This window comes from Leptosomus discolor, unplaced genomic scaffold (assembly GCF_034619465.1).
Source record: "Leptosomus discolor isolate bLepDis1 unplaced genomic scaffold, bLepDis1.hap2 HAP2_SCAFFOLD_28, whole genome shotgun sequence".
NCBI classification, from domain to species: Eukaryota; Metazoa; Chordata; class Aves; order Leptosomiformes; family Leptosomidae; genus Leptosomus; species Leptosomus discolor.
This window is the reverse complement of record NW_028237857.1, coordinates 3,371,029-3,443,117: the sequence shown is the minus strand read 5'-3', so window position 1 is coordinate 3,443,117 and position 72,089 is coordinate 3,371,029.

Sequence of the window (72,089 nt, the reverse complement as noted above, 5' to 3'; positions counted from 1 at the left end):
TAGAGCCCAAAATCTAGAGGTAAAGCCCAACGTCTAGAGGTAAAGCCAGATATCTGATGGTAAAGCCCAACATCTAGAGGAAAAGCCAAATATATAGATTTAAAACCCAAAATCTAGAGATAAAGCCCAAACCTATATGTAAAGCAAAACATCTAGATGTAAAACCCTACATCTAGAGGTAAAGTCCAATATCTAGACTTAAAGACCAACATCTGGAGTTAAAGCCCAATGTCTAGAGGTAATGACCAACTTCCAGAGTTAAAACCCCAAATCTAGATTTAAACCCCAACATCTAGAGATAAAGCCCAACCTCTAGAGGTAAAGCCTAACATCTAGTGGTGAATTCCAAAATCTAGTGTTAAGGCCCAACATCTACAGTTAAAGCCAAACATATAGATGTAAAACCCAACTTCTAGAGGTAAGGCCCAGAATCTAGAGGTAAAGCCCAACTTCTAGAGTTAAAGCCCAACGTCTTGAGGTAAAGACAAATATATAGATTTAAAACCCAGAATCTAGAGGTAAAGCCCAATATCTAGACGTAAAGCCCAAAATCTAGAGTTAAAGCCCAACATCTAGAGGGAAAGCCCAGAATCTAGATGTAAAGCCTAACATCTAGAGGTGAATTCCAAAATCAAGTGTTAAGGTCCGACATCTAAAGTTAAAGCCAACCATATAGATGTAAGCCCAACTTCTAGAGGTAGTGCCGAAAATCTAGAGGTAAGGCCCAACAGCTAGAGTTAAAGCCGAACGTCTTGAGGTAAAGCCCAAAGTCTAGAGGTAAAGCCCAACTTCTAGAGGTAAAGTCCAAAATCTAGAGGTAAAACCCAAGACCTAGTGGTAGAGCCCAAAATCTAGAGGTAAAGCCCAACATCTAGAGGTAAAGCCAGATATCTGATGGTAAAGCCCAACATCTAGAGGAAAAGCCAAATATATAGATTTAAATCCCAAAATCTAGAGATAAAGCCCAACATCAAAATGTAAAGCAAAACATCTAGATGTAAAACCCTACATCTAGAGGTAAAGCCCAATATCTAGACTTAAAGACAACATCTGGAGGTAAAGCCCAACATCTAGAGGTGAAGCCCAACGTCTGGAGGTACAGCCCTGACTCTAGAGAGAAGTCAAAAATCCAGATGGAAAATCCAAAATCTAGAGGTAAAGCCCAACATCTAGAGGTAAAGCCCAGAATCTAGAGGTAAAGCCTAACATCTAGAGGTGAATTCCAAAAGCTAGTCTTAAGGCCCGACATCTACAATTAAAACCAAACATATAGATGTAACCCCCAACTTCTAGAGGTAAGGCCCAAAATCTAGAGGTAAAGCCCAACTTCTAGAGGTAAAGTCCAAAATCTAGAGGTAAAGCCCAAGACCTAGTGGTAGAGCCCAAAATCTAGAGGTAAAGCCCAACATCTAGACGTAAAGCCAGATATCTGATGGTAAAGCCCAACATCTAGAGGAAAAGCCAAATATATAGATTTAAAACCCAAAATCTAGAGATAAAGCCCAACACCTAAATGTAAAGCAAAACATCTAGATGTAAAACCCTACATCTAGAGGTAAAGTCCAATACCTAGACTTAAAGACCAACATCTAGAGGTAAAACACAACATCTTGAGATAAAGCCCAACGTCTGGAGGTACAGCCCTGATTCTAGAGAGAAGCCAAAAATCCAGATGGAAAATCCAAAATCTAGAGGTAAAAACCAACATCTAGAGGTAAAGCCCGGAATCTAGAGGTAAAGCCTAACATCTAGAGGTGAATTCCTAAAGCTAGTCTTAAGGCTCGATATCTACAATTAAAGCCAAACATATAGATGTAACCCCCAACTTCTAGAGGTAAGGCCCAAAATCTAGAGGTAAAGCCCAACTTCTAGAGGTAAAGCCGAATATATAAAGCGCATCATTTAGAGTAAAGCCCAAAATCTAGAGTTAAAGCCCAACATCTAGAGGTAAAGCCCAGAATCTAGATGTAAAGCCTAACATCTAGAGGTAAAGCCCAACATCTAGAGGAAAAGACAAATATATAGATTTAAAACCCAACATCTAGATGTAAAGCCCAATATCTAGACGTAAAGCCCAACTTCTAGAGGAAAAGTCCAAATTCTGGAGGCAAAGCCCAACACCTAGAGGTAGAGCCCAAAATCTAGAGGTAAAGACAAACATCTGGAGGTAAAGCCCAATGTCTAGAGGTAATGACCAACTTCTAGAGCTAAAACCCCAAATCTAGAATTAAACCCCAACATGTAGAGATAAAGCCCAACTTCTAGATCTTAGCCAAACATCTAGAGGTAAAGCCCAACATCTAGAGGTAAAGCCTAACATCTAGTGGTGAATTCCAAAATCTAGTGTTAAGGCCCGACATCTACAGTTAAAGGCAAACATATAGATGTAAACCCCAACTTCTAGAGGTAAGGCCCAAAATCTAGAGGTAAAGCCCAACATCTAGAGTTAAAGCCCAACGTCTTGATGTAAAGACAAATATATAGATTTAAAACCCAACATCTAGAGGTAAAGCCCAATATCTAGACGTAAAGCCCAACATCTAGAGGAAAAGTCCAAATTCTGGAGGCAAAGCCCAACACCTAGAGGTAGAGCCCAAAATCTAGAGGTAAAGCAACATCTAGAGTTAAAGCCAGATATCTAGAGGTAAAGCCGAACATCTAGAGGAAAAGCCAAATATATAGATTTATAACCCAAAATATATAGGTAAAGCGCAATATCTAGACGTAAAGACCAAATTCTAGATGTAAAGCCCAACTTCTAGATCTAAAGCCTAAAATCTAGATGTAAAGCCCAACTTCTAGAGGTAAAGCCGAATGTATAAAGCGCATCATTTAGAGTAAAACCCAAAATCTAGAGTTGAAGCCCCACATCTAGAGGGAAAGCCCAGAAGCTACATGTAAAGCCTAACATCTAGAGGTGAATTCCAAAATCAAGTGTTAAGGCCCGACATCTACAGTTAAAGCCAAACATATAGATGCAAACCCCAACTTCTAGAGGTAAGGCCCAAAATCTAGAGGTAAAGCCCAAGACCTAGTGGTAGAGCCCAAAATCTAGAGGTAAAGCCCAACATCTAGACGTAAAGCCAGATATCTAGGGGTAAAGCCCAACATCTAGAGGAAAAGCCAAATATATAGATTTAAAACCCAAAATCTAGAGGTAAAGACCAATATCTAGACTTAAAGCCCAAAATCTAGATGTAAAGCCCTACTTCTAGATCTAAAGCCTATCTTCTAGTGGTGAAGTCCAAAATCTAGAGGTAAAGCCCAAGACCTAGTGGTAGAGCCCAAAATCTAGAGGTAAAGCCCAACATCTAGAGGTAAAACCAGATATCTAGAGGTAAAGGCAACATCTAGAGGAAAAGCCAAATATATAGATTTAAAACCCAAAATCTAGAGGTAAAGACCAATATCTAGACTTAAAGCCCAAAATCTAGATGTAAAGCCCAACTTCTAGATCTAAAGCCTATCTTCTAGTGGTGAAGTCCAAAATCTAGAGGTAAAGCCCAAGGCCTAGTGGTAGAGGCCAAAATCTAGAGGTAAAGCCCAACATCTAGAGGTAAAACCAGATATCTAGAGGTAAAGCCCAACATCTAGAGGAAAAGCCAAATATATAGATTTAAAACCCAAAATATAGAGGTAAAGCCCGATATCTAGACGTGAAGACCAAAATCTAGATGTAAAGCCCAACTTCTAGAGGTAAAGCCGAATATATAAAGCGCATCATTTAGAGAAAAGCCCAAAATCTAGAGTTGAAGCCCCACATCTAGAGGGAAAACCCAGAATCTAGATGTAAAGCCTAACATCTAGAGGTGAATTCCAAAATCAAGTGTTAAGGCCCGACATCTACAGTTAAAGCCAAACATATAGATGTAACCCCCAACTTCTAGAGGTAAGGCCCAAAATCTAGAGGTAAAGCCCAACTTCTAGAGGTAAAGTCCAAAATCTAGAGGTAAAGCCCAAGACCTAGTGGTAGAGCCCAAAATCTAGAGGTAAAGCCATACATCTAGACGTAAAGCCAGATATCTGATGGTAAAGCCCAACATCTAGAGGAAAAGCCAAATATATAGATTTAAAACCCAAAATCTAGAGATAAAGCCCAACATCTAAATGTAAAGCAAAACATCTAGATGTAAAACCCGACATCTAGAGGTAAATTCCAATATCTAGACTTAAAGACCAACATCTAGAGGTAAAACCCAACATCTTGAGGTAAAGCCCAACGTCTGGAGGTACAGCCCAGATTCTAGAGAGAAGCCAAAAATCCAGATGGAAAACCCAAAATCTAGAGGTAAAGCCCAACATCTAGAGGTAAAGCCAGATATCTAGGGGTAAAGCCCAACGTCTAGAGGAAAAGCCAAATATATAGATTTAAAACCCAAAATCTAGAGGTAAAGCCCAATATCTAGACGTAAAGCCCAAAATCTAGATGTAAAGCCCAATTTCTAGATCTAAAGCCCAACATCTACAGGTAAAGCCTAACATCTAGTGGTGAATTCCAAAATCTAGTCTTAAGGCCCGACATCTACAGTTAAAGGCAAACATATAGATGTAAACCCCAACTTCTAGAGGTAAGGCCCAAAATCTAGTGGTAAAGCCAAAGTCTAGAATTAAAGCCCAACTTCTAGAGGTAAAGACAAATATATAGATTTAAAACCCAACATCTAGAGGTAAAGCCCAATATCTAGACGTAAAGCCCAACTTCTAGAGGAAAAGTCCAAATTCTAGAGGTAAAGCCCAAGACCTAGTGGTAGAGCCTAAAATCTAGAGGTAAAGCCATACATCTAGACCTAAAGCCAGATATCTGACGGTAAAGCCCAACATCTAGAGGAAAAGCCAAATATATAGATTTAAAACCCAAACATCTAGAGATAAAGCCCAACATCTAAATGTAAAGCAAAACATCTAGATGTAAAACCCGACATCTAGAGGTAAAGTCCAATATCTAGACTTAAAGACCAACATCTAGAGGTAAAACCCAAGATCTAGAGGTAAAGCCCAACATCTGGAGGTAAAGCCCAGATTCTAGAGAGAAGCCAAAAATCCAGATGGAAAACCCAAAATCTAGAGGTAAAGCCCAACATCTAGAGAAAAAGCCAAATATATAGATTTAAAACCCAAAATCTAGAGGTAAAGACCAATATCTAGACATGAAGCCCAAAATCTAGATGTAAAGCCCAACTTCTAGATCTAAAGCCCAACATCTACAGGTAAAGCCTAACATCTAGTGGTGAATTCCAAAATCTAGTCTTAAGGCCCGAGATCTACAGTTAAAGGCAAACATATAGATGTAAACCCCAACTTCTAGAGGTAAGGCCCAAAATCTAGAGGTAAATCCAAAGTCTAGAATTAAAGCCCAACTTCTAGAGGTAAAGACAAATATATAGATTTAAAACCCAACATCTAGAGGTAAAGCCCAATATCTAGACGTAAAGCCCAACTTCTAGAGGAAAAGTCCAAATTCTAGAGGCAAAGCCCAACACCTAGAGGTAGAGCCCAAAATCTAGAGGTAAAGGAACATCTAGAGGTAAAGCCAGATATCTAGAGGTAAAGCTGAACATCTAGAGGAAAAGCCAAATATATAGATTTAAAACCCAAAATATAGAGGTAAAGCCCGATATCTAGACGTAAAGACCAAAATCTAGATGTAAAGCCCAACTTCTAGATCTAAAGCCTATCTTCTAGTGGTGAAGTCCAAAATCTAGAGGTAAAGCCCAAGACCTAGTGGTAGAGCCCAAAATCTAGAGGTAAAGCCCAACATCTAGAGGTAAAACCAGATATCTAGAGGTAAAGGCAACATCTAGAGGAAAAGCCAAATATATAGATTTAAAACCCAAAATCTAGAGGTAAAGACCAATATCTAGACATAAAGACCAATATCTAGATGTAAAGCCCAACTTCTGGATCTAAAGCCCAAAATCTAGATGTAAAGCCCAACTTCTAGAGGTAAAGGCGAATATCTAGAGTTAAAGCGCATCATTTAGAGTAAAGCCCAAAATTTAGAGTTAAAAAACAACATCTAGAGGGAAAGCCCAGAATCCAGAGGTAAAGCCGAACATCTAGAGGTGAATTCCAAAATCAAGTGTTAAGGCCCGACATCTACAGTTAAATCCAAACATATAGATGTAACCCCCAACTTCCAGACCTAAGGCCCAAAAACTAGAGTTAAAGCGCAATATCTAGAGGTAAAGCCGAACATCTTGAGGTAAAGCCCAAAGTCTAGATATAAAGCCCAACTTCTAGAGGTAAAGTCCAAAATCTAGAGGTAAAGATCAAGACCTATTGGTAGAGCCCAAAATGTAGAGGTAAAGCCCAACATCTATAGGAAAAGCCAAATATATAGATTTAAAACCCAAAATCTAGAGATAAAGCCCAACATCTAAATGTAAAGCAAAACATCTAGATGTAAAACCCGACATCTAGAGGTAAAGTCCAATATCTAGACTTAAAGACCAACATCAAGAGGTAAAACCCAAGATCTAGAGGTAAAGCCCAACATCTGGAGTTAAAGCCCAGATTCTAGAGAGAAGCCAAAAATCCAGATGGAAAACCCAAAATCTAGAGGTAAAGCCCAACATCTAGAGGTAAAGCCAGATATCTAGGGGTAAAGCCCAACATCTAGAGGTAAAGACAAATATATAGATTTAAAACCCAACATCTAGAGGTAAAGCCCAATATCTAGACGTAAAGCCCAACTTCTAGAGGAAAAGTCCAAATTCTAGAGGCAAAGCCCAACACCTAGAGGTAGAGCCCAAAATCTAGAGGTAAAGGAACATCTAGAGGTAAAGCCAGATATCTAGAGGTAAAGCTGAACATCTAGAGGAAAAGCCAAATATATAGATTTAAAACCCAAAATATAGAGGTAAAGCCCGATATCTAGACGTAAAGACCAAAATCTAGATGTAAAGCCCAACTTCTAGATCTAAAGCCTATCTTCTAGTGGTGAAGTCCAAAATCTAGAGGTAAAGCCCAAGACCTAGTGGTAGAGCCCAAAATCTAGAGGTAAAGCCCAACATCTAGAGGTAAAACCAGATATCTAGAGGTAAAGGCAACATCTAGAGGAAAAGCCAAATATATAGATTTAAAACCCAAAATCTAGAGGTAAAGACCAATATCTAGACATAAAGACCAATATCTAGATGTAAAGCCCAACTTCTGGATCTAAAGCCCAAAATCTAGATGTAAAGCCCAACTTCTAGAGGTAAAGGCGAATATCTAGAGTTAAAGCGCATCATTTAGAGTAAAGCCCAAAATTTAGAGTTAAAAAACAACATCTAGAGGGAAAGCCCAGAATCCAGAGGTAAAGCCGAACATCTAGAGGTGAATTCCAAAATCAAGTGTTAAGGCCCGACATCTACAGTTAAATCCAAACATATAGATGTAACCCCCAACTTCCAGACCTAAGGCCCAAAAACTAGAGTTAAAGCGCAATATCTAGAGGTAAAGCCGAACATCTTGAGGTAAAGCCCAAAGTCTAGATATAAAGCCCAACTTCTAGAGGTAAAGTCCAAAATCTAGAGGTAAAGATCAAGACCTATTGGTAGAGCCCAAAATGTAGAGGTAAAGCCCAACATCTATAGGAAAAGCCAAATATATAGATTTAAAACCCAAAATCTAGAGATAAAGCCCAACATCTAAATGTAAAGCAAAACATCTAGATGTAAAACCCGACATCTAGAGGTAAAGTCCAATATCTAGACTTAAAGACCAACATCAAGAGGTAAAACCCAAGATCTAGAGGTAAAGCCCAACATCTGGAGTTAAAGCCCAGATTCTAGAGAGAAGCCAAAAATCCAGATGGAAAACCCAAAATCTAGAGGTAAAGCCCAACATCTAGAGGTAAAGCCAGATATCTAGGGGTAAAGCCCAACATCTAGAGGTAAAGACAAATATATAGATTTAAAACCCAACATCTAGAGGTAAAGCCCAATATCTAGACGTAAAGCCCAACTTCTAGAAGAAAAGTCCAAATTCTAGAGGCAAAGCCCAACACCTAGAGGTAGAGCCCAAAATCTAGAGGTAAAGGAACATCTAGAGGTAAAGCCAGATATCTAGAGGTAAAGCCCAACATCTAGAGGAAAAGCCAAATATATAGATTTAAAACCCAAAATATAGAGGTAAAGCCCGATATCTAGACGTAAAGACCAAAATCTAGATGTAAAGCCCAACTTCTAGAGGTAAAGCCGAATATATAAAGCGCATCATTTAGAGAAAAGCCCAAAATCTAGAGTTGAAGCCCCACATCAAGAGGGAAAACCCAGAATCTAGATGTAAAGCCTAACATCTAGAGGTGAATTCCAAAATCAAGTGTTAAGGCCCGACATCTACAGTTAAAGCCAAACATATAGATGTAACCCCCAACTTCTAGAGGTAAGGCCCAAAATCTAGAGGTAAAGCCCAACTTCTAGAGGTAAAGTCCAAAATCTAGAGGTAAAGCCCAAGACCTAGTGGTAGAGCCCAAAATCTAGAGGTAAAGCCATACATCTAGACGTAAAGCCAGATATCTGATGGTAAAGCCCAACATCTAGAGGAAAAGCCAAATATATAGATTTAAAACCCAAAATCTAGAGATAAAGCCCAACATCTAAATGTAAAGCAAAACATCTAGATGTAAAACCCGACATCTAGAGGTAAATTCCAATATCTAGACTTAAAGACCAACATCTAGAGGTAAAACCCAACATCTTGAGGTAAAGCCCAACGTCTGGAGGTACAGCCCAGATTCTAGAGAGAAGCCAAAAATACAGATGGAAAACCCAAAATCTAGAGGTAAAGCCCAACATCTAGAGGTAAAGCCAGATATCTAGGGGTAAAGCCCAACGTCTAGAGGAAAAGCCAAATATATAGATTTAAAACCCAAAATCTAGAGGTAAAGCCCAATATCTAGACGTAAAGCCCAAAATCTAGATGTAAAGCCCAACTTCTAGATCTAAAGCCCAACATCTAGAGGTAAAGCCTAACATCTAGTGGTGAATTCCAAAATCTAGTCTTAAGGCCCGACATCTACAGTTAAAGGCAAACATACAGATGTAAACCCCAACTTCTAGAGGTAAGGCCCAAAATCTAGTGGTAAAGCCAAAGTCTAGAATTAAAGCCCAACTTCTAGAGGTAAAGACAAATATATAGATTTAAAACCCAACATCTAGAGGTAAAGCCCAATATCTAGACGTAAAGCCCAACTTCTAGAGGAAAAGTCCAAATTCTAGAGGTAAATCCCAAGACCTAGTGGTAGAGCCTAAAATCTAGAGGTAAAGCCATACATCTAGAGGTAAAGCCAGATATCTGACGGTAAAGCCCAACATCTAGAGGAAAAGCCAAATATATAGATTTAAAACCCAAAATATAGAGGTAAAGCCCGATATCTAGACGTAAAGACCAAAATCTAGATGTAAAGCCCAACTTCTAGAGGTAAAGCCGAATATATAAAGCGCATCATTTAGAGTAAAGCCCAAAATCTAGAGTTGAAGCCCCACATCTAGAGGGAAAGCCCAGAATCTAGATGTAAAGCCTAACATCTAGAGGTGAATTCCAAAATCAAGTGTTAAGGCCCGACATCTACAGTTAAAGCCAAACATATAGATGCAACCCCCAACTTCTAGAGGTAAGGCCCAAAATCTAGAGGTAAAGCCCAACTTCTAGAGGTAAAGTCCAAAACCTAGAGGTAAAGCCCAAGACCTAGTGGTAGAGCCCAAAATCTAGAGGTAAAGCCCAACATCTAGAGGTAAAACCAGATATCTAGAGGTAAAGGCAACATCTAGAGGAAAAGCCAAATATATAGATTTAAAACCCAAAATCTAGAGGTAAAGACCAATATCTAGACATAAAGACCAATATCTAGATGTAAAGCCCAACTTCTAGATCTAAAGCCCAAAATCTAGATGTAAAGCCCAACTTCTAGAGGTAAAGGCGAATATCTAGAGTTAAAGCCCAAGACCTAGTGGTAGAGCCCAAAATCTAGAGGTAAAGCCATATATCTAGACGTAAAGCCAGATATCTGATGGTAAAGCCCAACATCTAGAGGAAAAGCCATATATATAGATTTAAAACCCAAAATCTAGAGATAAAGCCCAACATCTAAATGTAAAGCAAAACATCTAGATGTAAAACCCGACATCTAGAGGTAAATTCCAATATCTAGACTTAAAGACCAACATCTAGAGGTAAAACCCAACATCTTGAGGTAAAGCCCAACGTCTGGAGATACAGCCCAGATTCAAGAGAGAAGCCAAAAATCCAGATGGAAAACCCAAAATCTAGTGTTAAAGCCCAACATCTAGAGGTAAAGCCCAGAATCTAGAGGTAAAGCCTAACATCTAGAGGTGAATTCCAAAATCAAGTGTTACGGCCCGACATCTACAGTTAAAGCCAAAGATATAGATGTAACCCCCAACTTCTAGAGGTAAGGCCCAAAATCTAGATGTAAAGCCCAACTTCTAGATGTAAAGCCGAATATATAAAGCACATCATTTAGAGTAAATCCCAAAATCTAGAGTTAAAGCCCAACATCTAGAGGAAAAGACAAATATATAGATTTAAAACCCAATATCTAGAGGTAAAGCCCAATATCTAGACGTAAAGCCGAACTTCTAGAGGAAAAGTCCAAATTCTGGAGGCAAAGCCCAACACCTAGAGGTAGAGCCCAAAATCTAGACTTAAAGACAAACATCTGGAGGTAAAGCCCAATGTCTAGAGGTAATGACCAACTTCTAGAGCTAAAACCCCAAATCTAGATTTAAACCCCAACATGTAGAGATAAAGCCCAACTTCTAGATCTAAGCCAAACATCTAGAGGTAAAGCCCAACATCTAGAGGTAAAGCCTAACATCTAGTGGTGAATTCCAAAATCTAGTGTTAAGGCCCGACATCTACAGTTAAAGGCAAACATATAGATGTAAACCCCAACTTCTAGAGGTAAGGCCCAAAATCTAGAGGTAAAGCCCAACATCTAGAGTTAAAGCCCAACGTCTTGAGGTAAAGACAAATATATAGATTTAAAACCCAACATCTAGAGGTAAAGCCCAATATCTAGACGTAAAGCCCAACTTCTAGAGGAAAAGTCCAAATTCTGGAGGCAAAGCCCAACACCTAGAGGTAGAGCCCAAAATCTAGAGGTAAAGCAACATCTAGAGTTAAAGCCAGATATCTAGAGGTAAAGCTGAACATCTAGAGGAAAAGCCAAATATATAGATTTATAACCCAAAATATAGAGGTAAAGCGCGATATCTAGACGTAAAGACCAAATTCTAGATGTAAAGCCCAACTTCTAGATCTAAAGCCTAAAATCTAGATGTAAAGCCCAACTTCTAGAGGTAAAGCTGAATATATAAAGCGCATCATTTAGAGTAAAGCCCAAAATCTAGAGTAGAAGCCCCAAATCTAGAGGCAAAGCCCAGAATCTAGATGTAAAGCCTAACATCTAGAGGTGAATTCCAAAATCAAGTGTTAAGGACCGACATCTACAGTTAAAGCCAAACATAGAGATGCAACCCCCAACTTCTAGAGGTAAGGCCCAAAATCTAGAGGTAAAGCCCAAGACCTAGTGGTAGAGCCCAAAATCTAGAAGTAAAGCCCAACATTTAGACGTAAAGCCAGATATCTAGAGGTAAAGCCCAACATCTAGAGGAAAAGCCAAATATATAGATTTAAAACCCAAAATCTAGAGGTAAAGCCCAATATCTAGACGTAAAGACCAATATCTAGATGTAAAGCACAACTTCTAGATCTAAAGCCCAAATATATAGATGTAGAGCACAATTTCTTATTCTAAAGCCCAACATCTAGAGGTAAAGCCCAATATTTAGAGTTTAAGCCCATCATTTAGAGGTAAAGCCCAAAAATTAGATGTAAAGCCCAACTTCTAGAGGTAAAGCCCACCATCTAGTCCTACAGCCCAATGTCTGCAGGTAAAGCATAACTTACAGAGGTAAAGGCAAACATCTAGATGTAAAACCCAAACTCTAGAGGTAAAGCCCAACATATAGGGGTATAGACCAAATTCTAGAGATAAAGTCCAACGTCTAGATGTAATCCCAACATCTAGAGGTAAAGCCTAACATCTAGAGGTGAAGCACAGCATATAGAGGTATAACCCAACATCTAGAGATAAAGACCAACATCTAAATGTAAAGCAAAACATCTAGATGTAAAACCCTACATCTAGAGGTAAAGTCCAATATCTAGACTTAAAGACCAACATCTGGAGGTAAAGTCCAATGTCTAAAGGCAATGACCAACTTCTAGAGCTAAAACCCCAAATCTAGATCTAAACCCCAACATCTAGAGATAAAGCCCAACTTCTAGATCTAAGCCAAACATCTAGAGGTAAAGCCCAACATATAGAGGTAAAGCCTAACATCTAGTGGTGAATTCCAAAGTCTAGTGTTAAGGCCCGACATCTACAGTTAAAGGCAAACATATAGATGTAAAACCCAACATCTAGAGGTAAGGCCCAATATCTAGACGTAAAGCCCAAAATCTAGAGGTGAAGCCCAACATCTAGAGTTAAAGTTGAACGTCTTGAGGTAAAGCCAAAGTCTAGAGGTAAAGCCCAACTTCTAGAGGTAAAGTCCAAAATCTAGAGGTAAAGCCCAAGACCTAGTGGTAGAGCACAAAATCTAGAGGTAAAGACAAACATCTAGACGTAAAGCCAGATATCTAGAGGTAAAGCCCAACATCTAGAGGAAAAGCCAAATATATAGATTTAAAACCCAAAATCTAGAGATAAAGCCCAACATCTAAATGTAAAGCAAAACATCTAGATGTAAAACCCGACATCTAGAGGTAAATTCCAATATCTAGACTTAAAGACCAACATCTATAGGTAAAACCCAACATCCTGAGGTAAAGCCCAACGTCTGGAGGTACAGCCCAGATTCTAGAGAGAAGCCAAAAATCCAGATGGAAAACCCAAAATCTAGTGTTAAAGCCCAATATCTAGAGGTAAAGCCCAACATCTAGATGTAAAGCCTAACATTTAGTGGTGAATTCCAAAATCTAGTGTTAAGGCCCGACATCTACAGTTAAAGGCAAACATATAGATGTAACCCCCAACTTCTAGAGGTAAGGCCCAAAATCTAGAGGTAAAGCCCAACTTCTAGAGTTAAAGCCCAACGTCTTGAGGTAAAGACAAATATATAGATTTAAAACCCAACATCTAGAGGTAAAGCCCAATATCTAGACGTAAAGCCCAACATCTAGAGGAAAAGTCCAAATTCTGGAGGCAAAGCCCAACACCTAGAGGTAGAGCCCAAAATCTAGAGGTAAAGGAACATCTAGAGGTAAAGCCAGATATCTAGAGGTAAAGCCCAACATCTAGAGGAAAAGCCAAATATATAGATTTAAAACCCAAAATATAGAGGTAAAGCCCGATATCTAGACGTAAAGACCAAAATCTAGATGTAAAGCCCAACTTCTAGAGGTAAAGCCGAATATATAAAGCGCATCACTTAGAGAAAAGCCCAAAATCTAGAGTTGAAGCCCCACATCTAGAGGGAAAACCCAGAATCTAGATGTAAAGCCTAACATCTAGAGGTGAATTCCAAAATCAAGTGTTAAGGCCCGACATCTACAGTTAAAGCCAAACATATAGATGTAACCCCCAACTTCTAGAGGTAAGGCCCAAAATCTAGAGGTAAAGCCCAACTTCTAGAGGTAAAGTCCAAAATCTAGAGGTAAAGCCCAAGACCTAGTGGTAGAGCCCAAAATCTAGAGGTAAAGCCATACATCTAGACGTAAAGCCAGATATCTGACGGTAAAGCACAACATCTAGAGGAAAAGCCAAATATATAGATTTAAAACCCAAAATCTAGAGATAAAGCCCAACATCTAAATGTAAAGCAAAACATCTAGATGTAAAACCCGACATCTAGAGGTAAAGTCCGATATCTAGACTTAAAGACCAACATCTAGAGGTAAAACCCAACATCTTGAGGTAAAACCCAACATCTTGATGTAAAGCCCAACGTCTGGAGGTACAGCCCAGATTCTAGAGAGAAGCCAAAAATCCAGATGGAAAACCCAAAATCTAGTGTTAAAGCCCAACATCTAGAGGTAAAGCCCAGAATCTAGAGGTAAAGCCTAATATCTAGAGGTGAATTCTTAAATCTAGTCTTAAGGCCCGACATCTACAGTTAAAGCCAAAGATATAGATGTAACCCCCAACTTCTAGAGGTAAGGCCCAAAATCTAGATGTAAAGCACAACTTCTAGATGTAAAGCCGAATATATAAAGCGCATCATTTAGAGTAAAGCCCAAAATCTAGAGTTAAAGCCCAACATCTAGAGGTAAAGCCCAGAATCTAGATGTAAAGCCTAACATCTAGAGGTAAAGCCGAACGTCTTGAGGTAATGACAAATATATAGATTTAAAACCCAACATCTAGAGGTAAAGCCCAATATCTAGACGTAAAGCCCAACTTCTAGAGGAAAAGTCCAAATTCTGGAGGCAAAGCCCAACACCTAGAGGTAGAGCCCAAAATCTAGACTTAAAGACAAACATCTGGAGGTAAAGCCCAATGTCTAGAGGTAATGACCAACTTCTAGAGCTAAAACCCCAAATCTAGATTTAAACCCCAACATCTAGAGATAAAGCCCAACTTCTAGATCTAAGCCAAACACCTAGAGGTAAAGCCTAACATCTAGAGGTAAAGCCTAACAACTAGTGGTGAATTCCATAATCTAGTGTTAAGGCCCGACATCTACAGTTAAAGGCAAACATATAGATGTAAACCCCAACTTCTAGAGGTAAGGCCCAAAATCTAGAGGTAAAGCCCAACATCTAGAGTTAAAGCCCAACGTCTTGAGGTAAAGACAAATATATAGATTTAAAAACAAAAATCTAGAGGTAAAGCCCAATATCTAGACTTAAAGCCCAACATCTAGAGGAAAAGTCCAAATTCTGGAGGCAAAGCCCAACACCTAGAGGTTGAGCCCAAAATCTAGAGGTAAAGCAACATCTAGAGTTAAAACCAGATATCTAGAGGTAAAGCCCAACATCTAGAGGAAAAGCCAAATATATAGATTTATATCCCAAAATATAGAGGTAAAGCCCGATATCTAGACGTAAAGACCAAAATCTAGATGTAAAGCCCAACTTCTAGATCTAAAGCCTAAAATCTAGATGTAAAGCCCAACTTCTAGAGGAAAAGCTGAATATATAAAGCGCATCATTTAGAGTAAAGCCCAAAATCTAGAGTAGAAGCCCCACATCTAGAGGCTAAGCCCAGAATCTAGATGTAAAGCCTAACATCTAGAGGTGAATTCCAAAATCAAGTGTTAAGGACCGACATCTACAGTTAAAGCCAAACATATAGATGCAACCCCCATCTGCTAGAGGTAAGGCCCAAAATCTAGAGGTAAAGCCCAACTTCTAGAGGTAAAGTCCAAAATCTAGAGGTAAAAATCAAGACCTAGTGTAGAGCCCAAAATGTAGAGGTAAAGCCCAACATCTATAGGAAATGCCAAATATATAGATTTAAAACCCAAAATCTAGAGATAAAGCCCAACATCTAAATGTAAATCAAAACATCTAGATGTAAAACCCGACATCTAGAGGTAAATTCCAATATCTAGACTTAAAGACCAACATCTAGAGGTAAAACCCAAGATCTAGAGGTAAAGCCCAACATCTGGAGGTAAAGCCCAGATTCTAGAGAGAAACCAAAAATCCAGATGGAAAACCCAAAATCTAGAGGTAAAGCCCAACATCTAGAGGTAAAGCCAGATATCTAGGGGTAAAGCCCAACATCTAGAGGAAAAGTCAAATATATAGATTTAAATCCCAAAATCTAGAGGTAAAGTCCAATATCGAGACGTAAAGCCCAACTTCTAGATGTAAAGCCCAACTTCTAGAGGTAAAGCCCAAGACCTAGTGGTAGAGCCCAAAATCTAGAGGTAAAGCCATACATCTAGACGTAAAGCCAGATATCTGATGGTAAAGCCCAACATCTAGAGGATAAGCCAAATATATAGATTTAAAATCCAAAATCTAGAGATAAAGCCCAACATCTAAATGTAAAGCAAAATATCTAGATGTAAAACCCTACATCTAGAGGTAAAGTCCAATTTCTAGACTTAAAGACCAACATCTAGAGGTAAAACCCAACATCTTGAGGTAAAGCCCAACGTCTGGAGATACAGCCCAGATTCTAGAGAGAAGCCAAAAATCCAGATGGAAAACCCAAAATCTAGTGTTAAAGCCCAACATCTAGAGGTAAAGCCCAGAATCTAGAGGTAAAGCCTAACATCTAGAGGTGAATTCCAAAATCAAGTGTTACGGCCTGACATCTACAGTTAAAGCTAAACATATAAATGTAAAGCCCAACTTCTAGAGGTAAGGCCCGAAATCTAGATGTAAAGCCCAACTTCTAGATGTAAAGCCGAATATATAAAGCGCATCGTTTAGAGTAAAGCCCCAAATCCAGAGTTAAAGCCCAACATCTAGAGGTAAAGCCCAGAATCTAGAGGTAAAGCCTAACATCTAGAGGTGAATTCCAAAATCAAGTGTTAAGGCCCGACATCTACAGTTAAAGCCAAACATATAGATGTAACCCCCGACTTCTAGAGGTAAGGCCCAAAATCTAGATGTAAAGCCCAAGTTCTAGATGTAAAGCCAAATATATAAATCGCATCATTTAGAGTAAAGCCCAAAATCTAGAGTTAAAGCCCAACATCTAGAGGTAAAGCCCAGAATCTAGATGTAAAGCCTAACATCTAGAGGTAAAGCCGAACGTCTTGAGGTAAAGACAAATATATAGATTTAAAACCGAACATCTAGAGGTAAAGCCCAATATCTAGACGTAAAGCCAAACTTCTAGAGGAAAAGTCCAAATTCTGGAGGCAAAGCCCAACACCTAGAGGTAGAGCCCAAAAACTAGACTTAAAGACAAACATCTGGAGGCAAAGCCCAATGTCTAGAGGTAATGACCAACTTCTAGAGCTAAAACCCCAAATCTAGATTTAAACCCCAACATGTAGAGATAAAGCCCAACTTCTAGATCTAAGCCAAACATCTAGAGGTAAAGCCCAACATCTAGAGGTAAAGCCTAACATCTAGTGGTGAATTCCAAAATCTAGTGTTAAGGCCCGACATCTACAGTTAAAGCCAAACATATTGATGCAACCCCCAAATTCTAGAGGTAAGGCCCAAAATCTAGAGGTAAAGCCAAACATCTAGAGGTAACGCCAGATATCTAGAGGTAAAGCCCAACATCTAGAGGAAAAGCCAAATATATAGATTTAAAACCCAACATCTAGAGGTAAAGACCAATATCGAGAGGTAAAGCCCAAAATCTAAATGTAAAGCCCAACTTCTAGATCTAAAGCCTAACTTCTAGAGGTAAAGTCCAAAATCTAGAGGTAAAGCCCAAGACCTAGTGGTAGAGCCCAAAATCTAGAAGTAAAGGCCAACATTTAGACGTAAAGCCAGATATCTAGAGGTAAAGCCCAACATCTAGAGGAAAAGCCAAATATATGGATTTAAAACCCAAAATCTAGAGGTAAAGCCCAATATCTAGACGTAAAGCCCAATATCTAGATGTAAAGTCCAACTTCTAGATCTAAAGCCCAAAATCTAGATGTAAAGCCCAACTTCTAGTGGTAAAGGCGAATATCTAGAGTTAAAGCGCATCATTTAGAGTAAAGCCCATATCTAGAGTTAAAGAACAACATCTAGAGGGAAAGCCCAGAATCTAGAGGTAAAGCCTAACATCTAGAGGTGAATTCCAAAATCAAGTGTTAAGGCCCGACATCTACAGTTAAAGCCAAACATATAGATGTAACCCCCAACTTCTAGACGTAAGGCCCAAAAAATAGAGGTAAAGCCCAACATCTAGAGGTAAAGCCCAAAGTCTAGATGTAAAGCCCAACTTCTAGAGGTAAAGTCCAAAATCTAGAGGTAAAGATCAAGACCTAGTGGTAGAGCCCAAAATGTAGAGGTAAAGCCCAACATCTATAGGAAAAGCCAAATATATAGATTTAAAACCCAAAATCTAGAGATAAAGCCCAACATCTAAATGTAAAGCAAAACATCTAGATGTAAAACCCGACATCTAGAGGTAAAGTCCAATATCTAGACTTAAAGACCAACATCTAGAGGTAAAACCCAATATCTAGAGGTAAAGCCCAACATCTGGAGGTAAAGCCCAGATTCTAGAGAGAAGCCAAAAATCCAGATGGAAATCCCAAAATCTAGAGGTAAAGCCCAAAATCTAGAGGTAAAGCCAGATATCTAGAGGTAAAGCCCAACATCTAGAGATAAAGCCAGATATATAGATTTAAAACCCAAAATCTGGAGGTAAAGCCCAACATCTAGAGCTAAAGCCCCCAATCTAGATGTAAAGCCCAATTTCTAGATTCAAAGCCAAATAATCTAGAGGTAAAGCCCAACATGTAGAGGTAAAGACTAAGATCTAGAGGTAAATTCCAATATCTAGTGTTAAAGCCCGACACCTACAGTTAAAGCCAAACATCTAGATGTAAAACCCAACTTCTACAGGTAAAGCCCAACGTCTGGAGGTACAGCCCAGATTCTAGAGAGAAGCCAAAAATCCAGATGGAAAACCCAAAATCTGGAGGTAAAGCCCAACATCTAGAGGAAAAGCAAATATATAGATTTAAAACCCAAAATCTAGAGGTAAAGACCAATATCTAGACGTAAAGCCCAAAATCTAGATGTAAAGCCCAACTTCTAAATCTAAAGCCCAACATCTAGAGGTAAAGCCCAATATTTAGAGTTTAAGCACATCATTTAGAGGTAAAGCCCAAAATCTAGATGTAAAGCCCAACTTCTAGAGGTAAAGCCCATCATCTAGTCCTACAGCCCAATGTCTTCAGTTAAAGCCCAACTTACAGGGGTAAAGGCAAACATCTAGATGTAAAAACCAAAATCTAGAGGTAAAGCCCAAGATATAGAGGTATAGCCCAAATTCTAGAGATAAAGTCCAATGTCTAGATGTAATCCCAACATCTAGAGGTAAAGCCTAACATCTAGAGGTGAAGCACAACATATAGAGTTATAACCCAACATCTAGAGATAAAGACCAACATCTAAATGTAAAGCAAAACATCTAGATGTAAAACCCTACATCTAGAGGTAAAGTCCAATATCTAGACTTAAAGACCAACATCTGGAGGTAAATCCCAATGTCTAGAGGTAATGACCAACTTCTAGAGCTAAAACCCCAAATCTAGATTTAAACCCCAACATCTAGAGATAAAGCCCAACTTCTAGATCTAAGCCAAACATCTAGAGGTAAAGCCCGACATCTAGAGGAAAAGCCTAACATCTAGTGGTGAATTCCAAAATCTAGTGTTAAGGCCCGACATCTACAGATAATGCCAAACATATAGATGTAAACCCGAACTTCTAGAGGTAAAGCCCAAAATCTAGAGGTAACGCCCAACATCTAGAGTTAAAGCCCAACGTCTTGAGGTAAAGCCCAAAGTCTAGAGGTAAAGCCCAAATTCTAGAGGTAAAGTCCAAAATCTAGAGTTAAAGCCCAACATCTAGATGGAAAGCCCAACTCTAGAGGTAAAGCCTAACATCTAGAGGTGAATTCCAAAATCTAGTCTTAAGGCCTGACATCTACAATTAAAGCCAACCGTATAGATGTAACCCCCAACTTCTAGAGGTAAGGCCCAAAATCTAGAGGTAAAGCCCATCATCTAGTCCTACAGCCCTATGTCTGCAGTTAAAACCCAACTTAAAGAGGTAAAGGCAAATATCTAGATGTAAAACCGAAAATCTAGAGGTAAAGCCCAAGATATAGAGGTATAGCCCAAATTCTAGAGATAAAGTCCAAATTCTAGATGTAATCCCAACATCTAGAGGTAAAGCCTAACATCTAGAGGAGAAGCACAACATATAGAGGTATAACCCAACACCTAGAGATAAAGACCAACATCTAAATGTAAAGCAAAACATCTAGATGTAAAACCCTACATCTAGAGGTAAAGTCCAAAATCTAGACTTAAAGACCAACATCTGGAGGTAAAGCCCAATGTCTAGAGGTAATGACCAACTTCTAGAGCTAAAACCCCAAATCTAGATTTAAACCCTAACATCTAGAAATAAAGCCAAGTTCTAGATCTAAGCCAAACATCTAGAGGTAAAGCCCAACATCTAGAGGAAAAGCCTAACATCGAGTGGTGAATTCCAAAATCTAGTGTTAAGGCCCGATATCCACAGTTAAAGCCAAACATATAGATGTAAACACCAACTTCTAGAGGTAAGGCCCAAAATCTAGAGGTAAAGCCCAACATCTAGAGTTAAAGCCCAACGTCTTGAGGTAAAGACCAAAGTCTAGAGGTAAAGACCAAAGTCTAGAGGTAAAGCCAAATATCTAGATTTAAATCCCAAAATCTAGAGGTAAAGCTCAAATTCTAGATGTAAAGCCCAACTTCTAGAGGTAAGGTCCAAATTCTAGAGGCAAAGCCCAACACCTAGAGGTAGAGACCAAAATCCAGAGGTAAAGCCCAGCTTCTAGAGGTAAAGTCCAAATTCTAGAGGTAAAGCCCAACATCGAGATTAAAGCCAGATATCTAGATGTAAAGCCCAACATCTAGACGTAAAGCCAGATATCTAGATGTAAAGCCCAACATCTAGAGGAAAAGCCAAATATATAGACTTAAAGACCATCATCTGGAGGTAAAGCCAAAAGTCTAGAGGTAAAGCCCAACTTCCAGAGTTAAAGTCCAAAATCTAGAGGTAAACACCAATACCTAGAGGTAGAGGCCAAAATCTAATAATAAAGCCCAACATCTAGAGATAAAGCCAGATATATAGATTTAAAACCCAAAATCTGGAGGTAAAGCCCAACATCTAGAGCTAAAGCCCCAAATCTAGATGTAAAGCCCAATTGCTAGATCTAAAGCCAAATAATCTAGAGGTAAAGCCCAACATGTAGAGGTAAAGACTAAGATCTAGAGGTGAATTCCAATATCTAGTGTTAAAGCCCGACACCTACAGTTAAAGCCAAACATCTAGATGTAAAACCCAACTTCTACAGGTAAAGCCCAACGTCTGGAGGTACAGCCCAGATTCTAGAGAGAAGCCAAAAATCCAGATGGAAAACCCAAAATCTGGAGGTAAAGCCCAACATCTAGAGGAAAAGCAAATATATAGATTTAAAACCCAAAATCTAGAGGTAAAGCCCAATATCTAGACGTAAAGACCAATATCTAGATGTAAAGCCCAACTTCTAGATCTAAAGCCCAAAATCTAGATGTAAAGCCCAACTTCTAAATCTAAAGCCCAACATCTAGAGGTAAAGCCCAGTATTTAGATTTTAAGCACATCATTTAGAGGTAAAGCCCAAAATCTAGATGTAAAGCCCAACTTCTAGAGGTAAAGCCCATCATCTAGTCCTACAGCCCAATGTCTGCAGGTAAAGCCCAACTTACAGGGGTAAAGGCAAACATCTAGATGTAAAACCCAAAATCTAGAGGTAAAGCCCAAGATATAGAGTTATAGCCCAAATTCTAGAGATAAAGTCCAAATTCTAGATGTAATCCCAACATCTAGAGGTAAAGCCTAACATCTAGAGGTGAAGCACAACATATAGAGTTATAACCCAACATCTAGAGATAAAGACCAACATCTAAATGTAAAGCAAAACATCTAGATGTAAAACCCTACATCTAGAGGTAAAGTCCAATATCTAGACTTAAAGACCAACATCTGGAGGTAAATCCCAATGTCTAGAGGTAATGACCAACTTCTAGAGCTAAAACCCCAAATCTAGATTTAAACCCCAACATCTAGAGATAAAGCCCAACTTCTAGATCTAAGCCAAACATCTAGAGGTAAAGCCCGACATCTAGAGGAAAAGCCTAACATCTAGTGGTGAATTCCAAAATCTAGTGTTAAGGCCCGACATCTACAGATAATGCCAAACATATAGATGTAAACCCGAACTTCTAGAGGTAAAGCCCAAAATCTAGAGGTAACGCCCAACATCTAGAGTTAAAGCCCAACGTCTTGAGGTAAAGCCCAAAGTCTAGAGGTAAAGCCCAAATTCTAGAGGTAAAGTCCAAAATCTAGAGTTAAAGCCCAACATCTAGATGGAAAGCCCAACTCTAGAGGTAAAGCCTAACATCTAGAGGTGAATTCCAAAATCTAGTCTTAAGGCCTGACATCTACAATTAAAGCCAACCGTATAGATGTAACCCCCAACTTCTAGAGGTAAGGCCCAAAATCTAGAGGTAAAGCCCATCATCTAGTCCTACAGCCCTATGTCTGCAGTTAAAACCCAACTTAAAGAGGTAAAGGCAAACATCTAGATGTAAAACCGAAAATCTAGAGGTAAAGCCCAAGATATAGAGGTATAGCCCAAATTCTAGAGATAAAGTCCAAATTCTAGATGTAATCCCAACATCTAGAGGTAAAGCCTAACATCTAGAGGAGAAGCACAACATATAGAGGTATAACCCAACACCTAGAGATAAAGACCAACATCTAAATGTAAAGCAAAACATCTAGATGTAAAACCCTACATCTAGAGGTAAAGTCCAAAATCTAGACTTAAAGACCAACATCTGGAGGTAAAGCCCAATGTCTAGAGGTAATGACCAACTTCTAGAGCTAAAACCCCAAATCTAGATTTAAACCCTAACATCTAGAAATAAAGCCAAGTTCTAGATCTAAGCCAAACATCTAGAGGTAAAGCCCAACATCTAGAGGAAAAGCCTAACATCGAGTGGTGAATTCCAAAATCTAGTGTTAAGGCCCGATATCCACAGTTAAAGCCAAACATATAGATGTAAACACCAACTTCTAGAGGTAAGGCCCAAAATCTAGAGGTAAAGCCCAACATCTAGAGTTAAAGCCCAACGTCTTGAGGTAAAGACCAAAGTCTAGAGGTAAAGACCAAAGTCTAGAGGTAAAGCCAAATATCTAGATTTAAATCCCAAAATCTAGAGGTAAAGCTCAAATTCTAGATGTAAAGCCCAACTTCTAGAGGTAAGGTCCAAATTCTAGAGGCAAAGCCCAACACCTAGAGGTAGAGACCAAAATCCAGAGGTAAAGCCCAGCTTCTAGAGGTAAAGTCCAAATTCTAGAGGTAAAGCCCAACATCGAGATTAAAGCCAGATATCTAGATGTAAAGCCCAACATCTAGACGTAAAGCCAGATATCTAGATGTAAAGCCCAACATCTAGAGGAAAAGCCAAATATATAGACTTAAAGACCATCATCTGGAGGTAAAGCCAAAAGTCTAGAGGTAAAGCCCAACTTCCAGAGTTAAAGTCCAAAATCTAGAGGTAAACACCAATACCTAGAGGTAGAGGCCAAAATCTAATAATAAAGCCCAACATCTAGAGATAAAGCCAGATATATAGATTTAAAACCCAAAATCTGGAGGTAAAGCCCAACATCTAGAGCTAAAGCCCCAAATCTAGATGTAAAGCCCAATTGCTAGATCTAAAGCCAAATAATCTAGAGGTAAAGCCCAACATGTAGAGGTAAAGACTAAGATCTAGAGGTGAATTCCAATATCTAGTGTTAAAGCCCGACACCTACAGTTAAAGCCAAACATCTAGATGTAAAACCCAACTTCTACAGGTAAAGCCCAACGTCTGGAGGTACAGCCCAGATTCTAGAGAGAAGCCAAAAATCCAGATGGAAAACCCAAAATCTGGAGGTAAAGCCCAACATCTAGAGGAAAAGCAAATATATAGATTTAAAACCCAAAATCTAGAGGTAAAGCCCAATATCTAGACGTAAAGACCAATATCTAGATGTAAAGCCCAACTTCTAGATCTAAAGCCCAAAATCTAGATGTAAAGCCCAACTTCTAAATCTAAAGCCCAACATCTAGAGGTAAAGCCCAGTATTTAGATTTTAAGCACATCATTTAGAGGTAAAGCCCAAAATCTAGATGTAAAGCCCAACTTCTAGAGGTAAAGCCCATCATCTAGTCCTACAGCCCAATGTCTGCAGGTAAAGCCCAACTTACAGGGGTAAAGGCAAACATCTAGATGTAAAACCCAAAATCTAGAGGTAAAGCCCAAGATATAGAGTTATAGCCCAAATTCTAGAGATAAAGTCCAATGTCTAGATGTAATCCCAACATCTTGAGGTAAAGCCTAACATCTAGAGGTGAAGCACAACATATAGAGTTATAACCCAACATCTAGAGATAAAGACCAACATCTAAATGTAAAGCAAAACATCTAGATGTAAAACCCTACATCTAGAGGTAAAGTCCAATATCTAGACTTAAAGACCAACATCTGGAGGTAAATCCCAATGTCTAGAGGTAATGACCAACTTCTAGAGCTAAAACCCCAAATCTAGATTTAAACCCCAACATCTAGAGATAAAGCCCAACTTCTAGATCTAAGCCAAACATCTAGAGGTAAAGCCCGACATCTAGAGGAAAAGCCTAACATCTAGTGGTGAATTCCAAAATCTAGTGTTAAGGCCCGACATCTACAGATAATGCCAAACATATAGATGTAAACCCGAACTTCTAGAGGTAAAGCCCAAAATCTAGAGGTAACGCCCAACATCTAGAGTTAAAGCCCAACGTCTTGAGGTAAAGCCCAAAGTCTAGAGGTAAAGCCCAAATTCCAGAGGTAAAGTCCAAAATCTAGAGTTAAAGCCCAACATCTAGAGGGAAAGCCCAGACTCTAGAGGTAAAGCCTAACATCTAGAGGTGAATTCCAAAATCTAGTCTTAAGGCCTGACATCTACAATTAAAGCCAACCGTATAGATGTAACCCCCAACTTCTAGAGGTAAGGCCCAAAATCTAGAGGTAAAGCCCATCATCTAGTCCTACAGACCTATGTCTGCAGTTAAAACCCAACTTACAGAGGTAAAGGCAAACATCTAGATGTAAAACCCAAAATCTAGAGGTAAAGCCCAAGATATAGAGGTATAGCCCAAATTCTAGAGATAAAGTCCAAATTCTAGATGTAATCCCAACATCTAGAGGTAAAGCCTAACATCTAGAGGTGAAGCACAACATATAGAGGTATAACCCAACACCTAGAGATAAAGACCAACATCTAAATGTAAAGCAAAACATCTAGATGTAAAACCCTACATCTAGAGGTAAAGTCCAAAATCTAGACTTAAAGACCAACATCTGGAGGTAAAGCCCAATGTCTAGAGGTAATGACCAACTTCTAGAGCTAAAACCCCAAATCTAGATTTAAACCCTAACATCTAGAAATAAAGCCAAGTTCTAGATCTAAGCCAAACATCTAGAGGTAAAGCCCAACATCTAGAGGAAAAGCCTAACATCTAGTGGTGAATTCCAAAATCTAGTGTTAAGGCCCGATACCCACAGTTAAAGCCAAACATATAGATGTAAACACCAACTTCTAGAGGTAAGGCCCAAAATCTAGAGGTAAAGCCCAACATCTAGAGTTAAAGCCCAACGTCTTGAGGTAAAGCCCAAAGTCTAGAGGTAAAGCCCAAATTCTAGAGGTAAAGTCCAAAATCTAGAGTTAAAGCCCAACATCTAGAGGGAAAGCCCAGACTCTAGACGTAAAGCCTAACATCTAGAGGTGAATTCCAAAATCTAGTCTTAAGGCCTGACATCTACAATTAAAGCCAACCGTATAGATGTAACCCCCAACTTCTAGAGGTAAGGCCCAAAATCTAGAGGTAAAGCCCATCATCTAGTCCTACAGCCCTATGTCTGCAGTTAAAGCCCAACTTACAGAGGTAAAGGCAAACATCTAGATGTAAAACCCAAAATCTAGAGGTAAAGCCCAAGATATAGAGGTATAGCCCAAATTCTAGAGATAAAGTCCAATGTCTAGATGTAATCCCAACATCTAGAGGTAAAGCCTAACATCTAGAGGTGAAGCACAACATATAGAGTTATAACCCAACATCTAGAGATAAAGACCAACATCTAAATGTAAAGCAAAACAGCTAGATGTAAAACCCTACATCTAGAGGTAAAGTCCAATATCTAGACTTAAAGACCAACATCTGGAGGTAAATCCCAATGTCTAGAGGTAATGACCAACTTCTAGAGCTAAAACCCCAAATCTAGATTTAAACCCCAACATCTAGAGATAAAGCCCAACTTCTAGATCTAACCCAAACATCTAGAGGTAAAGCCCGACATCTAGAGGAAAAGCCTAACATCTAGTGGTGAATTCCAAAATCTAGTGTTAAGGCCCGACATCTACAGATAATGCCAAACATATAGATGTAAACCCGAACTTCTAGAGTTAAAGCCCAAAATCTAGAGGTAACGCCCAACATCTAGAGTTAAAGCCCAACGTCTTGAGGTAAAGCCCAAAGTCTAGAGGTAAAGCCCAAATTCCAGAGGTAAAGTCCAAAATCTAGAGTTAAAGCCCAACATCTAGAGGGAAAGCCCAGACTCTAGAGGTAAAGCCTAACATCTAGAGGTGAATTCCAAAATCTAGTCTTAAGGCCTGACATCTACAATTAAAGCCAACCGTATAGATGTAACCCCCAACTTCTAGAGGTAAGGCCCAAAATCTAGAGGTAAAGCCCATCATCTAGTCCTACAGCCCTATGTCTGCAGTTAAAGCCCAACTTACAGAGGTAAAGGCAAACATCTAGATGTAAAACCCAAAATCTAGAGGTAAAGCCCAAGATATAGAGGTATAGCCCAAATTCTAGAGATAAAGTCCAAATTCTAGATGTAATCCCAACATCTAGAGGTAAAGCCTAACATCTAGAGGTGAAGCACAACATATAGAGGTATAACCCAACACCTAGAGATAAAGACCAACATCTAAATGTAAAGCAAAACATCTAGATGTAAAACCCTACATCTAGAGGTAAAGTCCAAAATCTAGACTTAAAGACCAACATCTGGAGGTAAAGCCCAATGTCTAGAGGTAATGACCAACTTCTAGAGCTAAAACCCCAAATCTAGATTTAAACCCTAACATCTAGAAATAAAGCCAAGTTCTAGATCTAAGCCAAACATCTAGAGGTAAAGCCCAACATCTAGAGGAAAAGCCTAACATCTAGTGGTGAATTCCAAAATCTAGTGTTAAGGCCCGACATCTACAGATAATGCCAAACATATAGATGTAAACCCGAACTTCTAGAGGTAAAGCCCAAAATCTAGAGGTAACGCCCAACATCTAGAGTTAAAGCCCAACGTCTTGAGGTAAAGCCCAAAGTCTAGAGGTAAAGCCCAAATTCCAGAGGTAAAGTCCAAAATCTAGAGTTAAAGCCCAACATCTAGAGGGAAAGCCCAGACTCTAGAGGTAAAGCCTAACATCTAGAGGTGAATTCCAAAATCTAGTCTTAAGGCCTGACATCTACAATTAAAGCCAACCGTATAGATGTAACCCCCAACTTCTAGAGGTAAGGCCCAAAATCTAGAGGTAAAGCCCATCATCTAGTCCTACAGCCCTATGTCTGCAGTTAAAACCCAACTTACAGAGGTAAAGGCAAACATCTAGATGTAAAACCCAAAATCTAGAGGTAAAGCCCAAGATATAGAGGTATAGCCCTAATTCTAGAGATAAAGTCCAAATTCTAGATGTAATCCCAACATCTAGAGGTAAAGCCTAACATCTAGAGGTGAAGCACAACATATAGAGGTATAACCCAACACCTAGAGATAAAGACCAACATCTAAATGTAAAGCAAAACATCTAGATGTAAAACCCTACATCTAGAGGTAAAGTCCAAAATCTAGACTTAAAGACCAACATCTGGAGGTAAAGCCCAATGTCTAGAGGTAATGACCAACTTCTAGAGCTAAAACCCCAAATCTAGATTTAAACCCTAACATCTAGAAATAAAGCCAAGTTCTAGATCTAAGCCAAACATCTAGAGGTAAAGCCCAACATCTAGAGGAAAAGCCTAACATCTAGTGGTGAATTCCAAAATCTAGTGTTAAGGCCCGATATCCACAGTTAAAGCCAAACATATAGATGTAAACACCAACTTCTAGAGGTAAGGCCCAAAATCTAGAGGTAAAGCCCAACATCTAGAGTTAAAGCCCAACGTCTTGAGGTAAACACCAAAGTCTAGAGGTAAAGCCAAATATCTAGATTTAAATCCCAAAATCTAGAGGTAAAGCTCAAATTCTAGATGTAAAGCCCAACTTCTAGAGGTAAGGTCCAAATTCTAGAGGCAAAGCCCAACACCTAGAGGTAGAGACCAAAATCCAGAGGTAAAGCCCAGCTTCTAGAGGTAAAGTCCAAATTCTAGAGGTAAAGCCCAACATCGAGATTAAAGCCAGATATCTAGATGTAAAGCCCAACATCTAGACGTAAAGCCAGATATCTAGATGTAAAGCCCAACATCTAGAGGAAAAGCCAAATATATAGAATTAAAGACCATCATCTGGAGGTAAAGCCAAAAGTCTAGAGGTAAAGCCCAACTTCCAGAGTTAAAGTCCAAAATCTAGAGGTAAACACCAATACCTAGAGGTAGAGGCCAAAATCTAATAATAAGGCCCAACATCTAGAGATAAAGCCAGATATATAGATTTAAAACCCAAAATCTGGAGGTAAAGCCCAACATCTAGAGCTAAAGCCCCAAATCTAGATGTAAAGCCCAATTTCTAGATCTAAAGCCAAATAATCTAGAGGTAAAGCCCAACATGTAGAGGTAAAGACTAAGATCTAGAGGTGAATTCCAATATCTAGTGTTAAAGCCCGACACCTACAGTTAAAGCCAAACATCTAGATGTAAAACCCAACTTCTACAGGTAAAGCCCAACGTCTGGAGGTACAGCCCAGATTCTAGAGAGAAGCCAAAAATCCAGATGGAAAACCCAAAATCTGGAGGTAAAGCCCAACATCTAGAGGAAAAGCAAATATATAGATTTAAAACCCAAAATCTAGAGGTAAAGCCCAATATCTAGACGTAAAGACCAATATCTAGATGTAAAGCCCAACTTCTAGATCTAAAGCCCAAAATCTAGATGTAAAGCCCAACTTCTAAATCTAAAGCCCAACATCTAGAGGTAAAGCCCAGTATTTAGATTTTAAGCACATCATTTAGAGGTAAAGCCCAAAATCTAGATGTAAAGCCCAACTTCTAGAGGTAAAGCCCATCATCTAGTCCTACAGCCCAATGTCTGCAGGTAAAGCCCAACTTACAGGGGTAAAGGCAAACATCTAGATGTAAAAACCAAAATCTAGAGGTAAAGCCCAAGATATAGAGGTATAGCCCAAATTCTAGAGATAAAGTCCAATGTCTAGATGTAATCCCAACATCTAGAGGTAAAGCCTAACATCTAGAGGTGAAGCACAACATATAGAGTTATAACCCAACATCTAGAGATAAAGACCAACATCTAAATGTAAAGCAAAACATCTAGATGTAAAACCCTACATCTAGAGGTAAAGTCCAATATCTAGACTTAAAGACCAACATCTGGAGGTAAATCCCAATGTCTAGAGGTAATGACCAACTTCTAGAGCTAAAACCCCAAATCTAGATTTAAACCCCAACATCTAGAGATAAAGCCCAACTTCTAGATCTAACCCAAACATCTAGAGGTAAAGCCCGACATCTAGAGGAAAAGCCTAACATCTAGTGGTGAATTCCAAAATCTAGTGTTAAGGCCCGACATCTACAGATAATGCCAAACATATAGATGTAAACCCGAAATTCTAGAGGTAAAGCCCAAAATCTAGAGGTAACGCCCAACATCTAGAGTTAAAGCCCAACGTCTTGAGGTAAAGCCCAAAGTCTAGAGGTAAAGCCCAAATTCCAGAGGTAAAGTCCAAAATCTAGAGTTAAAGCCCAACATCTAGAGGGAAAGCCCAGACTCTAGAGGTAAAGCCTAACATCTAGAGGTGAATTCCAAAATCTAGTCTTAAGGCCTGACATCTACAATTAAAGCCAACCGTATAGATGTAACCCCCAACTTCTAGAGGTAAGGCCCAAAATCTAGAGGTAAAGCCCATCATCTAGTCCTACAGCCCTATGTCTGCAGTTAAAACCCAACTTACAGAGGTAAAGGCAAACATCTAGATGTAAAACCCAAAATCTACAGGTAAAGCCCAAGATATAGAGGTATAGCCCAAATTCTAGAGATAAAGTCCAAATTCTAGATGTAATCCCAACATCTAGAGGTAAAGCCTAACATCTAGAGGTGAAGCACAACATATAGAGGTATAACCCAACACCTAGAGATAAAGACCAACATCTAAATGTAAAGCAAAACATCTAGATGTAAAACCCTACATCTAGAGGTAAAGTCCAAAATCTAGACTTAAAGACCAACATCTGGAGGTAAAGCCCAATGTCTAGAGGTAATGACCAACTTCTAGAGCTAAAACCCCAAATCTAGATTTAAACCCTAACATCTAGAAATAAAGCCAAGTTCTAGATCTAAGCCAAACATCTAGAGGTAAAGCCCAACATCTAGAGGAAAAGCCTAACATCTAGTGGTGAATTCCAAAATCTAGTGTTAAGGCCCGATATCCACAGTTAAAGCCAAACATATAGATGTAAACACCAACTTCTAGAGGTAAGGCCCAAAATCTAGAGGTAAAGCCCAACATCTAGAGTTAAAGCCCAACGTCTTGAGGTAAAGACCAAAGTCTAGAGGTAAAGACCAAAGTCTAGAGGTAAAGCCAAATATCTAGATTTAAATCCCAAAATCTAGAGGTAAAGCTCAAATTCTAGATGTAAAGCCCAACTTCTAGAGGTAAGGTCCAAATTCTAGAGGCAAAGCCCAACACCTAGAGGTAGAGACCAAAATCCAGAGGTAAAGCCCAGCTTCTAGAGGTAAAGTCCAAATTCTAGAGGTAAAGCCCAACATCGAGATTAAAGCCAGATATCTAGATGTAAAGCCCAACATCTAGACGTAAAGCCAGATATCTAGATGTAAAGCCCAACATCTAGAGGAAAAGCCAAATATATAGAATTAAAGACCATCATCTGGAGGTAAAGCCAAAAGTCTAGAGGTAAAGCCCAACTTCCAGAGTTAAAGTCCAAAATCTAGAGGTAAACACCAATACCTAGAGGTAGAGGCCAAAATCTAATAATAAAGCCCAACATCTAGAGATAAAGCCAGATATATAGATTTAAAACCCAAAATCTGGAGGTAAAGCCCAACATCTAGAGCTAAAGCCCCAAATCTAGATGTAAAGCCCAATTGCTAGATCTAAAGCCAAATAATCTAGAGGTAAAGCCCAACATGTGGAGGTAAAGACTAAGATCTAGAGGTGAATTCCAATATCTAGTGTTAAAGCCCGACACCTACAGTTAAAGCCAAACATCTAGATGTAAAACCCAACTTCTACAGGTAAAGCCCAACGTCTGGAGGTACAGCCCAGATTCTAGAGAGAAGCCAAAAATCCAGATGGAAAACCCAAAATCTGGAGGTAAAGCCCAACATCTAGAGGAAAAGCAAATATATAGATTTAAAACCCAAAATCTAGAGGTAAAGCCCAATATCTAGACGTAAAGACCAATATCTAGATGTAAAGCCCAACTTCTAGATCTAAAGCCCAAAATCTAGATGTAAAGCCCAACTTCTAAATCTAAAGCCCAACATCTAGAGGTAAAGCCCAGTATTTAGATTTTAAGCACATCATTTAGAGGTAAAGCCCAAAATCTAGATGTAAAGCCCAACTTCTAGAGGTAAAGCCCATCATCTAGTCCTACAGCCCAATGTCTGCAGGTAAAGCCCAACTTACAGGGGTAAAGGCAAACATCTAGATGTAAAACCCAAAATCTAGAGGTAAAGCCCAAGATATAGAGTTATAGCCCAAATTCTAGAGATAAAGTCCAATGTCTAGATGTAATCCCAACATCTTGAGGTAAAGCCTAACATCTAGAGGTGAAGCACAACATATAGAGTTATAACCCAACATCTAGAGATAAAGACCAACATCTAAATGTAAAGCAAAACATCTAGATGTAAAACCCTACATCTAGAGGTAAAGTCCAATATCTAGACTTAAAGACCAACATCTGGAGGTAAATCCCAATGTCTAGAGGTAATGACCAACTTCTAGAGCTAAAACCCCAAATCTAGATTTAAACCCCAACATCTAGAGATAAAGCCCAACTTCTAGATCTAAGCCAAACATCTAGAGGTAAAGCCCGACATCTAGAGGAAAAGCCTAACATCTAGTGGTGAATTCCAAAATCTAGTGTTAAGGCCCGACATCTACAGATAATGCCAAACATATAGATGTAAACCCGAACTTCTAGAGGTAAAGCCCAAAATCTAGAGGTAACGCCCAACATCTAGAGTTAAAGCCCAACGTCTTGAGGTAAAGCCCAAAGTCTAGAGGTAAAGCCCAAATTCCAGAGGTAAAGTCCAAAATCTAGAGTTAAAGCCCAACATCTAGAGGGAAAGCCCAGACTCTAGAGGTAAAGCCTAACATCTAGAGGTGAATTCCAAAATCTAGTCTTAAGGCCTGACATCTACAATTAAAGCCAACCGTATAGATGTAACCCCCAACTTCTAGAGGTAAGGCCCAAAATCTAGAGGTAAAGCCCATCATCTAGTCCTACAGCCCTATGTCTGCAGTTAAAACCCAACTTACAGAGGTAAAGGCAAACATCTAGATGTAAAACCCAAAATCTAGAGGTAAAGCCCAAGATATAGAGGTATAGCCCAAATTCTAGAGATAAAGTCCAAATTCTAGATGTAATCCCAACATCTAGAGGTAAAGCCTAACATCTAGAGGTGAAGCACAACATATAGAGGTATAACCCAACACCTAGAGATAAAGACCAACATCTAAATGTAAAGCAAAACATCTAGATGTAAAACCCTACATCTAGAGGTAAAGTCCAAAATCTAGACTTAAAGACCAACATCTGGAGGAAAAGCCCAATGTCTAGAGGTAATGACCAACTTCTAGAGCTAAAACCCCAAATCTAGATTTAAACCCTAACATCTAGAAATAAAGCCAAGTTCTAGATCTAAGCCAAACATCTAGAGGTAAAGCCCAACATCTAGAGGAAAAGCCTAACATCTAGTGGTGAATTCCAAAATCTAGTGTTAAGGCCCGACATCTACAGATAATGCCAAACATATAGATGTAAACCCGAACTTCTAGAGGTAAAGCCCAAAATCTAGAGGTAACGCCCAACATCTAGAGTTAAAGCCCAACGTCTTGAGGTAAAGCCCAAAGTCTAGAGGTAAAGCCCAAATTCCAGAGGTAAAGTCCAAAATCTAGAGTTAAAGCCCAACATCTAGAGGGAAAGCCCAGACTCTAGAGGTAAAGCCTAACATCTAGAGGTGAATTCCAAAATCTAGTCTTAAGGCCTGACATCTACAATTAAAGCCAACCGTATAGATGTAACCCCCAACTTCTAGAGGTAAGGCCCAAAATCTAGAGGTAAAGCCCATCATCTAGTCCTACAGCCCTATGTCTGCAGTTAAAACCCAACTTACAGAGGTAAAGGCAAACATCTAGATGTAAAACCCAAAATCTAGAGGTAAAGCCCAAGATATAGAGGTATAGCCCAAATTCTAGAGATAAAGTCCAAATTCTAGATGTAATCCCAACATCTAGAGGTAAAGCCTAACATCTAGAGGTGAAGCACAACATATAGAGGTATAACCCAACACCTAGAGATAAAGACCAACATCTAAATGTAAAGCAAAACATCTAGATGTAAAACCCTACATCTAGAGGTAAAGTCCAAAATCTAGACTTAAAGACCAACATCTGGAGGTAAAGCCCAATGTCTAGAGGTAATGACCAACTTCTAGAGCTAAAACCCCAAATCTAGATTTAAACCCTAACATCTAGAAATAAAGCCAAGTTCTAGATCTAAGCCAAACATCTAGAGGTAAAGCCCAACATCTAGAGGAAAAGCCTAACATCTAGTGGTGAATTCCAAAATCTAGTGTTAAGGCCCGATATCCACAGTTAAAGCCAAACATATAGATGTAAACACCAACTTCTAGAGGTAAGGCCCAAAATCTAGAGGTAAAGCCCAACATCTAGAGTTAAAGCCCAACGTCTTGAGGTAAAGACCAAAGTCTAGAGGTAAAGACCAAAGTCTAGAGGTAAAGCCAAATATCTAGATTTAAATCCCAAAATCTAGAGGTAAAGCTCAAATTCTAGATGTAAAGCCCAACTTCTAGAGGTAAGGTCCAAATTCTAGAGGCAAAGCCCAACACCTAGAGGTAGAGACCAAAATCCAGAGGTAAAGCCCAGCTTCTAGAGGTAAAGTCCAAATTCTAGAGGTAAAGCCCAACATCGAGATTAAAGCCAGATATCTAGATGTAAAGCCCAACATCTAGACGTAAAGCCAGATATCTAGATGTAAAGCCCAACATCTAGAGGAAAAGCCAAATATATAGACTTAAAGACCATCATCTGGAGGTAAAGCCAAAAGTCTAGAGGTAAAGCCCAACTTCCAGAGTTAAAGTCCAAAATCTAGAGGTAAACTCCAATACCTAGAGGTAGAGGCCAAAATCTAATAATAAAGCCCAACATCTAGAGATAAAGCCAGATATATAGATTTAAAACCCAAAATCTGGAGGTAAAGCCCAACATCTAGAGCTAAAGCCCCAAATCTAGATGTAAAGCCCAATTTCTAGATCTAAAGCCAAATAATCTAGAGGTAAAGCCCAACATGTAGAGGTAAAGACTAAGATCTAGAGGTGAATTCCAATATCTAGTGTTAAAGCCCGACACCTACAGTTAAAGCCAAACATCTAGATGTAAAACCCAACTTCTACAGGTAAAGCCCAACATCTGGAGGTACAGCCCAGATTCTAGAGAGAAGCCAAAAATCCAGATGGAAAACCCAAAATCTGGAGGTAAAGCCCAACATCTAGAGGAAAAGCAAATATATAGATTTAAAACCCAAAATCTAGAGGTAAAGCCCAATATCTAGACGTAAAGACCAATATCTAGATGTAAAGCCCAACTTCTAGATCTAAAGCCCAAAATCTAGATGTAAAGCCCAACTTCTAAATCTAAAGCCCAACATCTAGAGGTAAAGCCCAGTATTTAGATTTTAAGCACATCATTTAGAGGTAAAGCCCAAAATCTAGATGTAAAGCCCAACTTCTAGAGGTAAAGCCCATCATCTAGTCCTACAGCCCAATGTCTGCAGGTAAAGCCCAACTTACAGGGGTAAAGGCAAACATCTAGATGTAAAAACCAAAATCTAGAGGTAAAGCCCAACATCTAGACGTAAAGACAGATATCTAGATGTAAAGCCCAACATCTAGAGGAAAAGCCCAACTTCTAGAGGAAAAGCCAAATATATAGACTTAAAGACCAAAATCTGGAGGTAAAGCCCTAAGTCTAGAGGTAAAGCCCAACTTCCAGAGTTAAAGTCCAAAATCTAGAGGTAAACACCAATACCTAGAGGTAGAGGCCAAAATCTAATAATAAAGCCCAACATCTAGAGATAAAGCCAGATATATAGATTCAAAACCCAAAATCTGGAGGTAAAGCCCAACATCTAGAGCTAAAGCCCCAAATCTAGATGTAAAGCCCAATTTCTAGATCTAAAGCCAAATAATCTAGAGGTAAAGCCCAACATGTAGAGGTAAAGACTAAGATCTAGAGGTGAATTCCAATATCTAGTGTTAAAGCCCGACACCTACAGTTAAAGCCAAACATCTAGATGTAAAACCCAACTTCTACAGGTAAAGCCCAACGTCTGGAGGTACAGCCCAGATTCTAGAGAGAAGCCAAAAATCCAGATGGAAAACCCAAAATCTGGAGGTAAAGCCCAACATCTAGAGGAAAAGCAAATATATAGATTTAAAACCCAAAATCTAGAGGTAAAGCCCAATATCTAGACGTAAAGACCAATATCTAGATGTAAAGCCCAACTTCTAGATCTAAAGCCCAAAATCTAGATGTAAAGCCCAACTTCTAAATCTAAAGCCCAACATCTAGAGGTAAAGCCCAGTATTTAGATTTTAAGCACATCATTTAGAGGTAAAGCCCAAAATCTAGATGTAAAGCCCAACTTCTAGAGGTAAAGCCCATCATCTAGTCCTACAGCCCAATGTCTGCAGGTAAAGCCCAACTTACAGGGGTAAAGGCAAACATCTAGATGTAAAAACCAAAATCTAGAGGTAAAGCCCAAGATATAGAGGTATAGCCCAAATTCTAGAGATAAAGTCCAATGTCTAGATGTAATCCCAACATCTAGAGGTAAAGCCTAACATCTAGAGGTGAAGCACAACATATAGAGGTATAACCCAACATCTAGAGATAAAGACCAACATCTAAATGTAAAGCAAAACATCTAGATGTAAAACCCTACATCTAGAGGTAAAGTCCAAAATCTAGACTTAAAGACCAACATCTGGAGGTAAAGCCCAATGTCTAGAGGTAATGACCAACTTCTAGAGCTAAAATCCCAAATCTAGATTTAAACCCTAACATCTAGAAATAAAGCCAATTTCTAGATCTAAGCCAAACATCTAGAGGTAAAGCCCAACATCTAGAGGAAAAGCCTAACATCTAGTGGTGAATTCCAAAATCTAGTGTTAAGGCCCGATATCCACAGTTAAAGCCAAACATATAGATGTAAACACCAACTTCTAGAGGTAAGGCCCAAAATCTAGAGGTAAAGCCCAACATCTAGAGTTAAAGCCCAACGTCTTGAGGTAAAGACCAAAGTCTAGAGGTAAAGACCAAAGTCTAGAGGTAAAGCCAAATATCTAGATTTAAATCCCAAAATCTAGAGGTAAAGCTCAAATTCTAGATGTAAAGCCCAACTTCTAGAGGTAAGGTCCAAATTCTAGAGGCAAAGCCCAACACCTAGAGGTAGAGACCAAAATCCAGAGGTAAAGCCCAGCTTCTAGAGGTAAAGTCCAAATTCTAGAGGTAAAGCCCAACATCGAGATTAAAGCCAGATATCTAGATGTAAAGCCCAATATCTAGACGTAAAGCCAGATATCTAGATGTAAAGCCCAACATCTAGAGGAAAAGCCAAATATATAGACTTAAAGACCATCATCTGGAGGTAAAGCCAAAAGTCTAGAGGTAAAGCCCAACTTCCAGAGTTAAAGTCCAAAATCTAGAGGTAAACACCAATACCTAGAGGTAGAGGCCAAAATCTAATAATAAAGCCCAACATCTAGAGATAAAGCCAGATATATAGATTTAAAACCCAAAATCTGGAGGTAAAGCCCAACATCTAGAGCTAAAGCCCCAAATCTAGATGTAAAGCCCAATTTCTAGATCTAAAGCCAAATAATCTAGAGGTAAAGCCCAACATGTAGAGGTAAAGACTAAGATCTAGAGGTGAATTCCAATATCTAGTGTTAAAGCCCGACACCTACAGTTAAAGCCAAACATCTAGATGTAAAACCCAACTTCTACAGGTAAAGCCCAACGTCTGGAGGTACAGCCCAGATTCTAGAGAGAAGCCAAAAATCCAGATGGAAAACCCAAAATCTGGAGGTAAAGCCCAACATCTAGAGGAAAAGCAAATATATAGATTTAAAACCCAAAATCTAGAGGTAAAGCCCAATATCTAGACGTAAAGACCAATATCTAGATGTAAAGCCCAACTTCTAGATCTAAAGCCCAAAATCTAGATGTAAAGCCCAACTTCTAAATCTAAAGCCCAACATCTAGAGGTAAAGCCCAGTATTTAGATTTTAAGCACATCATTTAGAGGTAAAGCCCAAAATCTAGATGTAAAGCCCAACTTCTAGAGGTAAAGCCCATCATCTAGTCCTACAGCCCAATGTCTGCAGGTAAAGCCCAACTTACAGGGGTAAAGGCAAACATCTAGATGTAAAAACCAAAATCTAGAGGTAAAGCCCAAGATATAGAGGTATAGCCCAAATTCTAGAGATAAAGTCCAATGTCTAGATGTAATCCCAACATCTTGAGGTAAAGCCTAACATCTAGAGGTGAAGCACAACATATAGAGTTATAACCCAACATCTAGAGATAAAGACCAACATCTAAATGTAAAGCAAAACATCTAGATGTAAAACCCTACATCTAGAGGTAAAGTCCAATATCTAGACTTAAAGACCAACATCTGGAGGTAAAGCCCAATGTCTAGAGGTAATGACCAACTTCTAGAGCTAAAACCCCAAATCTAGATTTAAACCCCAACATCTAGAGATAAAGCCCAACTTCTAGATCTAACCCAAACATCTAGAGGTAAAGCCCGACATCTAGAGGAAAAGCCTAACATCTAGTGGTGAATTCCAAAATCTAGTGTTAAGGCCCGATATCCACAGTTAAAGCCAAACATATAGATGTAAACACCAACTTCTAGAGGTAAGGCCCAAAATCTAGAGGTAAAGCCCAACATCTAGAGTTAAAGCCCAACGTCTTGAGGTAAAGACCAAAGTCTAGAGGTAAAGACCAAAGTCTAGAGGTAAAGCCAAATATCTAGATTTAAATCCCAAAATCTAGAGGTAAAGCTCAAATTCTAGATGTAAAGCCCAACTTCTAGAGGTAAGGTCCAAATTCTAGAGGCAAAGCCCAACACCTAGAGGTAGAGACCAAAATCCAGAGGTAAAGCCCAGCTTCTAGAGGTAAAGTCCAAATTCTAGAGGTAAAGCCCAACATCGAGATTAAAGCCAGATATCTAGATGTAAAGCCCAACATCTAGACGTAAAGCCAGATATCTAGATGTAAAGCCCAACATCTAGAGGAAAAGCCAAATATATAGACTTAAAGACCATCATCTGGAGGTAAAGCCAAAAGTCTAGAGGTAAAGCCCAACTTCCAGAGTTAAAGTCCAAAATCTAGAGGTAAACTCCAATACCTAGAGGTAGAGGCCAAAATCTAATAATAAAGCCCAACATCTAGAGATAAAGCCAGATATATAGATTTAAAACCCAAAATCTGGAGGTAAAGCCCAACATCTAGAGCTAAAGCCCCAAATCTAGATGTAAAGCCCAATTTCTAGATCTAAAGCCAAATAATCTAGAGGTAAAGCCCAACATGTAGAGGTAAAGACTAAGATCTAGAGGTGAATTCCAATATCTAGTGTTAAAGCCCGACACCTACAGTTAAAGCCAAACATCTAGATGTAAAACCCAACTTCTACAGGTAAAGCCCAACATCTGGAGGTACAGCCCAGATTCTAGAGAGAAGCCAAAAATCCAGATGGAAAACCCAAAATCTGGAGGTAAAGCCCAACATCTAGAGGAAAAGCAAATATATAGATTTAAAACCCAAAATCTAGAGGTAAAGCCCAATATCTAGACGTAAAGACCAATATCTAGATGTAAAGCCCAACTTCTAGATCTAAAGCCCAAAATCTAGATGTAAAGCCCAACTTCTAAATCTAAAGCCCAACATCTAGAGGTAAAGCCCAGTATTTAGATTTTAAGCACATCATTTAGAGGTAAAGCCCAAAATCTAGATGTAAAGCCCAACTTCTAGAGGTAAAACCCCATCATCTAGTCCTACAGCCCAATGTCTGCAGGTAAAGCCCAACTTACAGGGGTAAAGGCAAACATCTAGATGTAAAAACCAAAATCTAGAGGTAAAGCCCAACATCTAGACGTAAAGCCAGATATCTAGATGTAAAGCCCAATATCTAGAGGAAAAGCCCAACATCTAGAGGAAAAGCCAAATATATAGACTTAAAGACCAAAATCTGGAGGTAAAGCCCTAAGTCTAGAGGTAAAGCCCAACTTCCAGAGTTAAAGTCCAAAATCTAGAGGTAAACACCAATACCTAGAGGTAGAGGCCAAAATCTAATAATAAAGCCCAACATCTAGAGATAAAGCCAGATATATAGATTTAAAACCCAAAATCTGGAGGTAAAGCCCAACATCTAGAGCTAAAGCCCCAAATCTAGATGTAAAGCCCAATTTCTAGATCTAAAGCCAAATAATCTAGAGGTAAAGCCCAACATGTAGAGGTAAAGACTAAGATCTAGAGGTGAATTCCAATATCTAGTGTTAAAGCCCGACACCTACAGTTAAAGCCAAACATCTAGATGTAAAACCCAACTTCTACAGGTAAAGCCCAACGTCTGGAGGTACAGCCCAGATTCTAGAGAGAAGCCAAAAATCCAGATGGAAAACCCAAAATCTGGAGGTAAAGCCCAACATCTAGAGGAAAAGCAAATATATAGATTTAAAACCCAAAATCTAGAGGTAAAGCCCAATATCTAGACGTAAAGACCAATATCTAGATGTAAAGCCCAACTTCTAGATCTAAAGCCCAAAATCTAGATGTAAAGCCCAACTTCTAAATCTAAAGCCCAACATCTAGAGGTAAAGCCCAGTATTTAGATTTTAAGCACATCATTTAGAGGTAAAGCCCAAAATCTAGATGTAAAGCCCAACTTCTAGAGGTAAAGCCCATCATCTAGTCCTACAGCCCAATGTCTGCAGGTAAAGCCCAACTTACAGGGGTAAAGGCAAACATCTAGATGTAAAAACCAAAATCTAGAGGTAAAGCCCAAGATATAGAGGTATAGCCCAAATTCTAGAGATAAAGTCCAATGTCTAGATGTAATCCCAACATCTAGAGGTAAAGCCTAACATCTAGAGGTGAAGCACAACATATAGAGGTATAACCCAACATCTAGAGATAAAGACCAACATCTAAATGTAAAGCAAAACATCTAGATGTAAAACCCTACATCTAGAGGTAAAGTCCAATATCTAGACTTAAAGACCAACATCTGGAGGTAAATCCCAATGTCTAGAGGTAATGACCAACTTCTAGAGCTAAAACCCCAAATCTAGATTTAAACCCTAACATCTAGAAATAAAGCCAAGTTCTAGATCTAAGCCAAACATCTAGAGGTAAAGCCCAACATCTAGAGGAAAAGCCTAACATCTAGTGGTGAATTCCAAAATCTAGTGTTAAGGCCCGATATCCACAGTTAAAGCCAAACATATAGATGTAAACACCAACTTCTAGAGGTAAGGCCCAAAATCTAGAGGTAAAGCCCAACATCTAGAGTTAAAGCCCAACGTCTTGAGGTAAAGACCAAAGTCTAGAGGTAAAGACCAAAGTCTAGAGGTAAAGCCAAATATCTAGATTTAAATCCCAAAATCTAGAGGTAAAGCTCAAATTCTAGATGTAAAGCCCAACTTCTAGAGGTAAGGTCCAAATTCTAGAGGCAAAGCCCAACACCTAGAGGTAGAGACCAAAATCCAGAGGTAAAGCCCAGCTTCTAGAGGTAAAGTCCAAATTCTAGAGGTAAAGCCCAACATCGAGATTAAAGCCAGATATCTAGATGTAAAGCCCAACATCTAGACGTAAAGCCAGATATCTAGATGTAAAGCCCAACATCTAGAGGAAAAGCCAAATATATAGACTTAAAGACCATCATCTGGAGGTAAAGCCAAAAGTCTAGAGGTAAAGCCCAACTTCCAGAGTTAAAGTCCAAAATCTAGAGGTAAACACCAATACCTAGAGGTAGAGGCCAAAATCTAATAATAAAGCCCAACATCTAGAGATAAAGCCAGATATATAGATTTAAAACCCAAAATCTGGAGGTAAAGCCCAACATCTAGAGCTAAAGCCCCAAATCTAGATGTAAAGCCCAATTGCTAGATCTAAAGCCAAATAATCTAGAGGTAAAGCCCAACATGTAGAGGTAAAGACTAAGATCTAGAGGTGAATTCCAATATCTAGTGTTAAAGCCCGACACCTACAGTTAAAGCCAAACATCTAGATGTAAAACCCAACTTCTACAGGTAAAGCCCAACGTCTGGAGGTACAGCCCAGATTCTAGAGAGAAGCCAAAAATCCAGATGGAAAACCCAAAATCTGGAGGTAAAGCCCAACATCTAGAGGAAAAGCAAATATATAGATTTAAAACCCAAAATCTAGAGGTAAAGCCCAATATCTAGACGTAAAGACCAATATCTAGATGTAAAGCCCAACTTCTAGATCTAAAGCCCAAAATCTAGATGTAAAGCCCAACTTCTAAATCTAAAGCCCAACATCTAGAGGTAAAGCCCAGTATTTAGATTTTAAGCACATCATTTAGAGGTAAAGCCCAAAATCTAGATGTAAAGCCCAACTTCTAGAGGTAAAGCCCATCATCTAGTCCTACAGCCCAATGTCTGCAGGTAAAGCCCAACTTACAGGGGTAAAGGCAAACATCTAGATGTAAAAACCAAAATCTAGAGGTAAAGCCCAAGATATAGAGGTATAGCCCAAATTCTAGAGATAAAGTCCAATGTCTAGATGTAATCCCAACATCTTGAGGTAAAGCCTAACATCTAGAGGTGAAGCACAACATATAGAGTTATAACCCAACATCTAGAGATAAAGACCAACATCTAAATGTAAAGCAAAACATCTAGATGTAAAACCCTACATCTAGAGGTAAAGTCCAATATCTAGACTTAAAGACCAACATCTGGAGGTAAAGCCCAATGTCTAGAGGTAATGACCAACTTCTAGAGCTAAAACCCCAAATCTAGATTTAAACCCCAACATCTAGAGATAAAGCCCAACTTCTAGATCTAACCCAAACATCTAGAGGTAAAACCCGACATCTAGAGGAAAAGCCTAACATCTAGTGGTGAATTCCAAAATCTAGTGTTAAGGCCCGACATCTACAGATAATGCCAAACATATAGATGTAAACCCGAACTTCTAGAGGTAAAGCCCAAAATCTAGAGGTAACGCCCAACATCTAGAGTTAAAGCCCAACGTCTTGAGGTAAAGCCCAAAGTCTAGAGGTGAAGCCCAAATTCCAGAGGTAAAGTCCAAAATCTAGAGTTAAAGCCCAACATCTAGAGGGAAAGCCCAGACTCTAGAGGTAAAGCCTAACATCTAGAGGTGAATTCCAAAATCTAGTCTTAAGGCCTGACATCTACAATTAAAGCCAACCGTATAGATGTAACCCCCAACTTCTAGAGGTAAGGCCCAAAATCTAGAGGTAAAGCCCATCATCTAGTCCTACAGCCCTATGTCTGCAGTTAAAACCCAACTTACAGAGGTAAAGGCAAACATCTAGATGTAAAACCCAAAATCTAGAGGTAAAGCCCAAGATATAGAGGTATAGCCCAAATTCTAGAGATAAAGTCCAAATTCTAGATGTAATCCCAACATCTAGAGGTAAAGCCTAACATCTAGAGGTGAAGCACAACATATAGAGGTATAACCCAACACCTAGAGATAAAGACCAACATCTAAATGTAAAGCAAAACATCTAGATGTAAAACCCTACATCTAGAGGTAAAGTCCAAAATCTAGACTTAAAGACCAACATCTGGAGGTAAAGCCCAATGTCTAGAGGTAATGACCAACTTCTAGAGCTAAAACCCCAAATCTAGATTTAAACCCTAACATCTAGAAATAAAGCCAAGTTCTAGATCTAAGCCAAACATCTAGAGGTAAAGCCCAACATCTAGAGGAAAAGCCTAACATCTAGTGGTGAATTCCAAAATCTAGTGTTAAGGCCCGATACCCACAGTTAAAGCCAAACATATAGATGTAAACACCAACTTCTAGAGGTAAGGCCCAAAATCTAGAGGTAACGGCCAACATCTAGAGTTAAAGCCCAACGTCTTGAGGTAAAGCCCAAAGTCTAGAGGTAAAGCCCAAATTCTAGAGGTAAAGTCCAAAATCTAGAGTTAAAGCCCAACATCTAGAGGGAAAGCCCAGACTCTAGAGGTAAAGCCTAACATCTAGAGGTGAATTCCAAAATCTAGTCTTAAGGCCTGACATCTACAATTAAAGCCAACCGTATAGATGTAACCCCCAACTTCTAGAGGTAAGGCCCAAAATCTAGAGGTAAAGCCCATCATCTAGTCCTACAGCCCTATGTCTGCAGTTAAAGCCCAACTTACAGAGGTAAAGGCAAACATCTAGATGTAAAACCCAAAATCTAGAGGTAAAGCCCAAGATATAGAGGTATAGCCCAAATTCTAGAGATAAAGTCCAAATTCTAGATGTAATCCCAACATCTAGAGGTAAAGCCTAACATCTAGAGGTGAAGCACAACATATAGAGGTATAACCCAACACCTAGAGATAAAGACCAACATCTAAATGTAAAGCAAAACATCTAGATGTAAAACCCTACATCTAGAGGTAAAGTCCAAAATCTAGACTTAAAGACCAACATCTGGAGGTAAAGCCCAATGTCTAGAGGTAATGACCAACTTCTAGAGCTAAAACCCCAAATCTAGATTTAAACCCTAACATCTAGAAATAAAGCCAAGTTCTAGATCTAAGCCAAACATCTAGAGGTAAAGCCCAACATCTAGAGGAAAAGCCTAACATCTAGTGGTGAATTCCAAAATCTAGTGTTAAGGCCCGATATCCACAGTTAAAGCCAAACATATAGATGTAAACACCAACTTCTAGAGGTAAGGCCCAAAATCTAGAGGTAAAGCCCAACATCTAGAGTTAAAGCCCAACGTCTTGAGGTAAAGACCAAAGTCTAGAGGTAAAGCCTAAATTTTAGAGGTAAAGCCAAATATCTAGATTTAAATCCCAAAATCTAGAGGTAAAGCTCAAATTCTAGATGTAAAGCCCAACTTCTAGAGGTAAGGTCCAAATTCTAGAGGCACAGCCCAACACCTAGAGGTAGAGAACAAAATCCAGAGGTAAAGCCCAAGTTCTAGAGGTAAAGTCCAAATTCTAGAGGTAAAGCCCAACATCGAGATTAAAGCCAGATATCTAGAGGTAAAGCCCAACATCTAGAGGAAAAGCCAAATATATAGACTTAAAGACCAACATCTGGAGGTAAAGCCCAAAGTCTAGAGGTAGAGCCCAACTTCCAGAGTTAAAGTCCAAAATCTAGAGGTAAACACCAATACCTAGAGGTAGAGGCCAAAATCTAATAATAAAGCCCAACATCTAGAGATAAAGCCAGATATATAGATTTAAAACCCAAAATCTGGAGGTAAAGCCCAACATCTAGAGCTAAAGCCCCAAATCTAGACGTAAAGCCCAATTTCTAGATTCAAAGCCAAATAATCTAGAGGTAAAGCCCAACATGTAGAGGTAAAGACTAAGATCTAGAGGTGAATTCCAATAACTAGTGTTAAAGCCCGACACCTACAGTTAAAGTCAAACATCTAGATGTAAACCCAACTTCTACAGGTAAAGCCCAACGTCTGGAGGTACAGCCCAGATTCTAGAGAGAAGCCAAAAATCCAGATGGAAAACCCAAAATCTGGAGGTAAAGCCCAACATCTAGAGGAAAAGCAAATATATAGATTTAAAACCCAAAATCTAGAGGTAAAGCCCAATATCTAGACGTAAAGACCAATATCTAGATGTAAAGCCCAACTTCTAGATCTAAAGCCCAAAATCTAGATGTAAAGCCCAACTTCTAAATCTAAAGCCCAACATCTAGAGGTAAAGCCCAGTATTTAGATTTTAAGCACATCATTTAGAGGTAAAGCCCAAAATCTAGATGTAAAGCCCAACTTCTAGAGGTAAAGCCCATCATCTAGTCCTACAGCCCAATGTCTGCAGGTAAAGCCCAACTTACAGGGGTAAAGGCAAACATCTAGATGTAAAAACCAAAATCTAGAGGTAAAAACCAAAATCTAGAGGTAAAGCCCAAGATATAGAGGTATAGCCCAAATTCTAGAGATAAAGTCCAATGTCTAGATGTAATCCCAACATCTAGAGGTAAAGCCTAACATCTAGAGGTGAAGCACAACATATAGAGTTATAACCCAACATCTAGAGATAAAGACCAACATCTAAATGTAAAGCAAAACAGCTAGATGTAAAACCCTACATCTAGAGATAAAGTCCAATATCTAGACTTAAAGACCAACATCTGGAGGTAAATCCCAATGTCTAGAGGTAATGACCAACTTCTAGAGCTAAAACCCCAAATCTAGATTTAAAATCCAACATCTAGAGATAAAGCCCAACTTCTAGATCTAAGCCAAACATCTAGAGGTAAAGCCCAACATCTAGAGGAAAAGCCTAACATCTAGTGGTGAATTCCAAAATCTAGTGTTAAGGCCCGATACCCACAGTTAAAGCCAAACATATAGATGTAAACACCAACTTCTAGAGGTAAGGCCCAAAATCTAGAGGTAACGGCCAACATCTAGAGTTAAAGCCCAACGTCTTGAGGTAAAGCCCAAAGTCTAGAGGTAAAGCCCAAATTCTAGAGGTAAAGTCCAAAATCTAGAGTTAAAGCCCAACATCTAGAGGGAAAGCCCAGACTCTAGAGGTAAAGCCTAACATCTAGAGGTGAATTCCAAAATCTAGTCTTAAGGCCTGACATCTACAATTAAAGCCAACCGTATAGATGTAACCCCCAACTTCTAGAGGTAAGGCCCAAAATCTAGAGGTAAAGCCCATCATCTAGTCCTACAGCCCTATGTCTGCAGTTAAAGCCCAACTTACAGAGGTAAAGGCAAACATCTAGATGTAAAACCCAAAATCTAGAGGTAAAGCCCAAGATATAGAGGTATAGCCCAAATTCTAGAGATAAAGTCCAAATTCTAGATGTAATCCCAACATCTAGAGGTAAAGCCTAACATCTAGAGGTGAAGCACAACATATAGAGGTATAACCCAACACCTAGAGATAAAGACCAACATCTAAATGTAAAGCAAAACATCTAGATGTAAAACCCTACATCTAGAGGTAAAGTCCAAAATCTAGACTTAAAGACCAACATCTGGAGGTAAAGCCCAATGTCTAGAGGTAATGACCAACTTCTAGAGCTAAAACCCCAAATCTAGATTTAAACCCTAACATCTAGAAATAAAGCCAAGTTCTAGATCTAAGCCAAACATCTAGAGGTAAAGCCCAACATCTAGAGGAAAAGCCTAACATCTAGTGGTGAATTCCAAAATCTAGTGTTAAGGCCCGATATCCACAGTTAAAGCCAAACATATAGATGTAAACACCAACTTCTAGAGGTAAGGCCCAAAATCTAGAGGTAAAGCCCAACATCTAGAGTTAAAGCCCAACGTCTTGAGGTAAAGACCAAAGTCTAGAGGTAAAGCCTAAATTTTAGAGGTAAAGCCAAATATCTAGATTTAAATCCCAAAATCTAGAGGTAAAGCTCAAATTCTAGATGTAAAGCCCAACTTCTAGAGGTAAGGTCCAAATTCTAGAGGCACAGCCCAACACCTAGAGGTAGAGAACAAAATCCAGAGGTAAAGCCCAAGTTCTAGAGGTAAAGTCCAAATTCTAGAGGTAAAGCCCAACATCGAGATTAAAGCCAGATATCTAGAGGTAAAGCCCAACATCTAGAGGAAAAGCCAAATATATAGACTTAAAGACCAACATCTGGAGGTAAAGCCCAAAGTCTAGAGGTAAAGCCCAACTTCCAGAGTTAAAGTCCAAAATCTAGAGGTAAACACCAATACCTAGAGGTAGAGGCCAAAATCTAATAATAAAGCCCAACATCTAGAGATAAAGCCAGATATATAGATTTAAAACCCAAAATCTGGAGGTAAAGCCCAACATCTAGAGCTAAAGCCCCAAATATAGACGTAAAGCCCAATTTCTAGATTCAAAGCCAAATAATCTAGAGGTAAAGCCCAACATGTAGAGGTAAAGACTAAGATCTAGAGGTGAATTCCAATATCTAGTGTTAAAGCCCGACACCTACAGTTAAAGCCAAACATCTAGATGTAAACCCAACTTCTACAGGTAAAGCCCAACGTCTGGAGGTACAGCCCAGATTCTAGAGAGAAGCCAAAAATCCAGATGGAAAACCCAAAATCTGGAGGTAAAGCCCAACATCTAGAGGAAAAGCAAATATATAGATTTAAAACCCAAAATCTAGAGGTAAAGCCCAATATCTAGACGTAAAGACCAATATCTAGATGTAAAGCCCAACTTCTAGATCTAAAGCCCAAAATCTAGATGTAAAGCCCAACTTCTAAATCTAAAGCCCAACATCTAGAGGTAAAGCCCAGTATTTAGATTTTAAGCACATCATTTAGAGGTAAAGCCCAAAATCTAGATGTAAAGCCCAACTTCTAGAGGTAAAGCCCATCATCTAGTCCTACAGCCAAATGTCTGCAGGTAAAGCCCAACTTACAGGGGTAAAGGCAAACATCTAGATGTAAAAACCAAAATCTAGAGGTAAAAACCAAAATCTAGAGGTAAAGCCCAAGATATAGAGGTATAGCCCAAATTCTAGAGATAAAGTCCAATGTCTAGATGTAATCCCAACATCTAGAGGTAAAGCCTAACATCTAGAGGTGAAGCACAACATATAGAGTTATAACCCAACATCTAGAGATAAAGACCAACATCTAAATGTAAAGCAAAACAGCTAGATGTAAAACCCTACATCTAGAGATAAAGTCCAATATCTAGACTTAAAGACCAACATCTGGAGGTAAATCCCAATGTCTAGAGGTAATGACCAACTTCTAGAGCTAAAACCCCAAATCTAGATTTAAAATCCAACATCTAGAGATAAAGCCCAACTTCTAGATCTAAGCCAAACATCTAGAGGTAAAGCCCAACATCTAGAGGAAAAGCCTAACATCTAGTGGTGAATTCCAAAATATAGTGTTAAGGCCCGACATCTACAGATAATGCCAAACATATAGATGTATACCCGAACTTCTAGAGGTAAAGCCCAAAATCTAGAGGTAACGCCCAACATCTAGAGTTAAAGCCCAACGTCTTGAGGTAAAGCCCAAAGTGTAGAGGTAAAGCCCAAATTCTAGAGGTAAAGTCCAAAATCTAGAGTTAAAGCCCAACATCTAGAGGGAAAGCCCAGACTCTAGAGGTAAAGCCTAACATCTAGAGGTGAATTCCAAAATCTAGTCTTAAGGCCTGACATCTACAATTAAAGCCAACCGTATAGATGTAACCCCCAACTTCTAGAGGTAAGGCCCAAAATCTAGAGGTAAAGCCCATCATCTAGTCCTACAGCCCTATGTCTGCAGTTAAAGCCCAACTTACAGAGGTAAAGGCAAACATCTAGATGTAAAACCCAAAATCTAGAGGTAAAGCCCAAGATATAGAGGTATAGCCCAAATTCTAGAGATAAAGTCCAAATTCTAGATGTAATCCCAACATCTAGAGGTAAAGCCTAACATCTAGAGGTGAAGCACAACATATAGAGGTATAACCCAACACCTAGAGATAAAGACCAACATCTAAATGTAAAGCAAAACATCTAGATGTAAAACCCTACATCTAGAGGTAAAGTCCAAAATCTAGACTTAAAGACCAACATCTGGAGGTAAAGCCCAATGTCTAGAGGTAATGACCAACTTCTAGAGCTAAAACCCCAAATCTAGATTTAAACCCTAACATCTAGAAATAAAGCCAAGTTCTAGATCTAAGCCAAACATCTAGAGGTAAAGCCCAACATCTAGAGGAAAAGCCTAACATCTAGTGGTGAATTCCAAAATCTAGTGTTAAGGCCCGATATCCACAGTTAAAGCCAAACATATAGATGTAAACACCAACTTCTAGAGGTAAGGCCCAAAATCTAGAGGTAAAGCCCAACATCTAGAGTTAAAGCCCAACGTCTTGTGGTAAAGACTAAATTCTCGAGGTAAAGCCCAAATTCTAGAGGTAAAGCCAAATATCTAGATTTAAATCCCAAAATCTAGAGGTAAAGCTCAAATTCTAAATATAAAGCCCAACTTCTAGAGGTAAGGTCCAAATTCTAGAGGCAAAGCCCAACACCTAGAGGTAGAGACCAAAATCTAGAGGTAAAGCCCAACTTCTAGAGGTAAAGTCCAAATTCTAGAGGTAAAGCCCAACATCGAGATTAAAGCCAGATATCTAGATGTAAAGCCCAACATCTAGACGTAAAGCCAGATATGTAGATGTAAAGCCCAACATCTACAGGAAAAGCCAAATATATAGACTTAAAGACCAACATCTGGAGGTAAAGCCCAAAGTCTAGATGTAAAGCCCAACTTCCAGAGTTAAAGTCCAAAATCTAGAGGTAAACACCAATACCTAGAGGTAGAGGCCAAAATCTAATAATAAAGCCCAACATCTAGAGATAAAGCCAGATATATAGATTTAAAACCCAAAATCTGGAGGTAAAGCCCAACATCTAGAGCTAAAGCCCCAAATCTAGATGTAAAGCCCAATTGCTAGATCTAAAGCCAAATAATCTAGAGGTAAAGCCCAACATGTAGAGGTAAAGACTAAGATCTAGAGGTGAATTCCAATATATAGTGTTAAAGCCCGACACCTACAGTTAAAGCCAAACATCTAGATGTAAAACCCAACTTCTACAGGTAAAGCCCAACGTCTGGAGGTACAGCCCAGATTCTAGAGAGAAGCCAAAAATCCAGATGGAAAACCCAAAATCTGGAGGTAAAGCCCAACATCTAGAGGAAAAGCAAATATATAGATTTAAAACCCAAAATCTAGAGGTAAAGCCCAATATCTAGACGTAAAGACCAATATCTAGATGTAAAGCCCAACTTCTAGATCTAAAGCCCAAAATATAGATGTAAAGCCCAACTTCTAAATCTAAAGCCCAACATCTAGAGATAAAGCCCAATATTTAGAGTTTAAGCACATCATTTAGAGGTAAAGCCCAAAATCTAGATGTAAAGCCCAACTTCTAGAGGTAAAGCCCATCATCTAGTCCTACAGCCCAATGTCTGCAGGTAAAGCCCAATTTACAGGGGTAAAGGCAAACATCTAGATGTAAAACCCAAAATCTAGACGTAAAGCCCAAGATATAGAGGTATAGCCCAAATTCTAGAGATAAAGTCCAATGTCTAGATGTAATCCCAACATCTAGAGGTAAAGCCTAACATCTAGAGGTGAATTCCAAAATCTAGTCTTAAGGCCTGACATCTACAATTAAAGCCAACCATATAGATGTAACCCCCAACTTCTAGAGGAAAGGCCCAAAATCTAGAGGTAAAGCCCAACATCTAGAGTTAAAGCCGAACGTCTTGTGTTAAAGCCCAAAATCTAGAGGTAAAGACCACCTTCTAGAGGTAAAGTCCAAAATCTAGAGGTAAAGCCCAAGACCTAGTGGTAGAGCTCAAAATCTAGAGGTAAAGCCCAACATCTAGACGTAAAGCCAGATATCTGATGGTAAATCCCAATATCTAGAGGAAAAGCCAAATATATAGATTTAAACCCCAAAATCTAGAGGTAAAGCCCAATATCTAGACGTAAAGACCAAAATCTAGATGTAAAGCCCAACTTCCAGAGTTAAAGTCCAAAATCTAGAGGTAAACACCAATACCTAGAGGTAGAGGCCAAAATCTAATAATAAAGCCCAACATCTAGAGATAAAGCCAGATATATAGATTTAAAACCCAAAATCTGGAGGTAAAGCCCAACATCTAGAGCTAAAGCCTCAAATCTAGATGTAAAGCCCAATTTCTAGATTCAAAGCCAAATAATCTAGAGGTAAAGCCCAACATGTAGAGGTAAAGACTAAGATCTAGAGGTGAATTCCAATATCTAGTGTTAAAGCCCGACACCTACAGTTAAAGCCAAACATGTAGATGTAAAACCCAACTTCTACAGGTAAAGCCCAACGTCTGGAGGTACAGCCCAGATTCTAGAGAGAAGCCAAAAATCCAGATGTAAAACCCAAAATCTAGAGGTAAAGCCCAACATCTAGACGTAAAGACCAAAATCTAGATGTAAAGCCCGACTTCTAGATCTAAATCCCAAAATCTAGATGTAAAGCCCAACTTCTAAATCTAAAGCCCAACATCTAGAGGTAAAGCCCAATATTTAGAGTTTAAGCACATCATTTAGAGGTAAAGCCCAAAATCTAGATGTAAAGCCCAACTTCTAGAGGTAAAGCCCATCATCTAGTCCTACAGCCCAATGTCTGCAGGTAAAGCCCAACTTACAGGGGTAAAGGCAAACATCTAGATCTAAAACCCAAAATCTAGAGGTAAAGCCCAAGATATAGAGGTATAGCCCAAATTCTAGAGATAAAGTCCAATGTCTAGATGTAATCCCAACATCTAGAGGTAAAGCCTAACATCTAGAGGTGAAGCACAACATATAGAGTTATAACCCAACATCTAGAGATAAAGACCAACATCTAAATGTAAAGCAAAACATCTAGATGTAAAACCCTACATCTAGAGGTAAAGTCCAATATCTAGACTTAAAGACCAACATCTGGAGGTAAATCCCAATGTCTAGAGGTAATGACCAACTTCTAGAGCTAAAACCCCAAATCTAGATTTAAACCCCAACATCTAGAGATAAAGCCCAACTTCTAGATCTAAACCAAACATCTAGAGGTAAAGCCCAACATCTAGAGGAAAAGCCTAACATCTATGGTGAATTCCAAAATCTAGTGTTAAGGCCCGATATCTACAGATAATGCCAAACATATAGATGTAAACCCGAACTTCTAGAGGTAAAGCCCAAAATCTAGAGGTAACGGCCAACATCTAGAGTTAAAGCCCAACGTCTTGAGGTAAAGCCCAAAGTCTAGAGGTAAAGCCCAAATTCTAGAGGTAAAGTCCAAAATCTAGAGTTAAAGCCCAACATCTAGAGGGAAAGCCCAGACTCTAGAGGTAAAGCCTAACATCTAGAGGTGAATTCCAAAATCTAGTCTTAAGGCCTGACATCTACAATTAAAGCCAACCGTATAGATGTAACCCCCAACTTCTAGAGGTAAGGCCCAAAATCTAGAGATAAAGCCCATCATCTAGTCCTATAGCCCTATGTCTGTAGTTAAAACCCAACTTACAGAGGTAAAGGCAAACATCTAGATGTAAAACCCAAAATCTAGAGGTAAAGCCCAAGATATAGAGGTATAGCCCAAATTCTAGAGATAAAGTCCAAATTCTAGATGTAATCCCAACATCTAGAGGTAAAGCCTAACATCTAGAGGTGAAGCACAACATATAGAGGTATAACCCAACACCTAGAGATAAAGACCAACATCTAAATGTAAAGCAAAACATCTAGATGTAAAACCCTACATCTAGAGGTAAAGTCCAAAATCTAGACTTAAAGACTAACATCTGGAGGTAAAGCCCAATGTCTAGAAGTAATGACCAACTTCTAGAGCTAAAACCCCAAATCTAGATTTAAACCCTAACATCTAGAAATAAAGCCAAGTTCTAGATCTAAGCCAAACATCTAGAGGTAAAGCCCAACATCTAGAGGAAAAGCCTAACATCTAGTGGTGAATTCCAAAATCTAGTGTTAAGGCCCGATATCCACAGTTAAAGCCAAACATATAGATGTAAACACCAACTTCTAGAGGTAAGGCCCAAAATCTAGAGGTAAAGCCCAACATCTAGAGTTAAAGCCCAACGTCTTGAGGTAAAGACCAAAGTCTAGAGGTAAAGCCCAAATTTTAGAGGTAAAGCCAAATATCTAGATTTAAATCCCAAAATCTAGAGGTAAAGCTCAAATTCTAGATGTAAAGCCCAACTTCTAGAGTTAAGGTCCAAATTCTAGAGGCAAAGCCCAACACCTAGAGGTAGAGACCAAAATCTAGAGGTAAAGCCCAACTTCTAGAGGTAAAGTCCAAATTCTAGAGGTAAAGCCCAACATCGAGATTAAAGCCAGATATCTAGATGTAAAGCCCAACATCTAGACGTAAAGCCAGATATCTAGAGGTAAAGCCCAACATCTAGAGGAAAAGCCAAATATATAGACTTAAAGACCAACATCTGGAGGTAAAGCCCAAAGTCTAGAGGTAAAGCCCAACTTCCAGAGTTAAAGTCCAAAATCTAGAGGTAAACACCAATACCTAGAGGTAGAGACCAAAATGTAGAGGTAAAGCCCAACATCTAGAGATAAAGCCAGATATATAGATTTAAAACCCAAAATCTGGAGGTAAAGCCCAACATCTAGAGCTAAAGCCCCAAATCTAGATGTAAAGCCCAATTGCTAGATCTAAAGCCAAATAATCTAGAGGTAAAGCCCAACATGTAGAGGTAAAGACTAAGATCTAGAGGTGAATTCCAATATCTAGTGTTAAAGCCCGACACCTACAGTTAAAGCCAAACATCTAGATGTAAAACCCAACTTCTACAGGTAAAGCCCAACGTCTGGAGGTACAGCCCAGATTCTAGAGAGAAGCCAAAAATCCAGATGGAAAACCCAAAATCTGGAGGTAAAGCCCAACATCTAGAGGAAAAGCCAAATATATAGATTTAAAACCCAAAATCTAGAGATAAAGCCAATATCTAGACGTAAAGACCAATATCTAGATGTAAAGCCCAACTTCTAGATCTGAAGCCCAAAATATAGATGTAAAGCCCAACTTCTAGATCTAAAGCCAAACATCTAGAGGTAAAGCCCAATATTTAGAGTTTAAGCGCATCCTTTAGAGATAAAGTCCAAAATCTAAATGTAAAGTCCAACTTATAGAGGTAAAGCCCATCATCTAGTCCTACAGCCCTATGTCTGCATGTAAAGCCCAACTTACAGAGGTAAAGGCAAACATCTAGATGTAAAACCCAAAATCTAGAGGTAAAGCCCAACATATAGAGGTATAGCCCAAATTCTAGAGATAAAGTCCAAATTCTAGATGTAATCCCAACATCTAGAGGTAAAGCCTAACATCTAGAGGTGAAGCACAACATATAGAGGTGTAACCCAACATCTAGAGATAAAGACCAACATCTAAATGTAAAGCAAAACATCTAGATGTAAAACCCTACATCTAGAGGTAAAGTCCAATATCTAGACTTAAAGACCAACATCTGGAGGTAAAGCCCAATGTCTAGAGGTAATGACCAACTTCTAGAGCTAAAACCCCAAATCTAGATTTAAACCCTAACATCTAGAAAGAAAGCCCAAGTTCTAGATCTAAGCCAAACATCTAGAGGTAAAGCCCAACATCTAGAGGAAAAGCCTAACATCTAGTGGTGAATTCCAAAATCTAGTGTTAAGGCCCGATATCCACAGTTAAAGCCAAACATATAGATGTAAACACCAACTTCTAGAGGTAAGGCACAAAATCTAGAGGTAAAGCCCAACATCTAGAGTTAAAGCCTAACGTCTTGAGGTAAAGACAAATATATAGATTTAAATCCCAAAATCTAGAGGTAAAGCTCAAATTCTAGATATAAAGCCCAACTTCTAGAGGTAAGGTCCAAATTCTAGAGGCAAAGCCCAACACCTAGAGGTAGAGACCAAAATCTAGAGGTAAAGCCCAACTTCTATAGGTAAGGTCCAAATTCTAGAGGCAAAGCCCAACACCTAGAGGTAGAGACCAAAATCTAGAGGTAAAGCCCAACTTCTAGAGGTAAAGTCCAAATTCTAGAGGTAAAGCCCAACATCGAGATTAAAGCCAGATATCTAGATGTAAAGCCCAACATCTAGACGTAAAGCCAGATATCTAGATGTAAAGCCCAACATCTAGAGGAAAAGCCAAATATATAGACTTAAAGACCAACATCTGCAGGTAAAGCCCAAAGTCTAGAGGTAAAGCCCAGCTTCCAGAGTTAAAGTCCAAAATCTAGAGGTAAACACCAATACCTAGAGGTAGAGGCCAAAATCTAATAATAAAGCCCAACATCTAGAGATAAAGCCAGATATATAGATTTAAAACCCAAAATCTGGAGGTAAAGCCCAACATCTAGAGCTAAAGCCCCCAATCTAGATGTAAAGCCCAATTGCTAGATCTAAAGCCAAATAATCTAGAGGTAAAGCCCAACATGTAGAGGTAAAGACTAAGATCTAGAGGTGAATTCCAATATCTAGTGTTAAAGCCCGACACCTACAGTTAAAGCCAAACATGTAGATGTAAACCCCAACTTCTACAGGTAAAGCCCAACGTCTGGAGGTACAGCCCAGATTCTAGAGAGAAGCCAAAAATCCAGATGGAAAAAACAAAATCTGGAGGTAAAGCCCAACATCTAGAGGAAAAGCCAAATATATAGATTTAAAACCCAAAATCTAGAGATAAAGCCCAATATCTAGACGTAAAGACCAATATCTAGATGTAAAGCCCAACTTCTAGATCTGAAGCCTAAAATATAGATGTAAAGCCCAACTTCTAAATCTAAAGCCCAACATCTAGAGGAAAAGCCTAACATCTAGTGGTGAATTACAAAATCTAATGTTAAGGCCCGACATCTACAGATAATGCCAAATATATAGATGTAAACCCGAACTTCTAGAGGTAAAGCCCAAAATCTAGAGGTAAAGTCCAAAATCTAGAGTTAAAGCCCAACATCTAGAGGGAAAGCCCAGACTCTAGAGGTAAAGCCTAACATCTAGAGGTGAATTCCAAAATCTAGTCTTAAGGCCTGACATCTACAATTAAAGCCAACCGTATAGATGTAACCCCCAACTTCTAGAGGTAAGGCCCAAAATCTAGAGGTAAAGCCCATCATCTAGTCCTACAGCCCTATGTCTGCAGTTAAAACCCAACTTACAGAGGTAAAGGCAAACATCTAGATTTAAAACCCAAAATCTAGAGGTAAAGCCCAAGATATAGAGGTATAGCCCAAATTCTAGAGATAAAGTCCAAATTCTAGATGTAATCCCAACATCTAGAGGAAAAGCCTAACATCTAGAGGTGAAGCACAACATATAGAGGTATAACCCAACACCTAGAGATAAAGACCAACATCTAAATGTAAAGCAAAACATCTAGATGTAAAACCCTACATCTAGCGGTAAAGTCCAAAATCTAGACTTAAAGACCAACAACTGGAGGTAAAGCTCAATGTCTAGAGGTAATGACCAACTTCTAGAGCTAAAACCCCAAATCTAGATTTAAACCCTAACATCTAGAAATAAAGCCAAGTTCTAGATCTAAGCCAAACATCTAGAGGTAAAGACCAACATCTAGAGGAAAAGCCTAACATCTAGTGGTGAATTCCAAAATCTAGTGTTAAGGCCCGATATCCACAGTTAAAGCCAAACATATAGATGTAAACACCAACTTCTAGAGGTAAGGCCCAAAATCTAGAGGTAAAGCCCAACATCTAGAGTTAAAGCCCAACGTCTTGAGGTAAAGCCCAAAGTCTAGAGGTAAAGCCCAAATTTTAGAGGTAAAGCCAAATATACAGATTTAAAACCCAAAATCTAGAGGTAAAGCCAAATATCTAGATTTAAATCCCAAAATCTAGAGGTAAAGCTCAAATTCTAGATGTAAAGCCCAACTTCTAGAGGTAAGGTCCAAATTCTAGAGGCAAAGCCCAACACCTAGAGGTAGAGACCAAAATCCAGAGGTAAAGCCCAACTTCTAGAGGTAAAGTCCAAATTCTAGAGGTAAAGCCCAACATCGAGATTAAAGCCAGATATCTAGATGTAAAGCCCAACATCTAGACGTAAACCCAGATATCTGGAGGTAAAGCCCAACATCTAGAGGAAAAGCCAAATATATAGACTTAAAGACCAACATCTGGAGGTAAAGCCCAAAGTCTAGAGGTAAAGCCCAACTTCCAGAGTTAAAGTCCAAAATCTAGAGGTAAACACCAATACCTAGAGGTAGAGGCCAAAATCTAATAATAAAGCCCAACATCTAGAGATAAAGCCAGATATATAGATTTAAAACCCAAAATCTGGAGGTAAAGCCCAACATCTAGAGCTAAAACCCCAAATCTAGATGTAAAGCCCAATTGCTAGATCTAAAGCCAAATAATCTAGAGGTAAAGCCCAACATGTAGAGGTAAAGACTAAGATCTAGAGGTGAATTCCAATATCTAGTGTTAAAGCCCGACACCTACAGTTAAAGCCAAACATCTAGATGTAAAACCCAACTTCTACAGGTAAAGCCCAACGTCTGGAGGTACAGCCCAGATTCTAGAGAGAAGCCAAAAATCCAGATGGAAAACCCAAAATCTAGAGGTAAAGCCCAACATCTAGAGGAAAAGCCAAATATATAGATTTAAACCGCAAAATCTAGAGGTAAAGCCCAATATCTAGACGTAGAGACCAAAATCTAGATGTAAAGCCCAACTTCTAGATCTAAAGCCCAAAATCTAGATGTAAAGCCCAACTTCTAAATCTAAAGCCCAACATCTAGAGGTAAAGCCCATATATTTAGAGTTTAAGCGCATCATTTAGAGGTAAACCCAAAATCTAGATGTAAAGCCCAACTTCTAGAGGTAAAGCCCATCATCTAGTCCTACAGCCCAATGTCTGCAGGTAAAGCCCAACTTACAGGGGTAAAGGCAAACATCTAGATGTAAAACCCAAAATCTAGAGGTAAAGCCGAACATCTAGAAGTGAAGCAAAACATATAGAGGTATAACCCAACCTCTAGAGTTAAAGACCAACATCTAAATGTAAAGCAAAACATCTAGATGTAAAACCCTACATCTAGAGGTAAAGTCCAGTATCTAGACTTAAAGACCAACATCTGGAGGTAAAGCCCAAAGTCTAGATGTAAAGCCCAACTTCTAGAGGTAAAGTCCAAATTCTAGAGGTAAATCCCAACATCGAGACGTAAAGCCAGATATCTAGATGTAAAGCCCAACATCTAGACGTAAAGCCAGATATCTAGAGGTAAAGCCCAACTTCCAGAGTTAAAGTCCAAAATCTAGAGGTAAACGCCAATACCTAGAGGTAGAGCCCAAAATCTAGAGGTAAAGCCCAACATCTAGAGATAAAGGCAGATATATAGATTTAAAACCCAAAATCTGGAGGTAAAGCCCAACATCTAGAGCTAAAGCCCCAAATCTAGATGTAAAGCCCAATTGCTAGATCTAAAGCCAAATAATCTAGAGGTAAAGCCCAACATGTAGAGGTAAAGACTAAGATCTAGAGGTGAATTCCAATATCTAGTGTTAAAGCCCGACACCTACAGTTAAAGCCAAACATCTAGATGTAAAACCCAACTTCTACAGGTAAAGCCCAATGTCTGGAGGTACAGCCCAGATTCTAGAGAGAAGCCAAAAATCCAGATGGAAAACCCAAAATCTGGAGGTAAAGCCCAACATCTAGAGGAAAAGCCAAATATATAGATTTAAAACCCAAAATCTAGAGATAAAGCCCAATATCTAGACGTAAAGACCAATATCTAGATGTAAAGCCCAACTTCTAGATCTGAAGCCCAAAATATAGATGTAAAGCCCAACTTCTAAATCTAAAGTCCAACATCTAGAGGTAAAGCCCAATATTTAGAGATTAAGCACATCATTTAGAGGTAAAGCCCAAAATCTAGATGTAAAGCCCAACTTCTAGAGGTAAAGCCCATCATCTAGTCCTACAGCCCAATGTCTGCAGGTAAAGCCCAACTTACAGGGGTAAAGGCAAACATCTAGATGTAAAACCCAAAATCTAGAGGTAAAGCCCAAGATATAGAGGTATAGCCCAAATTCTAGAGATAAAGTCCAATGTCTAGATGTAATCCCAACATCTAGAGGTAAAGCCTAACATCTAGAGGTGAAGCACAACATATAGAGGTATAACCCAACATCTAGAGATTAAGACCAACATCTAAATGTAAAGCAAAACAGCTAGATGTAAAACCCTACATCTAGAGGTAAAGTCCAATATCTAGACTTAAAGACCAACATCTGGAGGTAAATCCCAATGTCTAGAGGTAATGACCAACTTCTAGAGCTAAAACCCCAAATCTAGATTTAAACCCCAACATCTAGAGATAAAGCCCAACTTCTAGATCTAACCCAAAAATCTAGAGGTAAAGCCCAACATCTAGAGGAAAAGCCTAACATCTAGTGGTGAATTACAAAATCTAGTGTTAAGGCCCGACATCTACAGATAATGCCAAACATATAGATGTAAACCCGAACTTCTAGAGGTAAAGCCCAAAATCTAGAGGTAACGCCCAACATCTAGAGTTAAAGCCCAACGTCTTGAGGTAAAGCCCAAAGTCTAGAGGTAAAGCCCAAAATCTAGAGGTAAAGCCAAATATCTAGATTTAAATCCAAAATCTAGAGATAAAGCCCAAAGTCTAGATGTAAAGCCCAACTTCCAGAGTTAAAGTCCAAAATCTAGAGGTAAAGCCCAACATCTAGAGGGAAAGCCCAGAATCTAGAGGTAAAGCCTAACATCTAGAGGTGAATTCCAAAATCTAGTCTTAAGGCCTGACATCTACAATTAAAGCCAACCATATAGATGTAACCCCCAACTTCTAGAGGAAAGGCCCAAAATCTAGAGGTAAAGCCCAACATCTAGAGTTAAAGCCGAACGTCTTGTGGTAAAGCCCAAAATCTAGAGGTAAAGCCCAACTTCTAGAGGTAAAGTCCAAAATCTAGAGGTAAAGCCCAAGACCTAGTGGTAGAGCCCAAAATCTAGAGGTAAAGCCCAACATCTAGACGTAAAGCCAGATATCTGATGGTAAAGCCCAATATCTAGAGGAAAAGCCAAATATATAGATTTAAAACCCAAAATCTAGAGGTAAACACCAATATCTAGAGGAAAAGCCAAATATATAGATTAAAAAACCAAAATCTAGAGGTAAAGCCCAACATCTAGAGGAAAAGCCAAATATATAGATTTAAACCTCAAAATCTAGAGGTAAAGCCCAATATCTAGACGTAGAGACCAAAATCTAATAATAAAGCCCAACATCTAGAGATAAAGCCAGATATATAGTTTTAAAAACGAAAATCTGGAGGTAAAGCCCAACATCTAGAGCTAAAGCCCCAAATCTAGATGTAAAGCCCAATTGCTAGATCTAAAGCCAAATAATCTAGAAGTAAAGCCCAACATGTAGAGGTAAAGACTAAGATCTAGAGGTGAATTCCAATATCTAGTGTTAAAGCCCGACACCTACAGTTAAAGCCAAACATCTAGATGTAAAACCCAACTTCTAGAGTTAAAGCCGAATATCTAGAGTTAAAGCGCATCCTTTAGAGTAAAGCCCAAAATCTAGAGTTAAAGCCCAACATCTAGAGGGAAAGCCCAGAATCTAGATGTAAAGCCTAACATCTAGAGCTGAATTCCAAAATCAAGTGTTAAGGCCCGAAATCTAGAGTTAAAGCCAACCATAAAGATGTAACCCCCAACTTCTAGAGGTAAGGCCCAAAATCTAGAGGTAAAGTCCAACTTCTAGAGGTAAAGTCCAAAATCTAGAGGTAAAGCCCAAGACTTCGTGGTAGAGCCCAAAATCTAGAGATAAAGCCCAACATCTAAATGTAAAGCAAAACATCTAGATGTAAAACCCTACATCTAGAGGTAAAGTCCAATATCTAGACTTAAAGACCAACATCTAGAGGTAAAGCCCAACATCTAGAGGTAAAGCCCAGAATCTAGAGGTAAAGCCTAACATCTAGAGGTGAATTCCAAAACTATTCTTAAGGCCTGACATCTACAATTAAAGCCAAACATATAGATTTAACCCCCAACTTCTAGAGGTAAGACCCAAAATCTAGAGGTAAAGACAAACATCTAGAGTTAAAGCTGAACGTCTTGAGGTAAAGTCCAAGGTCTAGAGGTAAAGACCTACTTCTAGAGGTAAAGTCCGAAATCTAGAAGTAAAGCCCAAGACCTAGTGGTAGAGCCCAAAATCTAGAGGTAAAGCCCAACATCTAGAGGAAAAGCCAAATATACAGATTTAAAACCCAAAATCTAGAGGTAAAGCCCAATATCTAGACGTAAAGACCAAAATCTAGATGTAAAGCCCGACTTCTAGATCTAAAGCCCAAAATCTAGATGTAAAGCCCAACTTCTAAATCTAAAGCCCAACATCTAGAGGTAAAGCCCAATATTTAGAGTTTAAGCGCATCCTTTAGAGATAAAGCCCAAAATCTAAATGTAAAGTCCAACTTCTAGAGGTAAAGCCCATTATCTAGTCGTACAGCCCTATGTCTTCAGTTAAAGCCCAACTTACAGAGGTAAAGGCAAACATCTAGATGTAAAACCCAAAATCTAGAGGTAAAGCCCAAGATATAGAGGTATAGCCCAAATTCTAGAGATAAAGTCCAATGTCTAGATGTAATCCCAACATCTAGAGGTAAAGCCTAACATCTAGAGGTGAAGCACAACATATAGAGGTATAACCCAACACCTAGAGATAAAGACCAACATCTAAATGTAAAGCAAAACATCTAGATGTAAAACCCTACATCTAGAGGTAAAGTCCAATATCTAGACTTAAAGACCAACATCTGGAGGTAAAGCCCAATGTCTAGAGGTAATGACCAACTTCTAGAGCTAAAACCCCAAATCTAGATTTAAACCCTAACATCTAGAAAGAAAGCCAAGTTCTAGATCTAAGCCAAACATCTAGAGGTAAAGCCCAACATCTAGAGGAAAAGCCTAACATCTAGTGGTGAATTCCAAAATCTAGTGTTAAGGCCCGATACCCACAGTTAAAGCCAAACATATAGATGTAAACACCAACTTCTAGAGGTAAGGCCCAAAATCTAGAGGTAAAGCCCAACATCTAGAGTTAAAGCCCAACGTCTTGAGGTAAAGCCCAAAGTCTAGAGGTAAAGCCCAAATTTTAGAGGTAAAGCCAAATATACAGATTTAAAACCCAAAATCTAGAGGTAAAGCTCAAATTCTAGATGTAAAGCCCAACTTCTAGAGGTAAAGCCCATCATCTAGTCCTACAGCCCAATGTCTGCAGGTAAAGCCCAACTTACAGAGGTGAAGGCAAACATCTAGATGTAAAACCCAAAATCTAGAGGTAAAGCCGAACATCTAGAGGTGAAGCACAACATATAGAGGTATAACCCAACATCTAGAGATAAAGACCAACATCTAAATGTAAAGCAAAACATCTAGATGTAAAACCCTACATCTAGAGGTAAAGTCCAGTATCTAGACTTAAAGACCAACATCTGGAGGTAAAGCCCAACGTCTAGATGTAAAGCCCAACTTCTAGAGGTAAAGTCCAAATTCTAGAGGTAAAGCCCAACATCGAGACGTAAAGCCAGATATCTAGATGTAAAGCCCAACATCTAGATGTAAAGCCAGATATCTAGAGGTAAAGCCCAACTTCCAGAGTTAAAGTCCAAAATCTAGAGGTAAACGCCAATACCTAGAGGTAGAGCCCAAAATCTAGAGGTAAAGCCCAACATCTAGAGATAAAGGCAGATATATAGATTTAAAACCCAAAATCTGGAGGTAAAGCCCAACATCTAGAGCTAAAGCCCCAATTCTAGATGTAAAGCCCAATTTCTAGATCTAAAGCCAAATAATCTAGAGGTAAAGCCCAACATGTAGAGGGAAAGACTAAAATCTCGAGGTGAATTCCAATATCTAGTGTTAAAGCCCGACACCTACAGTTAAAGTCAAACATCTAGATGTAAAACCCAACTTCTAGAGGTAAAGCCGAATATCTAGAGTTAAAGCGCATCCTTTAGAGTAAAGCCCAAAATCTAGAGTTAAAGCCCAACATCTAGAGGGAAAGCCCAGAATCGAGATGTAAAGCCTAACATCTAGAGGTGAATTCCAAAATCAAGTGTTAAGGCCCGACATCTACAGTTAAAGGCAAACATATAGATGTAACCCCCAACTTCTAGAGGTAAGGCCCAAAATCTAGAGGTAAAGTCCAACTTCTAGAGGTAAAGTCCAAAATCTAGAGGTAAAGCCCAAGACCTAGTGGTAGAGCCCAAAATCTAGAGATAAAGCCCAACATCTAAATGTAAAGCAAAACATCTAGATGTAAAACCCTACATCTAGAGGTAAAGTCCAATATCTAGACTTAAAGACCAACATCTAGAGGTAAAGCCCAACATCTAGAGGTAAAGCCCAGAATCTAGAGGTAAATCCTAACATCTAGAGGTGAATTCCAAAACTATTCTTAAGGCCTGACATCTACAATTAAAGCCAAACATATAGATTTAACCCCCAACTTCTAGAGGTAAGACCCAAAATCTAGAGGTAAAGACAAACATCTAGAGTTAAAGCCGAACGTCTTGAGGTAAAGTCCAAGGTCTAGAGGTAAAGACCTACTTCTAGAGGTAAAGTCCGAAATCTAGAAGTAAAGCCCAAGACCTAGTGGTAGAGCCCAAAATCTAGAGGTAAAGCCCAACATCTAGAGGAAAAGCCAAATATACAGATTTAAAACCCAAAATCTAGAGGTAAAGCCCAATATCTAGACGTAAAGACCAAAATCTAGATGTAAAGCCCGACTTCTAGATCTAAAGCCCAAAATCTAGATGTAAAGCCCAACTTCTAAATCTAAAGCCCAACATCTAGAGGTAAAGCCCAATATTTAGAGTTTAAGCGCATCCTTTAGAGATAAAGCCCAAAATCTAAATGTAAAGTCCAACTTCTAGAGGTAAAGCCCATTATCTAGTCGTACAGCCCTATGTCTGCAGTTAAAGCCCAACTTACAGAGGTAAAGGCAAACATCTAGATGTAAAACCCAAAATCTAGAGGTAAAGCCCAAGATATAGAGGTATAGCCCAAATTCTAGAGATAAAGTCCAAATTCTAGATGTAATCCCAACATCTAGAGGTAAAGCCTAACATCTAGAGGTGAAGCACAACATATAGAGGTATAACCCAACACCTAGAGATAAAGACCAACATCTAAATGTAAAGCAAAACATCTAGATGTAAAACCCTACATCTAGCGGTAAAGTCCAATATCTAGGCTTAAAGACCAACATCTGGAGGTAAAGCCCAATGTCTAGAGGTAATGACCAACTTCTAGAGCTAAAACCCCAAATCTAGATTTAAACCCTAACATCTAGAAAGAAAGCCAAGTTCTAGATCTAAGCCAAACATCTAGAGGTAAAGCCCAACATCTAGAGGAAAAGCCTAACATCTAGTGGTGAATTCCAAAATCTAGTGTTAAGGCCCGATACCCACAGTTAAAGCCAAACATATAGATGTAAACACCAACTTCTAGAGGTAAGGCCCAAAATCTAGAGGTAAAGCCCAACATCTAGAGTTAAAGCCCAACGTCTTGAGGTAAAGCCCAAAGTCTAGAGGTAAAGCCCAAATTTTAGAGGTAAAGCCAAATATACAGATTTAAAACCCAAAATCTAGAGGTAAAGCTCAAATTCTAGATGTAAAGCCCAACTTCTAGAGGTAAAGCCCATCATCTAGTCCTACAGCCCAATGTCTGCAGGTAAAGCCTACTTACAGAGGTGAAGGCAAACATCTAGATGTAAAACCCAAATCTAGAGGTAAAGCCGAACATCTAGAGGTGAAGCACAACATATAGAGGTATAACCCAACATCTAGAGATAAAGACCAACATCTAAATGTAAAGCAAAACATCTAGATGTAAAACCCTACATCTAGAGGTAAAGTCCAGTATCTAGACTTAAAGACCAACATCTGGAGGTAAACCCAAAGTCTAGATGTAAAGCCCAACTTCTAGAGGTAAAGTCCAAATTCTAGAGGTAAAGCCCAACATCGAGACGTAAAGCCAGATATCTAGATGTAAAGCCCAACATCTAGATGTAAAGCCAGATATCTAGAGGTAAAGCCCAACTTCCAGAGTTAAAGTCCAAAATCTAGAGGTAAACGCCAATACCTAGAGGTAGAGCCCAAAATCTAGAGGTAAAGCCCAACATCTAGAGATAAAGCCAGATATATAGATTTAAAACCCAAAATCTGGAGGTAAAGCCCAACATCTAGAGCTAAAGCCCCAATTCTAGATGTAAAGCCCAATTTCTAGATCTAAAGCCAAATAATCTAGAGGTAAAGCCCAACATGTAGAGGGAAAGACTAAAATCTCGAGGTGAATTCCAATATCTAGTGTTAAAGCCCGACACCTACAGTTAAAGTCAAACATCTAGATGTAAAACCCAACTTCTAGAGGTAAAGCCGAATATCTAGAGTTAAAGCGCATCCTTTAGAGTAAAGCCCAAAATCTAGAGTTAAAGCCCAACATCTAGAGGGAAAGCCCAGAATCGAGATGTAAAGCCTAACATCTAGAGGTGAATTCCAAAATCAAGTGTTAAGGCCCGACATCTACAGTTAAAGGCAAACATATAGATGTAACCCCCAACTTCTAGAGGTAAGGCCCAAAATCTAGAGGTAAAGTCCAACTTCTAGAGGTAAAGTCCAAAATCTAGAGGTAAAGCCCAAGACCTAGTGGTAGAGCCCAAAATCTAGAGATAAAGCCCAACATCTAAATGTAAAGCAAAACATCTAGATGTAAAACCCTACATCTAGAGGTAAAGTCCAATATCTAGACTTAAAGACCAACATCTAGAGGTAAAGCCCAACATCTAGAGGTAAAGCCCAGAATCTAGAGGTAAATCCTAACATCTAGAGGTGAATTCCAAAACTATTCTTAAGGCCTGACATCTACAATTAAAGCCAAACATATAGATTTAACCCCCAACTTCTAGAGGTAAGACCCAAAATCTAGAGGTAAAGACAAACATCTAGAGTTAAAGCCGAACGTCTTGAGGTAAAGTCCAAGGTCTAGAGGTAAAGACCTACTTCTAGAGGTAAAGTCCGAAATCTAGAAGTAAAGCCCAAGACCTAGTGGTAGAGCCCAAAATCTAGAGGTAAAGCCCAACATCTAGAGGAAAAGCCAAATATACAGATTTAAAACCCAAAATCTAGAGGTAAAGCCCAATATCTAGACGTAAAGACCAAAATCTAGATGTAAAGCCCGACTTCTAGATCTAAAGCCCAAAATCTAGATGTAAAGCCCAACTTCTAAATCTAAAGCCCAACATCTAGAGGTAAAGCCCAATATTTAGAGTTTAAGCGCATCCTTTAGAGATAAAGCCCAAAATCTAAATGTAAAGTCCAACTTCTAGAGGTAAAGCCCATTATCTAGTCGTACAGCCCTATGTCTGCAGTTAAAGCCCAACTTACAGAGGTAAAGGCAAACATCTAGATGTAAAACCCAAAATCTAGAGGTAAAGCCCAAGATATAGAGGTATAGCCCAAATTCTAGAGATAAAGTCCAAATTCTAGATGTAATCCCAACATCTAGAGGTAAAGCCTAACATCTAGAGGTGAAGCACAACATATAGAGGTATAACCCAACACCTAGAGATAAAGACCAACATCTAAATGTAAAGCAAAACATCTAGATGTAAAACCCTACATCTAGCGGTAAAGTCCAATATCTAGGCTTAAAGACCAACATCTGGAGGTAAAGCCCAATGTCTAGAGGTAATGACCAACTTCTAGAGCTAAAACCCCAAATCTAGATTTAAACCCTAACATCTAGAAAGAAAGCCAAGTTCTAGATCTAAGCCAAACATCTAGAGGTAAAGCCCAACATCTAGAGGAAAAGCCTAACATCTAGTGGTGAATTCCAAAATCTAGTGTTAAGGCCCGATACCCACAGTTAAAGCCAAACATATAGATGTAAACACCAACTTCTAGAGGTAAGGCCCAAAATCTAGAGGTAAAGCCCAACATCTAGAGTTAAAGCCCAACGTCTTGAGGTAAAGCCCAAAGTCTAGAGGTAAAGCCCAAATTTTAGAGGTAAAGCCAAATATACAGATTTAAAACCCAAAATCTAGAGGTAAAGCTCAAATTCTAGATGTAAAGCCCAACTTCTAGAGGTAAAGCCCATCATCTAGTCCTACAGCCCAATGTCTGCAGGTAAAGCCTACTTACAGAGGTGAAGGCAAACATCTAGATGTAAAACCCAAATCTAGAGGTAAAGCCGAACATCTAGAGGTGAAGCACAACATATAGAGGTATAACCCAACATCTAGAGATAAAGACCAACATCTAAATGTAAAGCAAAACATCTAGATGTAAAACCCTACATCTAGAGGTAAAGTCCAGTATCTAGACTTAAAGACCAACATCTGGAGGTAAAGCCCAAAGTCTAGATGTAAAGCCCAACTTCTAGAGGTAAAGTCCAAATTCTAGAGGTAAAGCCCAACATCGAGACGTAAAGCCAGATATCTAGATGTAAAGCCCAACATCTAGATGTAAAGCCAGATATCTAGAGGTAAAGCCCAACTTCCAGAGTTAAAGTCCAAAATCTAGAGGTAAACGCCAATACCTAGAGGTAGAGCCCAAAATCTAGAGGTAAAGCCCAACATCTAGAGATAAAGCCAGATATATAGATTTAAAACCCAAAATCTGGAGGTAAAGCCCAACATCTAGAGCTAAAGCCCCAATTCTAGATGTAAAGCCCAATTTCTAGATCTAAAGCCAAATAATCTAGAGGTAAAGCCCAACATGTAGAGGTAAAGACTAAGATCTAGAGGTGAATTCCAATATCTAGTGCTAAAGCCCGACACCTACAGTTAAAGTCAAACATCTAGATGTAAAACCCAACTTCTAGAGGTAAAGCCGAATATCTAGAGTTAAAGCGCATCCTTTAGAGTAAAGCCCAAAATCTAGAGTTAAAGCCCAACATCTAGAGGGAAAGCCCAGAATCGAGATGTAAAGCCTAACATCTAGAGGTGAATTCCAAAATCAAGTGTTAAGGCCCGACATCTACAGTTAAAGCCAACCATATAGATGTAACCCCCAACTTCTAGAGGTAAGGCCCAAAATCTAGAGGTAAAGTCCAACTTCTAGAGGTAAAGTCCAAAATCTAGAGGTAAAGCCCAAGACCTAGTGGTAGAGCCCAAAATCTAGAGATAAAGCCCAACATCTAAATGTAAAGCAAAACATCTAGATGTAAAACCCTACATCTAGAGGTAAAGTCCAATATCTAGACTTAAAGACCAACATCTAGAGGTAAAGCCCAACATCTAGAGGTAAAGCCCAGAATCTAGAGGTAAATCCTAACATCTAGAGGTGAATTCCAAAACTATTCTTAAGGCCTGACATCTACAATTAAAGCCAAACATATAGATTTAACCCCCAACTTCTAGAGGTAAGACCCAAAATCTAGAGGTAAAGACAAACATCTAGAGTTAAAGCCGAACGTCTTGAGGTAAAGTCCAAGGTCTAGAGGTAAAGACCTACTTCTAGAGGTAAAGTCCAAAATCTAGAAGTAAAGCCCAAGACCTAGTGGTAGAGCCCAAAATCTAGAGGTAAAGCCCAACATCTAGAGGAAAAGCCAAATATACAGATTTTAAACCCAAAATCTAGAGGTAAAGCCCAATATCTAGACGTAAAGACCAAAATCTAGATGTAAAGCCCAACTTCTAGATCTAAAGCCCAAAATCTAGATGTAAAGCCCAACTTCTAAATCTAAAGCCCAACATCTAGAGGTAAAGCCCAATATTTAGAGTTTAAGCGCATGCTTTAGAGATAAAGCCCAAAATCTAAATGTAAAGTCCAACTTCTAGAGGTAAAGCCCATCATCTAGTCATACAGCCCTATGTCTGCAGTTAAAGCCCAACTTACAGAGGTAAAGGCAAACATCTAGATGTAAAACCCAAAATCTAGAGGTAAAGCCCAAGATATAGAGGTATAGCCCAAATTCTAGAGATAAAGTCCAAATTCTAGATGTAATCCCAAAATCTAGAGGTAAAGCCTAACATCTAGAGGTGAAGCACAACATATAGAGGTATAACCCAACACCTAGAGATAAAGACCAACATCTAAATGTAAAGCAAAACATCTAGATGTAAAACCCTACATCTAGAGGTAAAGTCCAATATCTAGACTTAAAGACCAACATCTGGAGGTAAAGCCCAATGTCTAGAGGTAATGACCAACTTCTAGAGCTAAAACCCCAAATCTAGATTTAAACCCCAACATCTAGAGATAAAGCCCAACTTCTAGATCTAACCCAAACATCTAGAGGTAAAGCCCAACATCTAGAGGAAAAGCCTAACATCTAGTGGTGAATTCCAAAATCTAGTGTTAAGGCCCGACATCTACAGATAATGCCAAACATATAGATGTAAACCCGAACTTCTAGAGCTAAAGCCCAAAATCTAGAGGTAACGCCCAACATCTAGAGTTAAAGCCCAACGTCTTGAGGTAAAGCCCAAAGTCTAGAGGTAAAGCCCAAAATCTAGAGGTAAAGCCAAATATCTAGATTTAAATCCAAAATCTAGAGATAAAGCCCAAAGTCTAGATGTAAAGCCCAACTTCCAGAGTTAAAGTCCAAAATCTAGAGGTAAAGCCCAACATCTAGAGGGAAAGCCCAGAATCTAGAGGTAAAGCCTAACATCTAGAGGTGAATTCCAAAATCTAGTCTTAAGGCCTGACATCTACAATTAAAGCCAACCATATAGATGTAACCCCCAACTTCTAGTGGAAAGGCCCAAAATCTAGAGGTAAAGCCCAACATCTAGAGTTAAAGCCGAATGTCTTGTGGTAAAGCCCAAAATCTAGAGGTAAAGCCCAACTTCTAGAGGTAAAGTCCAAAAACTAGAGGTAAAGCCCAAGACCTAGTGGTAGAGCCCAAAATCTACAGGTAAAGCCCAACATCTAGACGCAAAGCCAGATATTTGATGGTAAAACCCAATATCTAGAGGAAAAGCCAAATATATAGATTTAAAACCCAAAATCTAGAGGTAAACACCAATATCTAGAGGAAAAGCCAAATATATAGATTAAAAAACCGAAATCTAGAGGTAAAGCCCAACATCTAGAGCTAAAGCCAAATATACAGATTTAAAACCCAAAATCTAGAGGTAAAGCCCAATATCTAGACGTAAAGACCAAAATCTAGATGTAAAGCCCGACTTCTAGATCTAAAGCCCAAAATCTAGTTGTAAAGCCCAACTTCTAAATCTAAAGCCCAACATCTAGAGGTAAAGCCCAATATTTAGAGTTTAAGCGCATCCTTTAGAGATAAAGCCCAAAATCTAAATGTAAAGTCCAACTTCTAGAGGTAAAGCCCATTATCTAGTCGTACAGCCCTATGTCTTCAGTTAAAGCCCAACTTACAGAGGTAAAGGCAAACATCTAGATGTAAAACCCAAAATCTAGAGGTAAAGCCCAAGATATAGAGGTATAGCCCAAATTCTAGAGATAAAGTCCAATGTCTAGATGTAATCCCAACATCTAGAGGTAAAGCCTAACATCTAGAGGTGAAGCACAACATATAGAGGTATAACCCAACACCTAGAGATAAAGACCAACATCTAAATGTAAAGCAAAACATCTAGATGTAAAACCCTACATCTAGAGGTAAAGTCCAATATCTAGACTTAAAGACCAACATCTGGAGGTAAAGCCCAATGTCTAGAGGTAATGACCAACTTCTAGAGATAAAACCCCAAATCTAGATTTAAACCCTAACATCTAGAAAGAAAGCCAACTTCTAGATCTAACCCAAACATCTAGAGGTAAAGCCCAACATCTAGAGGAAAAGCCTAACATCTAGTGGTGAATTCCAAAATCTAGTGTTAAGGCCCGATACCCACAGTTAAAGCCAAACATATAGATGTAAACACCAACTTCTAGAGGTAAGGCCCAAAATCTAGAGGTAAAGCCCAACATCTAGAGTTAAAGCCCAACGTCTTGAGGTAAAGCCCAAAGTCTAGAGGTAAAGCCCAAATTTTAGAGGTAAAGCCAAATATACAGATTTAAAACCCAAAATCTAGAGGTAAAGCTCAAATTCCAGATGTAAAGCCCAACTTCTAGAGGTAAAGCCCATCATCTAGGCCTACAGCCCAATGTCTGCAGGTAAAGCCCAACTTACAGAGGTGAAGGCAAACATCTAGATGTAAAACCCAAAATCTAGAGGTAAAGCCGAACATCTAGAGGTGAAGCACAACATATAGAGGTATAACCCAACATCTAGAGATAAAGACCAACATCTAAATGTAAAGCAAAACATCTAGATGTAAAACCCTACATCTAGAGGTAAAGTCCAGTATCTAGACTTAAAGACCAACATCTGGAGGTAAAGCCCAAAGTCTAGATGTAAAGCCCAACTTCTAGAGGTAAAGTCCAAATTCTAGAGGTAAAGCCCAACATCGAGACGTAAAGCCAGATATCTAGATGTAAAGCCCAACATCTAGATGTAAAGCCAGATATCTAGAGGTAAAGCCCAACTTCCAGAGTTAAAGTCCAAAATCTAGAGGTAAACGCCAATACCTAGAGGTAGAGCCCAAAATCTAGAGGTAAAGCCCAACATCTAGAGATAAAGCCAGATATATAGATTTAAAACCCAAAATCTGGAGGTAAAGCCCAACATCTAGAGCTAAAGCCCCAATTCTAGATGTAAAGCCCAATTTCTAGATCTAAAGCCAAATAATCTAGAGGTAAAGCCCAACATGTAGAGGTAAAGACTAAGATCTAGAGGTGAATTCCAATATCTAGTGTTAAAGCCCGACACCTACAGTTAAAGTCAAACATCTAGATGTAAAACCCAACTTCTAGAGGTAAAGCCGAGTATCTAGAGTTAAAGCGCATCCTTTAGAGTAAAGCCCAAAATCTAGAGTTAAAGCCCAACATCTAGAGGGAAAGCCCAGAATCGAGATGTAAAGCCTAACATCTAGAGGTGAATTCCAAAATCAAGTGTTAAGGCCCGACATCTAGAGTTAAAGCCAACCATATAGATGTAACCCCCAACTTCTAGAGGTAAGGCCCAAAATCTAGAGGTAAAGTCCAACTTCTAGAGGTAAAGTCCAAAATCTAGAGGTAAAGCCCAAGACCTAGTGTTAGAGCCCAAAAT